General features: G+C 41.6%; 1 protein-coding gene across 2 annotated transcripts; it reads right to left on the reverse strand.

Annotated features, from left to right (window-relative positions):
• Window positions 1-6,767: 6,767 nt before the first annotated feature.
• Ndfip1 (Nedd4 family interacting protein 1) lies at window positions 6,768-47,778 on the reverse strand. 2 transcript variants are annotated; one of them, XM_035440160.1, is made up of 8 exons: window positions 47,525-47,778; window positions 24,105-24,192; window positions 21,207-21,337; window positions 19,735-19,822; window positions 18,828-18,952; window positions 15,665-15,731; window positions 12,098-12,203; window positions 6,768-7,722 (listed from the first exon to the last, which is right to left on the reverse strand). In XM_035440160.1, exons 1-7 carry the CDS (start codon window positions 47,585-47,587, stop codon window positions 12,100-12,102), a joined length of 666 nt encoding a protein of 221 aa, XP_035296051.1. In that variant the 5' UTR covers window positions 47,588-47,778; the 3' UTR covers window positions 6,768-7,722; window positions 12,098-12,099. The 2 variants fall into 2 exon arrangements, with proteins under 2 accessions (XP_035296051.1, XP_027253823.1); XM_027398022.2 differs by having other exon boundaries at window positions 6,768-7,707; window positions 47,525-47,776.
• Window positions 47,779-72,089: the final 24,311 nt, after the last annotated feature.

Here is a 72,089-nt window from a genome sequence, read left to right on the forward strand (position 1 = left end):
AGAAGGTGTCCATCTGCTTCCTCCACCCACCCCCAGTTCTTCCCCTTCTCACGGCATCAGGCTTCATTTCCTAGGTTATCCTCCTTGCCAGTATCTCTCATCTTCTCTACCTACAGTCCCTTAGTGGAAGTATTCTAATGGTAACATTAGAATGGTCCATCAATAAAACTCCTTCAGAAAATAGGTTAAGATCTAGACAGTGACTTTAAAGGGCTGGTAAGGGGCGAGAACGGTTCAGTGGGTAAAGGTGCTTGTCCCGAAAACCTAATGACCTGAGTTTGGTTTCTGGATCCCAAGACAGAGATAGAACCAACTCCTAGAGTCCTCTGACCTCCACACGTGTACCCATACTCACACATACACTTCTTACACAAAAATAAATACAAAATCCTGGGCAGACCAAACCTTTCGGAATCACTGAGCTTTAAAGATGCAATAGGAATAAGCTGACCCAAAGAGTTTCCCAGGAGCTTGATCCATTCGCTCCTTTCCCCATTGCAAGATGACCTACTCACAGAAGGTCCCATCAAAGAAAGCACAGGCTGAGAGCAGCAGGCATGACATGTGTAGCACGCGCTGTCACGAACATGGGCCCTTACAACCCTCCAGAACTCTGAGGTCTTGCAGAGGCTTCTGATCCCTTACCCTTGAACCATTCAAAACACAGGAGGACCTACCATGATTTTGTTTTTATTTATTATGTTTTATTTGTGTGTGCCTTTGAAGGGACCAGCTCCCCATTTTGGCAGCCATGACAGTAACACATGCTCGCTATGACCTTGTCTTAGTCACTAGAGGTTAGGTGCCTGTCTCATGATAAGGAACCAATCAGAAGTTGGCTGGTGGCGCTATGCTTTACCACCCTGGGTGTGCTTTACGGACAAGCACACAGCAATGATGCACAGAGCATAGCAACCACCCTGGGAGGGCCTATGGGCCATAACAGCCAGTTGACCAATCAACATAGGGCAAGCCCTCCAAGCCTGGAGGCACACCAATAGTGAGACTGTGCATACCCCTAGACACTCCCCTTACGCTGCCCTGCAAGATCTCTCGGCAGCTGGTTAAAACTGTCTTTTGTAGCCAACCTCCATGGTGGGTGGACAAAAGACCCGAGCTAACATGGGGTTAGCTCGTTAAATTACAATAAAGCCTCATGCAGTTTGCAGCAAGCTCTCGGATCTGCCTGGTGATTGGGGTGACCGCGGTCGTAGCCTGGGACTCCGGATACCTGAGTTTTCCAGGGGTCTAACACCTTCCTGTACACATATGTAAATAAAGTGGGATGCTTCCTCTAGGGTGACTTGTGTGGCAATCAACAAGAGTGGACGCATTGCCAAGGGTGGTGGGCTGGCTGTGGTAATCAGTCCTCTCTCCTTGGCTCTGGGAGCCTGCCTCACATAGAGGAAGCGATTCTTAGTAGGAACACAAATGCAAACACAACTGCAGCTGCAAGCTGCACGGCTCTACTCAGGCCAGACTGCATTTCTTTTTTCTTCTGGGACAGGGTCTCACTGTCTATGAAGCTCTGGTTGGCCTGGAACTTGCTATGTAGACCAGACTGGCCTTGAACTCACAGAGATCCACCAAGGCAGCACTTTTTTTTTTTTTTTTTTTTTTTTTGCACATAATACTGGGATTTATCTTGTAAAAAAAATTTATACAATATATTCTGATCAGTTTCCCCTCTCCCAAGTCCTCCTAGAACACCAAGCTCTACACCCTTCTTTTTCTCTCTCTTTATAAAGCCAACAGGCAAACAAAAAACCCAGAACAAATAAAAAACACAGGAAACACATATACACACATGGGCATACACACACACAGAGGCATGCACACATAAACACCCCAAACAAAACCCATGAAAAAAAGACTAGTAAGCCAAAAATAAATAAAGCAGTATGAGACATAAAGTCTAAAAAAATACCAGTGAGTTAATTTTGTGTTGACCACCTAACCCTGGGCATAGGGCCTAACCTAAGTGTGGTTAATATACCCAGTGAAACTCCATTGGAGAAAACTAATTCTTCCTTTGCAAGATGGCATGACTTGGAGATAACTTCTTGGTTAGGGTTGGGAGTTCATCCATGTCCACTTCCCCCTCTCAGGCCTGGGACCCTGTGCAAAGCCAATGTGTGGAAGGCTGCACTTCTTTTAACCAGAAGGAAACATCTGGATTTTGCTTTTTCTAATAATGCTATGTCTTAGCCAAAAGACCGAGAAGTGATCAGGGAATTTTCTTTAAGAGTTTTGTTAGATTTTGTTCTATTTTCTTTTTTTCCCAGGCTGTATCATTCTTCAAAAATAACAGTTAATCTTCATTGTCACCTTAGCTGGATTTAGAATCCCCTAGGAAATATACATTTGGACATGCTATAAGGCTGTTCCAGGCCAGGTTTTTGTGAGGGAAAACCCATCCTGAATGAGGGCAGCAGGCACCCTGGCATTGCCTGGGTACTGGACTCCATACTAAAGGGCAAGGCAGAAAGGGGGTGGGGGTGCTCCCTTTTCTCTGCTTCCTGGTCAGTGTCATGGACCAAGCCACTCCTACCACCATGCCTTCTCCTCCATGTTGCTCTGTCTCCCTTCTTAGGCCCCGAGCCAAAGGAAATCTTTATTCCCTTTGGTCACAACAATGATAAAATTAACTAATACATCAGACAACTAAGGAAAAACAATGAACACTGCCTTCCTCCTAGACCTCCAGGACACATCTAAGATTTCAAGGAAGCCACTCTCTTCAGTTTGGATATCTATCAACACATGATCACTAACAGATGTGAAATAGCTTTTCATTTCCCACATAAATGACGGGGCTATGCTTGTGGTGCTGAGTTAGTGGTGGTCAGGCTTTGCAAACACTAAGCACATGCTCTACCAGCAAGCTGTACCCCAGCCCATTAAGTGATTTTAATTAATTGCTTTTGGAGAAGGATGAACAATATGCAAAGCAAGTTGGGTAGTGTGGATTTCACACAACTCCCATGCCAGCTTCTAATCTGTGCAAGTGCCACACAAATGCATGGCTAGCCTTCCTCCTTCACAGCACTTGGCACTAAGCTTAAGAGATTTCCAATGAGTCAGTGGTTAACAGTACATGCTGTTCTTATTGGAGTTTGGTTCTTAGCACCCATGTCAGGCAGCTCACAACTGACTGTTGACTGTAGCACCATAGGCACCTATACTCACACACACATACCCACACAGAGCAACACACATACATGTAACTAAGAATCAGTAAAAATCAAGGCATGGTAGCGCACACATCTATTCCCAGCAGTCTGCAAGCAGAGTCAGGTGGATCTCTGAGATTGAGGCAAGTTTCAGTCTGGTCAGAGATAAGTGGTGAGGCCACCTCAAAAGCCAATAAACAAAAACAAAGCTTCAAATATTTATACTGAAATTACTAATTTAAAAAAATTGTGTGTATGTGTGCTGGTACATGTATGCTATACATGATATGTGGAGGTCAGAAGACAACCTCAGGTTCTTGCCTTCTACCTTTGAGTCAGGGTCTCTCATCTTTTCCCATTGGGGATGACAAACTAATTGGCTCAGAGTGTATCGAGGGATGCTCCCGTCTCCATCATCTTGCTGTAGAAGCACCGGGGTCACAGACACCCACTATTGTATCCCGCTTAACGTGGGCCCCGAAGACTTGAACCCAGGCCCCCAAGCTTGCACAGCAGGTGCTGAACCCACTGAGTCACCCCTCTAGCCTTATCTGACTTTCTACTGCTGGTGGGGGGGAGGGGGGCTGTGCCTGGGATCTGTCCAGGTCCCCTGTGCATGCTAGGCAGACACTCTTCACTCCATCCCCAGTACTTTGCCAATTGATGAAATTTAGGATTAAAACTCACAATCAGAAGACAATGCTTTTTGAAAAAAGAAAAAATGAAAACAAAACAGCCTTTTAAGAAAGATGCAGGATCAAACTAAACTGGAAGCTCTGAGTAATACACTTACGCTCCAAGTGGCAAATTGTGACAAGGATGCATGAGGGGATTAAAACACTATGGAGTAGGGCTGAGTGTGGTGGTATACGATTTTATTCAGACACAGGCAAAACTATGAATCCAAGGCCAGCCTGGTCTACATAGCCTGGGCTACAAGGTGAGATCCTGCTCCAACATATGAAACAAAACAAAACCACTATGTAGTAGATGGAGTGTTTAATCTTACCAGCAGGGAAACCAGACTGGGGAAGCAGCTCTTTCACAGCCATGAAGTTGTAGGTGACACAATGAGCTGGCTATAAACAGCCTCTTGCTGGCATGGGTATGATGCTGCATGTGCTGGCAACTGCCTGTAATCTTAAGAGCCTACGGCAGGAAGAGCCTGTTGAGTATGAGGCCACCTTAGGCCTCACAGTACATTCTAGCCAAGCAGAGAAAAAGCAATTTTGTCTCAAATAAACGAAAATAGGGCTGGAGAGTGCTTATTGCTCAATAAAAAGGAATTGAGTTCAAAGCCCAGCAGTTCACAATCACCAGTACTTCTAGCTCCAAAGGATCCAATACCTTCTTTTGGTTTCCATGGGCACCTCCACACTAGCACATACACTCATAGGGGCACAGACATATAAATAAAATCAACCTTCAAAAATGAATGAGGATAGAATAGCAGGTTTGTAACCATCTTTTCTTTCCCCTGTCCTCTCAACCTAAACTTCCTTTTCCCTTTGAAAATTCCTGGTGAGGGTTTTTTTTTTTTTTTTTTTTTTTTTTTTTTTTTTTTTTTTTTTTTTTTTTTTCTTTTCTTTTCTTTCCCTGAGGTCTTTCCCCTTAGTGGCTTATGAATACCCAGAGCCCTCCTGTGGCAAAATCCTTCATGTGAATGACTTCAGTGAGAATGTCTGTGTAAGAAAGAGTACACAGGTGCACACCCAAACTAAGTCCAAAAACTGATTTGGTAAATGATCCCTGCCAACCCTTACCAACCGCAGTAGATGCAATTACTATATAGGCTTCAAAATAGGCAAAACAAAATTGAAACAATACTACCAACAACAAAATACCCTAACCATCTATGGAAACATATTTTGTATCTTGTTATATCTTCATTATTCTCCAAATTATCTTTACTGAAAGGTGAGTATCTTCCAACTAGCTAAAGAGACCAACTAGACACCCACAGAGGGAACAAATTATCAAGCTACACTTACCATTTTACTATTTTCTTTTTTAAAAAATTTATTTTTATGTACATTTGTGTTTTGTCATCATGTATGTCTGTGTGTGGTTGTCAGAACCCATAGAACAGGAGTTCTACAGTTGCCAGCTGCCATGTGGCCGCTCTGGAATAGCAGTTGGTACTCTTAACAATTAAGGCATCTCTCCAGTTCTGTGTCCACTATTTCTTTTCTTTCTTTCTTTCTTTCTTTCTTTCTTTCTTTCTTTCTTTCTTTCTTTCTTTCTTATGTATACAGTCTTCTGCCTGCATGTATGCCTGCTGGCCAGAAGAGGGCACCAAGGTCTCATTACAGATGGCTGTGAGCCACCATGTGGTTGCTGGGAATTGAACTCAGGACCTCTGGAAGAGCAGTCAGTGCTCTTAACCTCTGAGCCATCTCTCCAGCACCCACTATTTCTTAATAAGGAAATTTATCAATGCCTTTTATTGTCACACAATTTAGAGCTTTCTAGAAAAATAAATGACAATATAGATTCCATTAAGCATAAACATGCCTACTTCAAATGCCAATTAGAGACACAGAGTCCTGGTGCTGATCCAAGCCAATTTATTCTAAACCTTCAGCAAACAGCTTTCTTCCTATCGTCTTGCAAAATAACTTATTCCAAATCTCTGCCCTTTATTCTATATTTTACTCTGTTCTGAAAGATGATTTTAATAGTTCTCTCTGCTGCATTTCTATGCTTATTCAGATTGTTTCCATTCAGGAACTTAGACATAAGAGGTCATAAAAATGTATATTGTTGGTATAATCTCCTGCCCGAGCCTCATACAGGTGTCCACCACCAGGCCCAGCTGTGTTTTGAGGTTTTGTGTTTTGAGACAGTTTCTCTGTGTAGCCTTGGCTGTCACTCTGTAGAGCAGGCTGACTGGAACTCACAGAGATCCACCTGCCTCTGCCTCCGGAGCACTGGGATAAAAGGCGTGCGCCACCACTGCCTGGCTGTATTGACTAGTTTTATGTCAGCTTGACACAAGCTAGTGACAAGAAAAAGAAACCAATTGAGAAGATACCCTCTCTGGACTGGCTCGTACAAGCCTGTAGTGCATTGATAATAGACATGGGAGGGCCCAGCTCACTGCAGGTAGTGCCATCCCTGGGCAGGTGGTCCTGGAAGCTATAAGACAGCAAGCTGTGAGAAACAAATCTAAGAGTAGCACATGGCCTCTGCTCCAGTTCCCACCTGCAGGTCCCTGCCTTGAGTTCCTACCCGACTTCCTTCAGTGAGGGACTGTGATATGCAACTATAAACGGAAACAAACCCGTTCCTCACCAACTTGCTTTTGGTCAAGGTGGCTTTTTTGTTTTTGATTTTGTTTTTATAAGACAGGGTTTCTCTGTGTGGCCCTGCGTGTCCTTGAACTCAGGAGATCCACCTGCCTGTGTTTCCCGAGCTCTGGGATTAAAGGTGTCACCACCACCACACCTAGCTTGTTGTGATTTTTTTTTTCACAGCAATAAAATCATAACTAAGACACAAAACTATAATTTTTAGAATATATTCTGGATTATTGTGTGAGACTAGAAAATGTGGTCACAATCAACAACTGTAAACTCCAGAATTAAACACTGATTACAGTAAAAGGTGCTACACAAGAGACATTTATTGGTGTTCTATTGTATTTACAGTTTAATATAGCAACCAAAGTGAGCTAGCACTTGGGCAGCAAGCACATCATTCTACAGTTATAACAGTTGTAAAAGCAAGTAGTACAGAATGTTAGGGATCCTCTCAAAAGTTCCAAGCTCTTGACCCTCTGGGATTCTAGCCACAGTTTCCAGAATAACATTTAGTATTTAATCTGAATCTGTCTTTGCCCTTTCCATTTTATACAATGACAAACACCTTTAGAATTCCTTTGTACACAGAACTACAGAATGAAAAGGTAGTTTTTAAATATTGACTATGAAAAATTAATGCTTATTTACCAATTGAGAACATTTTTTTGTTAACACTACAATGAACTTTGCACTATGGTTTTGCTTCCAGGTGTTCACACACAGTACAATTAAACATATTTCTAGATTAATTTGAATAGGAAATATGGATTGTGTGCAGAAATGCAGTCATAACCAAAGTTTTGACTTTTGAGAAAACCCCTTTTCAAACAGCCAGCCTTATGCATAGCTTACACTAATCTGTAATTTTAAATCTGCTTTGAGATGGAGAATGAGTAAAGCAAGATTGCCCCCTACTGACTACAGGGACATGGCTCATGCTATTTAAAATGACTACAAACAATATATAAGGCATTATTAATAATACATCACAGACTTGATTGCAAGAGCTTTTTTAGACATTAACCACTAATGATTCGATGATTACAGAATTCTGCATTAACTATTAACATTTTACACCTAAGAACAAATAGAGAGAAATGATCTTTTTCAACAGTACTTTATTTTTTAAAGCAGGTGACTGTTCCTCTGTTCTGGTGGTGATTCACTTCCTGCAGGTGCTCTCGATTCTTGAGGGACTTCATCAGTGCAGGAAGGCCTTTGCCAGAAAACATCTGCCAGAGAGGACACTGAATAGTCAATCTCTAGTTACCCCGTTGTTTCAGCTAAGAGCAGGATGTAGTCACAGAAGACAAGATGTTTTGAGACATTCGTGGTGTATTTCAACATAATTTGAAGATGACTATACATGGACATCATAGTAGCCAATAAATAGTCAACTTTCAGTTCTTAACAAGCTCCCCCCCCACTACAAATAATTGACACACTCTCTCTAAAGATGTATTTATTTATTGTCTGCATGTATATCTGTGCATCACATGTGTGCAGTCCCTCAGAGGACAGAACTGGGGTTAAAGATGGTTTTATATGGTTAATTCTCATGGCAGTGATGTAGGGAAAACATCAAGGAGTTCCTCATTGTAATGCCCAAAGAAGGAGCACTAACTACGTACACCAACTAACTACTTTAACAAGTAAATACTTGGTGGCAACTGGATGGGCTCATCTGTAAGTCTTTAGTGTCCTGTTTTCCACCTCTCCAGATTACTGTAAAAGCTACACAAAAACCTTGTTGTTCCTTTTGTTTTGTTTCCCTTTAGACTGTATAAATTTAAAAGGCACCAGCATGCAAAGAAGATTCAATAGTGGGGGAAATTAACATATTCTTTTACAACTGTCAACATTTCCCACAACTCCAAATTCAGTTGTGTCTGGTAGACCACTGATATGATTGATACATGTGCATCTGTCTTTTACACCAAGAAGATGAAGTAACAGACAGACCACAGAGAACTGTCAGAATTGGAAAAGTGAGCAGAAACAGAAAGGAAACTTACTGCTATAGCCTGGAGGCTATTCTAATGAGGCCTAACAAACTCAAGTCATTTCACCTTTATCAGCTTTGATTAACAGATGAAAACCAAGAGCCAATGACTGCTAAGTCAAATGCAGGACACAATGGAGTACAGGTAACTTCCCTGGCCACTTAGTTCATGCTGATTTATAAACAGCTTTAACAAAATTCTCAAAGTCAAACCCTGCCACTCAGCAGTCATTTAAAATCCTGCTGGAGGATTCAGACTGAAGAAGAAAAGAGAGAGCACTGTGCATCAACATTCATCCTTGCCTCTCAAATGCAGATGTAATGTGACCAGCAGGCTCACATTCATGATGCCATGCCTTCCCCTCTACTATCCCCCTCCTTCTTCAAGTTGCTTGTCTGGTGTTTTGACACAGCAGACAGTAATGTAACCACTACAGTGTGTTTGGTGGCATGCCTGTGACCACACTTGGGTAGGAGGAATTCAAGGCCAGTCTGAGTTATCTATGTAGACAATGTCTTAAAAAAAAAAAAAAAATTGCTGGTCAGTGGTGGTGACCACCTTTGATCTCAAACTTATTATCCTCCTGCCTCAGTCTTCCAGGACTGGAACTATGGATCACATCTTATCAGTGTACTATTTTTCCCCCTAGAGTCTGAGTGAGCTGTCAAAGGCTGTTTGAGTACTGCTCCACCATAGTTAGAAACCCTGTAACTCAGAGCTGGAGAGATGGCTCAGAGTTTAAGAGCACCGACTGTTCTTCCAGAGGTCCTGAGTTCAATTCCCGACAACCACATGGTGGCTCACAACCACCAGGTGAGACCCTGTAACTCCTGCTTCCACTGGTTAAAGAAGGGCCTATTAATTAATTAATTTATTTATTTATGTATGATTAAGTAATTTATTATGTAGACAGTATTCAGCCTGCACTCCAGAAGAGGGTACCAGATCTCATTATATAGATGGTTGTGAGCCCCCCATGTGGTTGCTGGGAACTGAACTCAGGGCCTCTGGAAGAGCAGCCAGTGCTCTTAACCTCTGAGCCATCTCTCCAGCCCCCTTTTACTTATTTTTTAAAGAACATATTTATTTGTATTCTATGTGCACTGCTGTTTTCCTTGCATGTGTGTCCTGTGTGACAGTGTTGGAACCCCTGACACTGAAGTTACAGACAGTTGTGAGCTGCCATGTGGGTGCTGGGAATTGAACCTGGGTACTCTGGAGGAGTAGCCAGCCAGTGTTCTTAACCACTGAGCCATCTCTCCAGTCCAGGTCTTTTTATTTAAAGTACTTATGGGTCAGGTGGTAGTGGCACACACCTTTTATCTCAGCACTTGGGAGGCAGAGGCAGGTAAATCTCAGAGTTTGAGGCCAGCCTGGTCTATAGAGTTTCCAAGGCAGCTGGCAACCAAAAGTGGGTCCTCTGGAAGACAAGCACTTTTAACTGCAGAGCCATCACTCCAGCCCCTATAGATGAGTCTGCTGGAAGCACCTTACAGTTATTTTTTGTCTGTCCTATATTTTGGATAGCCTAAAGAAGTCTCTATTATTTTCCTTTTGTGTTTGTAGGCAGAGTCTCTCTACATAACCCTGGCTGTGTAATCTACGTAGACCAGGTTGGCCTCCAATGCACAGAGATCTGCCTGACTCCAACACAGCCAGTGAGAGAAGGCTCCATTCTAACATCCTCTGTAAAACCAAGCTGAGTCCAGAATGAAAGGTGTGCTACTTTCTGCTATGGGTTACCTCTCAAGTTCCCTACCTGTGGTCTTCCTGGCATAGGTAAACCTACAGCGAGCTGATCAGACACAATGAAATAACACCATAGTACTTCACAAGCTGAGGTATTACTGTATCTCTAACTAAAATGTCTGTCAACTAAAGAAAACAAGGGTTCTACATGTGGATCTGGACAGAGGTTTTAGCCTTTCATTAAACAAAGATCACTCATAGAAGCTTACCATTTCCCACCAAGAAATCTCTGAGAGCTAACTGGCAAGGAAGCAATTAAAACTGTAAGCATTGCTTTCACATCCCAGTTCCTTTGCCTGGCACTCTAGACCCTCTGGCATCTGAGCAATTTCATACCAACCAGTACACTGACGATGGGCAGAAAGCAAAAAACTGTTCTGTTTTACCTGTGAAGCACACTGCAGGAGTCCTGTTCAAACCAGTTCTTGACCAGCTCCCACAACACTGTCCTAAAGACTGGTGCTACAAATCATGGCCTAGCAGATTCCCGACTTTCAATCTAGATCACCCAGAAAGATCCCAAAATTTAAAAATCAAAGCTGTAGCATAACATAATTCCCATCAAAATCCCTAACATGGGAAAATGGAGTGTTTGGCAGTCCCTTGTCCTGGTTACTATTTGTTCTGTAATAGAAGATGAAGAAAGTACGAAATCTCTTAGCATACTCAAACCTTCCCTGCTTCTCCCTTTCCTCTCTTCCCCTTTCAAGGGAGAAATCAAACCTTGTACACTGGGCTATAGCCCCAAGCTTGTCAAATGTCCTTGTAAACAAAAAATGAAGACAATAGACAGTGGGGTAATCTCAGTCCACAGGGAAATTCACAGCTATGTCACCACATTCCTACAGGGCAGTTAAGTCTGTCCCACTAGGTTACTACAGTTAGCAGTGATGCTTTGGAGGGACCCCAGCACAGTTTATAAAGACAATTCACAGCCACCGTGAAGTCTGAGCTGAGTTGCAGTCTGCTTCTGTTCTCCACTATGCCTTAGGAGACTGAAGTTCTCCCCCACATAAGCCACATTCCGCAAGTTGAAATCTACCTATCATTTAAGATTTGTGACAACTGCTACACCACAGGTATCACAAGGCCTTTTCTGAGCCTTCATTCAATTGGACTGGCTTTTAAGTGGTGCTTTAGGTTTTATTCAATCAAACACAGAAGTCCCAAAAGCCCAAGGAGCAAAAGAATCAAGTCCACAAAGGTATAGCCTGCCTTGTCAGAGGGCTGTCTGCTATATTCTTTCTCAAGCTATGCCACCCTTCAGGTAGCTGCTGGTGAAAGATGGGAGTCAGCTACTGTGGATACTACTGTGTGAATCAAACACAGTTCAAGGCTTAGGTCTGTCCCAGGTATAGGAACTCTCTCTTTCCCTTGGATTTCTGCTTCCTCTCCACCAGTGATAAAATCTGGGTATGACCCTGAAAACAGGCAGCAGGAAAGGCTAATTTTCAGAAATGGATGCTTTAGTAGGCTTGTCAGTAGCTCAAGCAAAAGGACCTGCTCCAAAGGTGCCTGCCAACTTCCCTCAGAGCACTCTGCACAGAGCATTCTGGGGCTCTGAGATCAGGGGAGGGAGGAAGCCTGATGGGTCAATCAGGCCATCGATACCCTATCCGCCTCCTATTACTACTGTGATCCTTGTTTTTATGTTACTAACACATTTCTCCTCTTCTCCACTACCCTCATCAATAGCTTTCTGCAGACACCACCCACTAATAAAAAGGGGGAAAAGGCAGACTTTTTAATGCCCTCCCTTACCATTTATGTACCCTTATAGAGTCTCATTCAAAACTGACTGGAACTCTGCAATGTATATCACATGATCACAATGGAACTACAAAATACACCCCACCTCCTACTCCAATACCTTTAATAAATAAAGAGAACTCTGGTCCTGGGGAGATTTGAGAAAGTTTCTGGCATCTTCCGAACTTTTGCATAATTGATAAATCCTCTGAGAAACAGGAGAAAGCCTAATTAAAAAAAGAAAAGTCAAGAATGAACTTCTCATTTTTACATTAAGTCCCTTCCCCAGAACTTGCTCCCTTGTAACAGGAACATGTCATTTTCTTGCTAAACCTACTAACATGGTATCTTCAAAGGGCTTTCCTATCAAGTCATCTACTTTTCAATTTGGGAGGCATAATCTCAAGTGTAAACACCTCTTTTGGACAGGGTCTGATTGCTCTCAAAAGGAACTGGAATGTAAAGTAGGACCAAACATTTACATGTAAAGGCCTCGCTGAGAAGTCTACAGAATCTGCCTGCTGAGTTCCCAAACAGCATCCACACAATTAACTCCAAAAAGAGATTATAAATGGGTTTTATTGTTTTGTTTTCTGAAATATGGTCTCAGTACACAGGCTGGTCTTGCTATGTGAGCAAGGCTGGCCTTCAACTCCTAATTTTCCTGCCTCCGTCTCCTAAGTGTTCTGGGATTACAGGCACACACCACAACTTTACTTTTCTCAAGCATAATTCTAATCTTTTCTTTTTCTGCCAACAGTACATAACATTGTCCACTAGATGTCAGCATCCACTTACATAAATTCGGTTTTCTACTCTTAAAGGTGGTTTGACAGCACCACACTCACACTCACCTCTCGGGTGATGTGCCAATGAAAACACACTCTTGACCTTCCTTCAGAGACACTCTTCCACAAGATTTTAATACTTTTACTGAGATACAATCTGCATGTTATAAATTTTACTGCATAGAATACACTGGGTTTTAATTGTATTTACCGACATGTACAACAAACAATCTTTTTTTTTTTTTCTTTCAAGACAGGGTTTTTGTTTCTCTGTCCAACAGTCCTGTTTGTCCTGGAACTCTGTAGACTTGGATGACCTCAAATTCAGAGATCCACATGCCTCTGCCTCCAAGTGCTGGGATTAAAGAAAGGTGTGTCCCACTGCACCAAGCTCACAATCTAGTTTTCCAGCACATTTGTCATCACTCTCCTAACCGAGGCCTTAGCAGCTGTTGCTTATTCACCTGCTCCCACCGCCTCTTTCCCAGTCCCAAGCAATCATTAACCTATTTTGTTTGAAGAATTTTTAAATAAAATCAGTGTTGAGAATTTTTTTTCTTCTTTCTTTGGTTAAGAGCCAAGAGTATCTATGTTGAGACCAATGAATATCATTCAGTTTGACACCAAAACCACAGAAATATAGCATATGCTCTAAAATGGAAGCTCCATCATTGGAATGGAGGGGCCACTAGGTGCCACTTGGGAATGTAGGAGAGTTTTTGCTAGATATTTCAACTGCCAAGAAAAGCTTTAAAAATACAAGGTATTTATGTGAAATATCTTGATTTTTAGATGTCAACCAATTAAAAACAACTTTAAAAATAACTAAGGTAAACTGGAGAATAGATTGATATTTTATTATTATTTTTGCTGTGTTCTATTTCTATATTATAAGCAAAAATAGGGGGCTTTGGCCAGGCAGTGGTGGTACACACCTTTAATTCCAGTACCCAAGAGACAGAGGCAGGTGGATCTCTGTGAAATCAAGGATAGCCTGATCAACATGAATTCCAGGACAGCCAGGGATACACAAAGTAACCCCTTCTCGAAAAACAAAATGACAATAACAGTAACAACAGGTGGGGTAAACAAACTACTAGTGTAGGTTAGCTATATCTCCTGAGCCACCAGCTTGGGTGTGCTCTGCACAGATCCCTACAGAAGCTTCCAAAGAGACCCAAAGAGAGGATGCAAACACACACTTCAAATAGAGGGTACAAATACACAAAGCCCCCTTCCCTTTGTTTTTTTGGTTTGTGTAGCCCTGGGTGCCCTTTAACTCAGAGATTCACTTGCCTCTACCTCCCGAGTGCTGGGGTCAAAGGCATGCACCACCACCACCCAGCTATTGGAATGATTTTTATATTAGTGTTTCATGGAAGAGAGATACTTTTTTATTAATTATTCTTGCTGTGCTCTATTTCTGTATTATAAGCATAAAAGGCTTGTGTGTTCAAGACTAGCCTGGTCTACAGGAGCTAGTTCCAGGATAGCCTCCAAACCCATAGAGAAACCCTGTCTCAAACCTCCCCCCCAACAAAAAAAAAAAAAGAAAAAACAGAGAAAGAAAAAAGAAATCTACCCTTTAAATTATATTGCAAACAACCCATCTGAAAATGTTTACTGTCTCTCCTTTGGTTCGGAGCTCCTAGGCCACTGAGCTCAACACCCTACACCTTTCGTTTCAGAGACCATCTGAGAATAAACAAGTCAAGAAATGATTCCTCCTGATCTATTCTCCTGCCACTCATTTTTACTAAATCTGTGGAACTCAATGGAGGGGGAAATTTACCCTGTCTCTTTCTGGAATCATTAGATCCCAGTGAGTAAGAGTAGACGATGCTTCAGTGGAGGAGGCAGAGAATGAAATCATGGACGGCTTGCATTTTCTAAGTAAGATGCAGGGTCAGGAATGCTGTTGGCTTACAAAGGCAGGTATCAACTCAAGTTCCTGCTGTGCTTAGGTGTTAGGCTGAACAGCCAGATTCATGAGCAACAGTATACCAACAGCTTTAACAAAGGATACAAGATGTGTAAAGCAGGAACTAAATGTGGTGAACACCATATCTCTAGCCCCATCATCTTTAAAAGCTACTGGGGAGCTCTGCTATCATTTTGTAGACAGGACAGCAGTAATGCCTCATTACATATATTTCTTTATAGTAACAAAGCTACATTAAAAAAAAAATCATCCCAATACTAATTTCTTTGCTTTAATGATTTAGGAAAAAAATAATTTAAAATAAACAAGGAAAGTAAGAAATTATAATCTAGAAATTATATAGCCAGATTGCCTTCGTGTGTACATGCACACACATATATATTTATGTGTGTGTGTGTGTAAGTATGTATGTATTTGTGCATATATAGCTTTAAAACTTCCTTTCCCTATAATAAATTAAGTCTTCTTATCAATGGTGAACTACAGAATTCTATAAACCCCATAATTTGAGAAGTTATGTATATTAGAGCTAAACATTTTCTGTGGTCTACTGATAGGTATAATTAAAGGTGGCTCACAAATTTACATGAATTAATTCAATTGGTTACAGCACACTTATAATCAACTTGGGGCTGAGTCTGCAAACCCTCTATGGAAATAACTCCTAAGTAGAAAAAACTCCAAACTGTATTGTACTGTCATTAGTATGCTCTACTTATCACATATCTATGCTAGAATAGTACTTCACAGACTTTATTTTAACATGTACACTACAGGTAGAAACTACCTAATCTTTTTTGAAAAAAAAAAATCAAAAAATTACATTTAAATTGATGATAAATACAATACACTGAGATGAGGCTTTACTAAAGTAATTTTAGCTGCTAATTTAAGACATTTTCTTAAGTTAGGATACATTTTTTTTTTTACTTCATTTTCTTTTGTTAAAACCACTTACCTAAAACCAAGAACACCCACCAGAGCCAGTACTGGCCATCAAAGTATCCAGGAAAATAGGTGGAAAACTGGAAGAAGAAGAAGAAAGGCAGAGACTTTATTGCAGCCTAATAGAACAATTTTATTTACTTGATATAGGAGCACACAAAACACTACTTAGATCACATATACTTTTTTTTGAGATAGGGCTTCTCTGTGGCTTTGGAGGCTCCACTGAACCATATCTTAATAATGTTTTTTGTTAAAGATTTTATTTGTTTGTTATGTATACAACATTCTGCTTCCATGTATATCTGCACACCAGAAGAGAGCACCAGATCTCATAACAGATGGTTGTGAGCCACCCTGTGGTTGCTGGGAATTGAACTCAGGACCTCTGGAAGAGCAGTCTGTGCTCTTAACCTCTGAGCCATCTCTCTAGCCCTTAATAATGATTTTAAAAATAAGGCCTATTTATTTCTAATTTTAAATTGTTCCAAAAACTGCAAATTGACTTCTTCAAATGGAAAAAACCCTCTAAAAGTTCTCTGCTCTCTTAAAGACACCTTATTTTGCAAATAAATACACAAAATGGCTTTTGCTTGTGTTGAGGATAGGGTTTGGTATATAGCTCAGGCTGAATTTAGTCATGCTCCATCAGCCTCCCAAGCACTGGGATAATACACTTGTGGCACATACTCAACTAAACTCTTCATTTTGTTAGAAAGCCTTTAAAATCTCTGGCATGGTGGTGGTGCATGCCTGTAATCCTGGCAATGCTCCACAAAGTGTTTCCCATCTAAACATATTTCTAGTTTCATTGTATATACTCAGTACTAAATGTAATTATTTGGTTGATATCACTGTCTCCTTGACAACGAGGTCCAATTTGTTCCTATCCTTCAATTCTGAACTTGGTATCATGTACTGGCACAGGGCATTCTTTTGGCAAGTAAGAACCAAATGTCTCTTAAAGAAAGAATATAGATGACCCCTAGCAAAAGTAATTAACTTTATGACAGAACAAGGGCAATATGCATTTAGTAAAAACCATTTTCTGCATTTAAGTCTTTCTCCAGCCTTGTGACAGACAGGACAAAACAAAGTCTCTCAGGATGCTATAGTCAGCTGCAGCTCTCTGTCAGCCTCAAGATCACAGGATGAACAGCCGGTGCACTAGCATACTCTGACATCAGGCTGTGCCATCCATTTGACAGGGTAAATATATTAAATGCACGTGCAGTTCACACTCTTCTATGAAGTACTTCTGTGTTTTAGTGTAATACCCGAATCACCAGCCTTTAACCCTGGAAGGAGCAGGAACTACAGCAACAGCTGCAATTCAGCTCTCCCTGCTAATGCTGACTTGACCCAACGAACCACTATATCAGGACCTACTTTTGTGAGGGAGGAAAACTCCCCCTATTTTTTCTGACTTGCTAAGCCATTCTAACTTGGTTTTCAGTTAGATTCCAAAAATACCTAATAATGTAAGTTCAGAATAATAGTGTACATTTTTTGGCCATTTAGTTAAAAATTTAGTGTTTAATGGATTTGTAACTAATGTTATTTTGGAGGTCCTGGTGCCCAAAGACTGAGAATTAAAATGTAGAATTCCCTCTTGGTCCATGGAAGGTAGCTTTTAAAACCCTCATGGATGTTTTAAATGGCACAGTTCCAAAGCCTATGCATATGTACAGTCTTTCCATACATATGGACCTTTGATAAAGTTTCATTATGAATTGAGTACAATAAGAGATTAATGATAAGTGCCACTGAAGTAACTAACAATATACTGTGATGTTATACAAACATGGTTCTTCACTGAGTGGTGATGGCACATGCCTTTAATCCCAGCACTTGGGAAGGCAGAGGCAGGCAGAGATCTCCATGAGTTCGAGGACAGCTTGGTCTACAAATGAGTTCCAGGACAGCCTGAGAGAAACCGTGTATCGAAAAACCAAACCAAACCAAAAAAAAAAATAAAATAAAAAATAAAAAAATCTTGCTGGCATAAAGATGAAATTTTTTTTCTTTCATTATTGTGTGAAAACTTTCACCTTTCACTAAAAGCATGTGACTTCTCTTTGGCATATCCAAACTGCCAGCATCACTACATCTGCAATTTGGGACCATCACCATTTAAAATAAGGATTACCATCCATAAGCACTGAGATTCCAAGACAGTCTGATAACCAGGATGGCTCCCAAACAAGGCAAGTTTTGAACAGGGTGGTTTGAGAGTTTATTTGGGGGTTATGGACATGTGCAGCTATGCCCACCTGATTATGTGGTGGAGACTCAAATCTGGGGTCCTCATGCTTCAGAGCAAGTGCTCACACGTGTTTTTTGTTTGTTTGCTATTTGTAGACAGGCTCTCCCTGTATGGTCCTGGCAGGCTTGGAAACTCTATGTAACCAGGCTGGCCTTGAACTCGTAGAGATCCACCCATCTCTAGAATTAAAGGTTTGTGCCCATGTATGGAAGCAAACTGTACTTTAAACAAGTATTGGACCCAATGGTAAATGTGGTTCAACACCAGGGTTTCTAAAGTATACTTTGTACCAGATCCTGACAGGCATGGTAGCTCCATCAAGATCATCAAAGAGTATTCGGGGAATGCTGGGAATGAATAACCCAAGCCCTGAGTTCTAAAAGAATGAGCATAAGCACATCCTGGGCTTATTGAAGAACTTCTATAACCCTAGGCCAAGCATCTTGTAGACCTTGGTTCCCTCTTTGAAACCATTTTTATACAGTTGTGTGGCTTCAAACAAATTAAAACTATTTTTTTAAAGCACATATATGTTCTAGAATTTAAATTATTTTATGCAATATCAACTGGGAATGCTCATTAACCAGTGAAAGGAAAAATTAGGGCAGGATAGACAATGTCATGAAACAGTAAAGAGATGATAACCCTCTGCATCACACAATCTCCATTGGTACATCATATGCATCAAAACAACCTGTAAGACTGATCACCTCCTAAATCTGAACATGAGACAAAGAGACAGGAATTATGTGCAACTGATTTTAGCTCACTTTATCATGGAATCAGAACAAAGACAAACCAGATTATCATTTTAGAGATAACAAAAATGAAAATGAAGAAAATCAAATAGTCAAAGTCATTCTAATTACTGCCTCTCTACACAATCTACATTCTCTACTATTTGACTTACCCTGACAATAAGGATCCACTTAATTAGAGAAAGACCAAATCCTGAGATGGCCCCATACCTTCCCGCAGCTGAGGTGGTCAGGCAAAAAGACAAGAAAAACCCAATCCAGTTGAAGAGAAATGCCACTGTAAGAGTAGAGGGAAAGATGTGTTAGTCAAGGAACAGAAGTCTCTGCAGCAGCCACTGCTCATGCAGCTTTCCCAAGATATAAAAGACAGCCTGCCCTTGATAAACCATTTCTGCCTCCCCACAAGCACTTTTTCTTTCATCTCCCTCAAAAGCAAGGAACCTTGCACTGTATGCTGTGTGTGCTGTCAGTGCCCACCACCTGTTCCTGCCTTTGCTACCACATAGGTCAGTAAGTAAACTAAACACTCTGGACAGGAGACTGGAGCCTCCAGATGAATGTGATTCACATTACTCATCCTTCTGCTCCATGTCTTCTGACAGCTCACAGCCATCACTCCTTTACGCTGCATTTTATGATTTTAATAGAGTAAACAAAATAGATGCTCACTGGTAAGTGAGGTACATAAAGATACATGTAAAACATTAACAAGGGGGAGTCAGATTGACTTTGATCTATCAGAAAAATAGAAGTTTACAGAACAAAATCTATCAGACAAAGTTGTTCCATTCCCCACTCTGCCATCTGGATATGAGCAGTAGTAATAGTAATGGGCCCTGTGGGCCTGGAAGACAAGTCTTGGCATGTGTCTTGCAGCATCCATATTTGCCTTTTTTTTTCCTTCCTTTTTTTTTTTTTTTTTTTTTGGTTTTTCGAGACAAGGTTTCTCTGTGGCTTTGGAGGCTGTCCTGGAATCCGTAACTGCTTTAATCATATTTTCTATTAAGGAATTCAGAACAGTTGGGTTTGTTAGGAAGTGACTGCTGTGTATATACTTACTGAAAAAAGTCAACATAAAAATCCCATCATTTCCTATCCTCAGCTGGTCAGTATCATCAAAATCATCCCGACCCACAAAATCTTCATCCTAAATGAAAGAAAAAAAAATAACACAAAGTCATGATGAATTATTTCTAGACAAAGGAATGACATCAGGAAAAACACAAGGAGTGAATACGAGTATCTAGGAGTGCATTTATTACTATGGTTCAGTTAGAACTATCAAGCGTTAAAGGTCCTCAGCATTTTAATATATCCAGAGCTTTCTAAACCACTTTTTTATTTTATAGACCAAGTTACTGAAGAGGTAACGTTGGCAGCTCAAGTGTTTCCTGAGGCTGACATAAGGGGCAAGCATGCTCAGCCATGGCTTAGCAACACTTGTTTGTACTGGAATACAGATCTGACAACTCTCCTTCCTAACAAGAAATAGATCTGTCCATCTTAATCTGAAAAGACATTATTACAGTCTAGAAGGAACATGATCCTGGCCAACACCAAGGTATGTAGCCTACCTTTTCAAATGATGTAGATTATGTTTTGAGTGATTTGAAAGAAACTGGATATGCCAGGAGTTGGTGATCCACACCTTTAATATCCTAGCACTCGGGAGGCAGAGAGAGGTAGATGTGCATAGCTGCCTAGAATTTTAAGTGTTTTGTAATTAATCAGAGCTTATTTCTGCACTGATCTATTCACACAGATTCCAACAAGCTGCAGAGTACAGTAACATGCCTGCAGGAAACACATGAAGAAGACCCACCTCTCATTGGAACATTGGACAGGAGTTAAGCACTAGTTTTTTCTTTTTAAGATTTTATTTATTATGTATTTTTTGAGGTATGAGTGTTCTGTCAACATATATGTCTGCATGCCAGAAAAGGACATCAGATTACATTACAGGTGGTTGCAAGCTACCATGTGGTTGCTGGGAATTGAACTCAGGACCTCTGGAAAAACAGCCAGTGCTCTTAACCACTGAGCCATCTCTCCAGCCCAGAGTTAAGCACTATTAAAAGTGTCAGACCAGCTGGGGGTTGGTGGCGCACACCTTTAATCCCAGCACTCAGGAGGCAGAGGCAGGCGGATCTCTGTGAGTTTGAGGCCAGCCTGGTCTCCAGAGCGAGTGCCAGGATAGGCTCCAAAGCTACACAGAGAAACCCTGTCTCCAGAAAAAAAAAAAACAAACCTAAACAAGCAAACAAACAAAAAACAAACACTCCTACCCCTATCTGATTCTATCTTAAATCTCTGCTAGGTTATATCGCATCCCACTCCTATCTCTAGCAGGCTAGATGAGATCTGAATGTAGAAATGGCATACAAATTGCATTAGCTGGAATATTGAAGGCACAAGGTTTATCTAGATGATGCCAGGTCTCTTATGAGTTTTATTTCAATGAAAATAAAATAACTTAATTCTAACTAAGCAGCCCCAAAACAACACAGATGAAACAAAAACAAACAGCTTACTCTTCCAGGAACCAAAGGGATCGTGGCTTCAGTCTTGGTTCTCTCAGCCTCATCATAACTGGGCAGTGTTGTAGCCACATTATAAGATGGGGGCTTTGGAAACCCAGATTCATCTTTGTAGTCAAAATATGCTGCAGAAAAAAAGGAAGTAAATGTATCTGGAGCAAAAGACATTTATAAATGAATGTGACAAGACACTCGGGATGATTTTTTAATGTATATTTAAAAGCCAGATTTATCACACCTTTAGTCTTAGCACTCAGGAGGCAAAGGCAGGAGGGTGGATCTCTGTGAGTTCAAGGCCAGCCTGTTCTGCATAGCAAGTTCCAATTTAGCCAAGGCTACATTGTGAGACTCTGACTCAAAATACATGCATAAAAATAAACAAAATAAAAATTGACTTTATAAGCCGGGCGTTGGTGGCGCAGGCCTTTAATCCCAGCACTTGGGAGGCAGAGGCAGGAGGATCTCTGTGAGTTTGAGGCCAGTCTGGTCTCCAGAGCGAGTGCCAGGATAGGTTCCAAAGCTACAGAGAAACAAAACAAACAAAAAACAAACAAACAAAAACAAAAAAACTCACTTTATATCCTTATTTCCAATTGTTTTGGACCACTCTGAACCTAACAGGTGTTTATTCTGAGGTACTGACAATCAAACTCAGGGCTTTGTGTGTAAATACTCTACCACCAAGCCACATCTCCAATCCTCTTTTTATCCACGCTGCCCCTGAACTTACAATCTGCCTGTCCCAGACTCCTAAGTGACCATCAGACCTGGTAATTTAAATAGTGATGGAAAACACTTTGGCTAACACTTTACATGAGATAGGCATAGTGGCTGGTACCTGTGATCTCAGATACTTGGGAGATGGATGTTATAGGATCACAAGTTTGAGCCCAGATTAGGAAACATAGCAAGATCTATCAAAGGACTAAAAGGCCTTCACATTTGTACTAAGATCTATACTGTGGTTTCCGCTTACTAAAAAAAGGTGAAAAATCAACCTTAAGAAAAAGGAAAAAACTTAGTATTCATATGTTTCTATATTTAGACTCATATTTTTACTTTAAACTGTTCTCTGATGTGCTGAAGTAACTTATTTGGTTACAAAATAATTCTCTCTATGAAATTTTTCACTTCCTCTTTTGAACCCTGTATCTCATGTTCACCAACTTCTATTATAAAAGTAGCATAAAAGAAAAGATGTATTTACAAGATTAAATTTTTAAACATTTTAAGTTTCAAAATAAGAAAATCCTATAGTCCAACTAACATTGTCTTTCTTTTATTTTTCTAGTTATAAATTAACTTCTCTGTAAAATTTTTTGTTGCTGTGTAGCCCTGGCTGGTCTAGAACTATCTACCACTGTCATGCCTTGACCTCTAGGGTACTGATATTAGAAGTACACCCTTCACTAACAGAAAACAAAAAAGGGAATAATAATCTCCCTCTTCCTTCTCCTCCTCTTCCTCTTCTTCTGTAACAGGATCTAGCCATATAAAACTCAGTCCGGGGGATTGGAGCGATGGCTCAGTATTCCCAGTACCTACATGGTAGCTCACAACCATCTGTAATGGGATCTGATGCCTTCTTCTGGTGTGCAGGGATACATGCAAACAGAGCACTTGTATACATGAAATACATAAATAAATTTTTAAAAGATTATGTACTTAGTCTGTACTCAAACTGTCTACCATGACTACTATAAGGAAATTGAAGAATAAATAACCACAACTACTGTAAGTAAATAGAAATGCAAGAAGACCAGAGCTCAGAAACTCAAGCCAGGCTAGAGGTAAAATGCTTGACCTATGCTCCACACAATTAAAAGAGTAGCTTCAGAGACCCAGAATACCAATGGAATCAATCTCATATCAACTGTCAACAGCCTCCCAAAGTGCCATAATAAAAGGATGCTAAGGCTGTCAAGGCTTTATAAGAATGAATGAATGTTCTCAATTTTTCTATGATGAAATAGAGGCTGGGGTTCAGCAGTGGCACATGGCTCTATCAAACTGATGAACTGGGGCTAAAGCAATGGCTCAGTGGCTAAGAGTACTTGTTGCTCTTGGAGAGGAACTGGGTTCAATTTGCCAGCACCCACAACAGTTAACAACGATCTGTAGCTCCAGTTCCAACAATCCTATGGCCTCCACGCAAGCAAAACACTCTCATATAAAGCTAGCCTGGTCTATACAAAGTGAGTTCCAGGCACAGAGAAACCTAAAGGGAGGGAGGGAGGGAAAGGAAAGAAAGAAAAGGCACAGGGGGGTGTGGGGGAGGAAGGGGGACATAGATGGACACAACTATAACAGAAATGATTATCAGAAATTCTACCTATCAAAAGTCTTATAGACATTGTTTTTTTCTCTCCTACACAGGAACTTCTATAATGAAGAAACTATGAAAACCAAGTAATCACTAAGTTCCTCAACCCTTTGTTGCAGTCCAGGCTGCCCTCCAACTTGCTAAGCCCTTCTCTAGTACTGAGGCAGCAGGCATACAGACACCACACCAAGCAAGTTCCTCAGTTTCCCCTTCCTTTATACATCAGCTGGAATGAAACTGAGCTCTTAAAAAAAGGCAGCATTGTTAAGTGGGGCTTGGTGACTTTGGCTTCCAGAGTCTCCCTTCTGCTATGCAGAGGGTCATCTTCTTGGTGTGCCTTACAGTGTGTGTCCTCCTCACCACTAACAAAAGCCCTTCTTTACCAGCTGGGGGGAAAAAGAGGGGGTGTTAACCTGGCTTTTAGAGTCAGATAACTGTAACATGAGTTTTCGCCTTGGGTTACAAATTCAAGTCAAGACAACTTATGGAAAGCTGATGAGAAGACACACACCAAACAGCATCTACTGGAAGTGGCGATGTGCAGCATTAGGCCTGGCCTCAGTACCCACCTGCACTCTCTGCAGAAATGCTGCTGTATGGTGGAGGAGCATCACCTGCAGTCTGTGCAGGTTCCCCAGGCTCCTCTTCATTCTGCAACTGAACAAAAACATCAGATATTAACACACACACACAAAACAAATTCAAAAGACACAAACCTAAAAACTAGAGTAGCTCATCTGGAAGCCTTAAAATGTGCAAACCCTTTTTAAAGGTATCCTACTCCCAGGAGTTGTTATATGGAAATGAGACAAAAAGAAAAAGTTACATAAGAATCATACTCCAAGTACACATGGCATATTCCTGTAATTCCAGCACTTGAGAAGCTGAGGCGGAAACATTAAGAGTTGTAGGCAAGCCTAGGCTACATAAAATGAGGCCTATCTAAAAATAAAACAGAAAAAAAAAAAAGCCAAATAAAATGCTTGCTTCAAATTTGTCAAGTAGCTGACGAAGGCCTTGAATTCCTACTGACCTCCCCACCTCTACTTCCCAAGTATTGGGATTTCTGGTATGCACCACCATGCCCAACTATCAAAAAATTTAAAAAAAAAGCAAAAATACAAAGAAAGCTTAACACCTTGGATACTTAAAGAACTATACATGAAAAAGTCTGATTTTTATCAAACAACGTGCACTGTGTAATTTTGTTTGTAAAAAGGTATTTAATGGAAAGAAGATCTAGAATGATAGATATCTATATTAAGCACTATCTCTAGGTAATGAAAGTATAAAAGGTTTCTCCTTGTTTACATTTAGGGTCTAGTTTCAGAATATTAATTGCTTGTATAATTCCTTTAAAGTTATAAAAGCAATCAGGTAGGACAAAAATTGAAAATAAGCAAACTAAGCCCTATTTTATTTGGTCAGTGTGTGTGCAGAAAGTTAATGTTAAGTAACTGAGACAGTTATGAAACATAAACTTCTAACCTCTGTCAGCACTGACACAGGGAAATAGCCTGTTCTGGGTGGCTAAATCTTTAGTCTCTGATTTAGTGTTTTAGAGCTGGAATCAAACCCTGGGTTTTAAGAAACCCAGGTGAGTGTTCTAAAGCAGAGTTGACGCTTTGGCTCCTCCAGTTCTTTTAAATAGTTCACACTAAATATGTGTATGTCTGCCTATTGCTGCTGCCATGGATGGCCCACCCAAGTCACTCTCACAAAACAAAGATGTCTCAATAGATTATACTTGTTAAATGAGCTGGTCTGCACTACAAAGGGAATTTATTTACTATGTAAGCACTAAGGCTCTGATCCTGTTTTCAGTATTATCACACAGGAAGTCAACTGAGGTGCTTGTAAAACACACCATCTCCTAAGCACACTTGACTTGAGACAGAACAGAACCTGGGGTTCTGACATGAAGCAGAGCCTGCATCAACCTCGAATTCTGTGCTACCCACCAGATTATTACAATATATATTTACCTATAAATCAGTAGCTAGATTACTACAAAGAATCCAATTTGACACGGGTTACTGGGCCATATTCTTAGCAGCATCTACCATCTAGACACTTTTTGTCTCCCAGAGCTGAGTATGAAACCTGTACAAATATTTACCACTGACTTTTATCTCCAGGCCTTGATTTTTATTTTATTTTTTCTTTTGAGATAGGGTTTTCCTGTGTGCCTTGGGCTGGCCTGGAATCCCTAATCTTCTCCTTGTCTCAAATACTGGGATTATAGGAATATGCCACCATTTCTGGCTTGGGCACATTTTTTAGCTGTAACAATCTAATCTTAAGACACTCCCAAAATTGTATTGTAACCTAAGGTAATTTTTCCCTTGAAAAAGAAAGCATATAGGTAAAAATAGCTATTAGAAAGCAAAAGTTCCAGGGACTTATTTGAAGAATTCCTGGGAGGACGGGGGTCTCCACAATCATCTCAGGCCTTAGAAGGATATTCTCAGCTCCTCACAACTAACCACAATTGTACGAGAGCAGAAAGAGAGACAGCAACAATAAAGAGGAAAATTATTATTCAAGAATGCAGTCTTATCTGTAGCAGCTAGTACCATTATGTATTTTAACCCAGCTTGACATTTCTAACCTGCTTTATAAATCTGGAGTCGGTCAACGCAAGCATGATTCTTTCCTCTACACAATTTGGTTTCAGAAAGGAAGCCTGGCAGTTCTAAGAAACACAGACATTCAAAAAAATCAGGAGGTAAAAAGGTCTGCCATGCCAATAGCTGTAAGATAGGTTGCCTGTCTCCTAGCAACCTGGAAATGTGAAATGTGATCACTCCCCAGCACAGTAACAGATAACAGCAGAGAAATTCCAGTCTTCTCAGAAATGCTTAGAGAAACATTACCAGGTCAAGATTTTTTTCTCCCTTAAAAATCAGTATTTTAAGCACCCCCCCCCCCAAAAAAAAACCATTATGACTATGGAGGAGGCTTCACATTTTGGGCTTACCCTCCCACCTCACTGTTCTCACAGCCTCCTCCCTCTTCACATAGAAACCTAATTACTTCCACAATACTGGTGGTAAGTTTAGGCTCAGAAAAGCTGCTCTAAAACAAAATATTATGGGTACAGGGAACAAAGGTATTCACATTCTAAAGGCCACATATGCTGACCACCATCTATGCTTAGTAATGACTGCTTAACAACAGAACCGTAAGCATCTAGATTCTTACACTCTGGGGTCTCAAGTCCACCACTCACCACTGAAGGATTAAAATGCACGAACCACAACTAGAGTGTAGACTGGTTAGGAAACAGTCCCACGATGAGTTTTGCCCATTTTACTGTTCTGTCCCTGAGAGCCTTTCTGGTGGAGCCTACCCAGCCACATCCCTTCAACTTGGAGATTCCCCCCTCTGGGTGCTCACACAGAGTGAGCATGGGTCAATGCTGGAAAGGCTCCCACTCTTCCATCAGCTGAATCCAGTGAGGCCAGGTCCAGCTTAACTGTCAGTCACAGTATGGGCCTCAATGTAGCAAGTCCTTGAGACAGGTCTAAAAGTGGGACACACAGGGCCACTATGGAGGGAGGGAATAGTCACTAAGGGTGACTCTGAAGACTAATAAATACTACTGGAGCTAGATTTTTTCACCCCACTACATTACTTTTGTTAAAAATTTTGAACCAATCTTATCTTTACTATGATCAACAATAATGGCATTTTAAAAATGGCTTTTTTCCCCCAAACAGAACTATAAAATTACTCACAAATGACATAGAAAAAGTTCAGTGTAGTAGTTCACACTTGTAATCTCAATACTTGGAAGGCTGAAGCTGGAACATTAAGGCAAGTTCCCAGACAGCCTGGGTTGCTACATAGTGAGACCCAAACTGCCCACCAAAGGAGCCACACACAGTGCCGAGTTAATACAGGACGACCTATGTCTCTACCAAGATGAAAATAAGCCAACAATCTGAAATTTCAAGTGGTGTTTTGTTTTGTCACACTCTTACACTGTGTCCTGACTTTCTTTCTTCCCATATTCCCACTTGGTGCATAATCCCAATCTGGCATGATACCCCTTGGCCTTAATAACCTTTGATTTTAAAATATGTATCTTGGGGGCTGGAGAGATGGCTCAGTGATTACTCTTCCAAAAGACCCAGGTTCAATTCTCAGTGCCCAAATGATGGTTCACAACTATCTGTTAACTATGCAACACAGAGTTGCTATACCAACAAACATGCTGGCTAACACACATGCACATAAAGTAACAACAACAAAAAAACTTAAAAATATGTATCTTGGGACTAGAGACGGCTCAGTAGTTAAGAATGTTTGTTCTTCTTCAGAGGACCTGAGTTTGGTTTCCAGTACTCATGGTCAAATGGCTCACAACTACCCATAACTCCAGCTTCAAGAGCTCCAATGCCCTCTTCTGGGCTCCTCGACTACCTGCACACATCTGGCATACATACATAAAGACAAACATAGACACATAAATAAAAAAAGATCAAAAGCTTATAAAAATACATCTTAGTCCAAATCCCAGCACTTGAGAAGCAGAGGCAGGTAGAACTCTGAGTTTAAGGCCAGCCTGATCTACAGAACAAGTTCCAGGACAGCCAGAAATACAAAGAAAAAACCTGTCTCAAGAAACCAAAAATAAATAAATCTTAAAAAAAAAAACTACAAACAGTGCTATTGTTTTTATTTTTAAGGTTAAGGCTATAAAATATAGTACATTTAAAATAAAGAGATCACTCTCCTTTGAATCTAAGTATAGTACCTATTAGAAATAAATGTAGCGTTTAAAATTGAAATCTGCAAGAGCCAGATACAATAACACTCACTGGTAGTCCCAACTTGTGGTGAAACTGAGGCAAAAGAATCACTTAGGCCTAGTTAACTTGAGGCCAAGCCGAGTTGCATAGAAACCAAGTATATTCCTATCTTAAAAAAAAAAAAAAAAACAGGGGCTGGAGAGATGGCTCAGAGGTTAAGAGCACCGACTGCTCTTCCAGAGGTCCTGAATTCAATTCCCAGCAACCACAGGGTGGCTCACAACCATCCATTATGAGATCTGGTGCCCTTTTCTAGTGTGCAGATATACATGGAAGCAGAATGTTGTATACATAATAAAACAAACAAACAAACAAAACAACAACAAAAACCCCTGCTAGATATGGGTGACAGCAGAAGCTTATAAATCCCAAAACTTGGGAGACTGAGAGATGGGAGATAGGAGAATCAGGAATCCAAGGCCATCCTTGGCTACACAGTTAATAGAAGCCAGAAATCCTCATCACAGAAATCATACATGGTTCTTTTTGTTGTTTTGTTTTGCTTTTTGAGATAGGGCTTCTCGCTGTAGCTTTGGCTGTCCTGGAACTAGTTCTGAAGACCTGGCAAGCCTCAAAATCACAGAGATCTCATACCTATCCCCCAAGTGCTGAGACTAAAGACTTGTGCTACCATCACCCAGTAATACTCAATTCTAATAAAAGTAACTTTGAATTTAACTAGTTTTAAGACACTTATAGGGGCTGGAGAAACAGGTGTTTGCCACAAACCTGAAAACTAGGGTAAACCAGAATCAGTGATGCCCAGCAATCCTACAGTGATATGGGAGGCAGACAAGGAAATTTCCCAGAAACTCTTGGGCCAGACAGCCTGGAGTGTGGTGAGCAGCAGAAATTAAGAGAGATCCTTACTCAAAAACAAGGTGTAAGGAGGGAACCTCCATAGGCATGCCACAGCATTTAAGTACTGACATTCATATACACATAAATCACATCATACATATCATACACAACACACACACACACACACACACACACACACACACACACACACACACACACACACACTTCAGTTTTAAAATGTGTTGTTCTGAGGAACAGCAAAGCAGAACTAGGATTGGATCTCACTAAGAGGCAACATGTAATCTTATAATGAGTGGTATTAGCCATAGGCATTTACATTCTCTAAAGACTGGAAAAGTAAGAAACAATACTACTGCATAAAGTAGGTATACCCTTGGGAGGCAAAGGCAGGGATCTCTACAAGCTCAGGACCCTGGTCTACATCTGTGTTCTGGGCTATCCAGGCTACACAGTGAGACTCAGTCTCAACCAAACCAAACCAAACCAACCTCACAAATCTACACCCAAGGAGATATGATGTCAATATCTACCTCACACAAACACAAAAAAGTACATGACAAATAATGCCAAACTAGCCAAGGAATCCATACATTACAAATATTTGCACTACTTAATTTGTTATTGTTGGGTCCTATTTAATTTTGCTTTATTTATTTTGGTTTTTCGAGACAGGTTTTCTTTGTATAAGCCTTGGCTGACCTAGAACTAGCTCTATTCCAGGTTGGCCTCAAACTCTGTTGTCTTTGTGCTACTTTTAGGTTCCGACTTTATGTTTTACTCTGGCCACTGTTGCTAAATAGCTGAAGAAAAGATTTGGTGAGAATGTTGATACTATTTTGGTGGTAAGAAAAAGTAGTGTCAGGAAGTTATACTAACTTTCAAAGAGCCTTAGGAAGACCAGGCATTGGTACATCATCAGTGTCTTTTCAAACTGATCATCCTTGTTTGCTTTCTCCTAGCTCTCTGCTCTCTGCAAGCACCTAGACAACCTATGGGAAGAACACCGAGGCAGTGTGGTGCTGTTTGCTTGGATGCAGTTTCTTAAGGAGGAGACCCTCACCTACCTGAATATTGTCTCTCCTTTTGAGCTCAAAATGGGGTCTCAGAAAAAAAGTTCAGAGAAGGACAACGGCTCAGGCCTCTTCCAGCACAGAGCTAGGTTTTGAAGGAGCTGCTGGATCTGATGTAGACCAAGAAGAAATTGTGGATGAGAGAGCTGTGCAGGATGTAGAATCATTGTCAAGTCTGATCCAGGAAATCTTGGACTTCAATCAAGCTCAGCAGATGAAAAGCTTCAATATTAAATTGTTCCTGTGCAGTATCTGTTTCTGCGAGAAGCTGGGTAGTGAGTGCATGTACTTCTTGAAGTGTAAACATGTGTACTGCAAAGCCTGTCTGAAGGACTACTTCGAAATCCAGATCAAAGATGGCCAAGTGAAATGCCTCAACTGTCCAGAACCAAAGAGCTCTTCAGTGGCTACTCCTGGTCAGGTAACATCGCTCTGCCGATGCCACGGTCCTTTTCTCAAAGGGAAACCTCTTGGAAACTTTTCTTTTGTTTCCTTTTGAGACAGGATCTTCTGTATAGCCCAGACCAGATTCAAACACATGATCCTTCTGCCTCGACTTCCCAAATACTGGGATCGTAGGTGTATGCCACTTGCCACAGGAATTCTAATTAATTAATAATGTATTTATTTTGCAGTGCAATCACACATGCTAGGCAAGCCCTCTTCCACTAAGTCACACCCCCAACCTCACAAATTTTCTTTTGTTTGGGGGCGGGGGTTGAGACAGGGTTTCTCTGTATTGCTTTGGCGGCTGTCCTGGAACTCACTCTGTAGACCAGGCTGGTCTTGAACTCACAAGGTTCCACCGCCTCTGCATCCCAAGTGCTGGGATTAAAGGTGTGAGCCACCAACGCCTGGCCCTCCCTGTTGGATCTTATTCTAAAAATAAGAAACATCTTCAAAATTTCAAGAAATTTCCTTATGTTATTAATAATCAATCTCCAAAAACCCTGGACCAGTGCTTAAGCTGGAACTTTAAATGTTATTCTTACTTAAAAAAACAAAAATACTGAAAAAAATTTATCTTAGAATCTAATTTTTAAATCTCTCATTACCAAACCCATTACTTCAGCATATTCTGAATCCTACCAGACAAGACAGTGTAATTATCAGGAGGCAACACACATTTTTGTAGATAAACAACTGAATATGGTATTTTACTGTCACTGTTAAAAGATATAATCAGAAAGTGAGAACATTTTCTATTATATCTAATGCAATTACTGTGACAGTTTAACCTGACCAAACTCTTTAATTTCTTAAAAAAAAAAAAAAAAGTGTTTTTTACCTTGTGTTTGTGCAAATGTATGGGGTGGGTGTGAGCTCAAGTTACAGGCAGCTGTGAGCTACCTGACACAGTTGCTGGGAACTGAACTTGGAAGATTGTTAGCAATTACTCTTAAGCTCTGAGCATCTATCTTTCCAGTCCCAAATTCTTTACTTGCAGGAAGAGTTCTCTACTAATTTACTATTGATATATTAGATATATTTTAAGTAATTCTGACAAGGTACAAGAGACTCAAATATAAGAAAAGCCACTTGATCTAACAATGAGCAAAGGAGGGCTGGAGAGTTTGCTTAGTGAGTAAAGTACTTGCTATGAAAGCATCAAGAAGTGAATTCAGATTCCCAGCACTGTGTGCCTGCAACCCTAGCAATGGGGGGCACAGACATAAGGATGGCTTAGGTTCAAGAGCCAGTCAGTCTAGCCCTAATGACAAGGTTGAGCTCCAAGCTCAGTGAAAGATTCATTCTCAAAAAAATAAAGTGGAGGGCAACTGAGAAAGGCATCCCGATGTCAACCTCAGACCTCTACACATGCCTGAATGGGCAAGTGCACCTGCACACATGTATGCACACTCAAAACACACACACACACACACACACATACACACACACAAACTGTACAAACATTTCTCCAAAGACAGTATGCAAGCAGCCAGTAGACACAAAATGCTCAACACTATTAGGTCAGTCATCAGAGAAAATCATGAATACTTTATACCCACTAAAAAGGCAGTAACAAGTTCTGATACATGTGGAAAAACTAGAACTCTAACAAACTTCTGGTGGGAATAGAAAGTGTGGTAAGCCTAGAGTTAAGACATATGTCCTGCCAGACAGTAGTGGTGCACATCTTTAATCCCAGCACTTGGGAGGCAGAGGCAGGTGGGTCTCTGTGAGTTGGAGGCCAACCTGGTCTACAGAGTGAGTTCCAGGACAACCAGGGCTGTTACACAGAGAAACCCTATCTCGAAAAACAAACAAACAGACATATGTCCACACAAAATTTGATGATTCAGCATTACTTTTAACAGCCAAAAATTCATCACACAAATGGATACAAGATCTGTGGTTTATCCATACAATGAAACACTATTCAGCAAGAAAAAAGGATAAATTGCTCCGACATAAATAAGCTTTGAAAAAGCATTATACTAAGAATAAAGCCACTAACAAAATACCATACAAACTTCTATTTATATAAAATGTTCCAAAAATGCAATTTCATAGAGAGAAAAAAAAAAGATTAATGGTTGTTGGTAACTAAGGATATGGGAGGGGGGGAGAATAGCAGCTGACTACTGTTATTTATGAGTTTCTTGTAGTGTCAGGGATAGTAATAAAAATTGCTTAAAAATTAGATGGGAATATGGTTATACAATCTAATGGAAATAGTTCTTTTTGATTATACTTTCATGTGGCTCACAACCATCCCTAACTTCAGTTCCAAGAAATGAACCTTCTGAACCTTCTTTTGGCCTCCAAAAGTACCAGACATACACACAGTGAGTGTACATACATAAAATAATGTTTTCTATTTTTAAAAAGCCAAATCTATACTGTATAATTTTACCTAAAACTTCAAATTAACTATTCTACATCACTGTTCCCTTGTTGAGTCTGTCTGTATCTGTCCTCCTCAATGAAAAGGATCCCATCAAATAGCCCCATAAATCACCACAGAACATTTGGTGAATGGGTGAAAATGACAAGCATAGGGAATCTAACAACAACACCAACAACAAAAAATGTTTCCTGGGACTGGAGAGATGGTTCAGTGGTTAAGAGTACTGGCTGCACCAGGCAGTGGTGGCGCACACCTTTGATCCCAGTACTTGGGAGGCAAAGGCAGGCAGATCTCTGTGAGTTCAAGACCAGCCTGGTCTACAAGAGCTAGTTCCAGGACAGCCTCCAAAAAAGCCACAGAGAAACCCTGTCTCAAAAAAAAAAGAGTACTGGCTGCTATCCCAGAGGACATGGGGTTCAATCCCCAGCATCTATGCTGCAGTTCACAGTCATCTGTAACTCAAGGCCCAGGAGATACAACACCCACTTCTGACCTCTACAGGCACTGTACACTGTGGTGTCTACAAATATGTAGACAAAGCATTCAATATATATCTATATCTATATCTATATCTATATATATATATCACAACTGCTGCATTTAGAATATCCAAGACTATCAGAAGTAAAAAATAATGTAAACATGTGAATCTTCTAATACAAAATGGAAACATACAAATGCACCAAATCCAAGGAAAAATCAAGTGATGAGAACAATGACTTAAAAGTGCCTAACAGACAGAATGTTTCCTCTTAGAAAGGCCATGTTCATAGAGCTTTTGGTTAAAGGCTTGTGTGGCTGTCTCTGGCTGGTAACATAAATTTAACAGATGAACACTTGGTTTTACAGAGGGAAATACCTGCAGTATCTATAGAAGTACTTAGAAATGAGTGCAAATACGGCCAACTGAGGTCACCAACTTGCATTTCCTTCAACTCCCCATTCTCCGTATTAGATTGTATTGACAAGAGAGACAAGGTGGACACATAGTAGGCACTCATCTCCAATTCAACTAACCTAAAAAAGTCAAAACTCTGAGCAAAGTCACTGCTCATCTGCAAAGGCACTAAATAGCTGCAACTATGGTGCCAGCTCTTTGTCATTAGCCTACTGATCTATGGAATCAGCTTCTTATGTCTAAATTATTTCCAGAGCTGATGGTTCTACCAAGAAGACACTTTTAAGTAAATGGCACCTAGCTTCAGTAAAACATAAAGCCAAGAGTCTTCCAGGGTAATGGCTTACCCTCAGTGGGCTAGGATTTCATAAAGACAGGAGATGTGTCATGTCTATAGGAAAATACACTTCCCCAAATTCCAAATTGCAGAAGAGACAAATGCTACCTGTAGTGCCTACTCTGACATATCAAAGCACATGTGGTCTCCAGGCTCCCTCAATATCACAAGTACCTGTCACATATTTCAGAGTCCATGCTAGCACCCAAGCTCTTCTCACCTTCCCTACCCTAACCCCTGCCCCCCATTCATGGACTTCCCTCCCCCAGCTACTCACTCTCCTTATAACCCTGCATTTCAGCCTCTTCCCCTCTGCCCCCAATCCCATCCCCACCCCCATGTCTCTGCTGTGCTCCTGCTTCTCTCATGACCAGGTCCAGTCTACTGGCCATGTTCAGTCTACTATTTTCTCTCTCTGCTCTGGACCCCTCCAGATGCCTCTGGCTTTTCTCTCGTATCTACAATAAAAACCTTCCCCTTAACCATACCATGGAGCAATCATGACATCAGTTTATACAGTAAGGAGGGACAACTGCCCAAACTCCGTTAACACCAGGTCTCAATGTTACATATTTAGACCCTGTCTCAAAAAAACCAACAAATCCATAAGGATGCCCAAAGTAACTATTCATAAAATGACAAATTACAGGGGCAAGGGAGACAGCTCAGTAAGTGAAGTGCTAATTGCACAAGGGTGAAGACTCCCCTCCCAACATGTACAAACTAGGGCTTCCCATGCAGCATACTGGTAGAACACCTGCCTAACATACAAGATACTGGGTTCAATTACCAGAACTGAAAAAAAAAAAAAATGTTAGCTGAGTGTGCGGTGCATACCTTTAATTCCCAGCACTCAGGAAGCAGAAGCAGTCAGGCAGATCTTTGTGAGTCTGAGGCCAACTAGTGTACATAGTCAACACCAGGTCAGCCAACGTTACAAATGAACCCCTATCTCGGAAAAAAAAAATTCTTTTTATTAAAATTTAATGAAGGCAGGCAATGTCCAATAACTGTCCCTTGCAATGTCCAATAACTTTCCTTTCTTTAAAAATAAATAAATAAGCCGGGCATTGGTGGCGCAAGCCTTTAATCCCAGGACTCGGGAGGCAGAGACAGGTGGATCTCTGTGAGTTCGAGGCCAGCCTGGTCTACAGAACTAGTTCCAGGACAGGCTCCAAAATAATACAGGCTCCAAAACAAGACAGAGAAACCCTGTCTCGAAAAACCAAATAAATAAATAAATAAATGATAATTGAGAAATTTAGCTACTTATAAATGCTACAACCAAGGAAGGGACAATGACAATGGCTCCAGGGATGATCTACAGGCAAGTAGTATCCCCACCACTACTGTCCATGGGAAATATGTTAAAAAACAAATACACTAAAGGACAAGGGCCTGATGAAGCATGGAGGGCTCGCTGTTACCATGTAGTATAAAAGCAAAGCAAATTTGTTTGAAAAGCAAAAAAATAAAAAAAAAATAAATAAAGCATACTATGCCCTAGGATATAAAGCCACAAGTGTTTGATTTATTATCACTCTTCCTAGGGACAGAGATATACATGTCTCTCTCTCTGTCTCTGTCTCTGTCTCTGTCTCTCTCTCTCTCTCATACATATATACACACATACATACACACACAGTATATTCCTTTTCTGTATATTAAATTAGTAACGTATAGGAAGAGATGGTAGTTACATAGTTAATGATTTTAAAAAGAAATGGCAACAAAAATTAGATACAGGAAAAAACATCTCTAAGCCTTTTCTCTTTAAAACAATAAGCAATATTGAATGGGGGAGGTAGGATGGTAAGATGACTCTGAGGGTAAGAGTCTTAGAACCTAAATTCAATCTCAGGAACGCACATGGTGAAGGACAGAATAGAGACCTGTAAGCTGTCTTCTGACCTCCAGTGTGTAACTACAGTGTGTAACCATGGTGTGAACACAGACATGCATGTGTGCGAGCACACACACACACACACTCTAAATACATGTTCTTTTGAAAGATAGAAACCTTGAATGTTCATTATTCAATCTGTAACTAATACTATATCCTGCTGGACACAAATAAGCATTTAACAGATGCTTGTGGTACACATGAAGAAAAATTTGGTACTTTTATCACATTGTAATTCCTAAAATGTTTTTCCTTCTAAAATAGCCAATTGGCAGCTGGGCGTTGATGGCGCACGCCTTTAATCCCAGCACTCGGGAGGCAGAGGCAGGTGGATCTCTGTGAATTCGAGACCAGCCAGGTCTACAAGAGTTAGTTCCAGGGCAGCCTCCAAAGCCACAGAGAAACCCTGTCTCGAAAAAACCAACAAACAAACAAAAAACAAAACAAAACAAAACAAAAAACCAACCAATTGGCATATTTACTAAACATATATATTCTCCATTGTCAATATAGCACAATTAGATGTACAGGCTGAAAGTTAACAGCCATGCCGTGATGAACACTACTAAATTATCATGTGCTGCGGGAGCTTACTGAGAAGTTGGCTCTGGAGATGGGGTTGCTTCCCTCCCCCTCAGATTCAGGCATGTTTATCTCAAAATGTCCCTTCAAGGTCCCTTGTCGAGGGATGGGCTGACCCTCCTCCCTGGTAACTGTAACAGGGAGGAAAGGGAACAGCAAAGAGCTCAGGAAAGTAGATACCTTGTGTTCTTAAGAACAATTAGAAGGTGAACCACTTTCAGAGGTTACTAGTGTTTATCCCAAAATATAAAAAAGCCATGGGAACCCATCCATGGAGCCAAAGCTCAATCAGGAACTCCAGCTGACTGCCTCAACTTCCCCAGTAGGTTTCCACTGGATGTTGTAAGCACCAGATTATCTATCTGCTGCTATTTGTCCTTTCACTTGGGCGTCTCACTCAAGAGGACACTCTGCTCTGCCTAGGTATCTCTCAATCTGGACTCCAGGTAGGGCTGCCTCAACTGGTTTTCACAGTTGACTTCTAGTCAATGTTTATAACCCTCAACTTGATGGTGTTTTGCTATATGCATCACTTGCTATTTACTATTTATTCTTTTATTTTTGCTTGCTGTATATTTAACTCACTCATTAAAAAAAGAAAACAGCAACAACAAAAAAAGGCATGTGCACACACCTTTAATCTAAGGTGAGTTCCATGATGGCCTGGTCTACACAGTGAGTTTTAGGCCAGCCAGTGCTACATAGTGAGAGCCTAGCAAGAAACAATCAGTGCTAGAGACATGGCTTGGTGAGTGCTGGCTGCTCTTCCAGAGGACCTGGGTTCAATTCCCAAGGACCTAATGGCAGTTCACAACTATCTATAACTCCAAATCAAAGAGATCCAATATCCCCACACAGACAAGTATGGAGGCAAAACACCACTACACATAAAATAAAAATAAATAAATCATAAAAACCAAGCAAACTAAAAAAGAGAAAAACCTATAAAGTCAAACAAGACAGAAAGTAACATCAAAACCCTGACAGCTACAAGTGAGATTAACAAGGGAACTGGTTCAGCAGACAGGGGAAGGCTGAATCTAAACCAGAACCCAAAACAAGCCCCAAAAGCTCAGAAATTGGTGACAGCAAGTACTGGTAAGCTGAGTTGAAAGTTAAAAACAGAAAGGAAATTGCAGGAATAGTTAAACATGAAGCTCCCAGTTCTTCTTTAAAAGGCTCACCTTGCACGCATGAGGCCACAGGTTCCATCCTCAGTACAAAAAATGCTATTCTCAGGACAGCATAAGACAGGGAGAGAGCTTTGGGGAGACATCAGCAGTTTTTTGTTTGCTGGTTTTGTTTGTTTTTTCAAGAAATGATTTCTTTGTACATCCCTGGCTGTCCTGTAACTTGGAGGTTCAACTTCAAATCCACCTGCCTCTGCCTCTGAGTGCTGGGATTAAAGGTGTACACCACAGCCCAGATAAGGCATAAGTTTAAGGAAATGGGTAACATCTAGAAAAAAACTGGTTGAAAGATTTGTATGCTAAATGCTGAGCTCCCCAACCTCTTGTCCCAATCATTTCTGAGGATACTAACAGACAGTCTTACTCTGGGAAAACCAGCCAAACTAATATATATTGTTTATGGGGCTGAATGATAAAGTATACATGGAGCACATGGTAAAGCCCAGGTTCAATGCCCACCACTTAAACAAGTTCAGAGGCATTTCCTGGCTTTGCCACCTGAGAAAGCCTAGAACAACACCCAGAACAAGGACACAGACCTGGTTTCTGTTATCATTCTCCAAGGAAAGGAAGCAAGGTTTCATCTTAGGACAAGAATTATTCAGAGATAGCATAAGAAATACACTAGTTGGAACTGGTCCAAAAAGGAAGTGCTCTAAGACAAAACCAAGATGCAGGTGCACCAGAAGGAACAGGTATAGGACACAGGACTAACTGAGAGTTCCCAGTAGTTAAAGACAGCACTACACAGTGGTACTGGAATTATAGTACCAAATAATTATAAATACTTAGGAATCCATACTTAATAAATAATTAAGTAAGCTAATACAAGAAATAAATGTCCCACATATAAAAGTGGCAAATAATGTATGTGAATACCTGCTTACAGTTAGTCCCAACTCTCTCACATGAGCTGTGAGTGCCACCATTCTCACACAGTATAGCAAGCAAGAGGGGAAAGTACCTTACAGAAGAGAACCTGACAAACACTACTTCAGCCATATGCAGTAAATCATGCTGGCAGCATACATTTGTTATATGTGCATGTCTATGAGCAGACGTGCTCAGCCATGTGTAGAGGTCAAAGGTAGATTGAGGGTGTCTTCCTCTATAATTTTCCATTTGTCATTTTACTTTGAGACAACATCTCTCACTAAACCTAGAGCTCATTGATTCGGCAATGCTAATTGAACAGGAGGCTCTAGGGATCCTTCTGTCTCCACACCTAACTCTGGATTTAAAGCCACATACATACTACTGGCCTGCACTTTATGTGGGTGCTGGCAATTAGAATTCAGGTCCTCATGACTGCAGGTGCTTTTACTGAGCCATACTTCCAAACTGCTGGTGAAATAAGAAATCCACACGTAGTCTAGTGCATACATTTAATCCCAGAACTCCAGAGGCAGGAGGATCTTTTCTTTTTTAAAAAAAAAAAAATACTTTATTTAATGTACATTGGTGTAAGGACACCAGATCCCCTGGAACTGGAGTTACAGACAGGTATGAGCTGCCATGTGGGTGCTGGGAATAGAACCCAGGTCCTCTAGAAGAGCAGCCACTGCTCTTAACCTCTGAGCCATCTCTTCAGCCCCGGCAGGTGGATCTTTATGAATTAGAAGCTAGCCTGGTCTATATACTAGGTTCCCAGGAAGCCAGGACTACAGAGAGAGGCGACCCTGTCTCAACAAACAAAATACAAACAAAAAGGAAATTATGTACTCAGAAAACTGAGTGAGAGCCTAGTTTACAGGCAGGGTGTACTAGGTGATATCACACTTGTTTAACACTACACTTGACATTAATAATAAAAACTGTGCTTCTAGCCTGACGTTGGTGGTGCACACCTTTGATCCCAGCACTCGGGAGGCAGAGGCAGGCGGATCTCTATGAGTTCGAGGCCAGCCTTGTCTACTAATCGAGTTCCAGGACAGACTCCAAAGCAATACAGAGAAACCCTGTCTCGAAAAACCAAATAAATAAATAAATAACTTTGCTTCTATATGCCAGCCACCAAAAGCAACTGTAACTAAAATGTTTGCAAAGCACAATAAATCTGCTACATGTTTACCATTTGTCTAGTTTATTGACAACAATTACTTGACGGGAGAAAAGACCTTCAACCTTATTTTCAGCATTAATCTAAAATTAAAGCAAATTTCTTCATCTAAATAGGTATTGCCCTCTACAAGAAGATGGTTCTCGACGGACAGTGGTGGTTCATGCCTTTAGTTCCAACACTTGGGAGGCAGAGGCAGGTGGATCTTTGTGAGTTCATGAGTTCGAGGCCAGCCTGGTCTACTGAGCCAGTGCCAGGACAGACTCCAAAGCTACACAAAGAAACCCTGTCTTGAAACAACAAAAAATAACAACAAAGAATATGGTTCTCACTAAGCAATTGTACTTAACGAAAGAAAACATCAAAATAAAGAAATTTGAGGATTTATTTTAAAGCCTTAGTAATCCCAGCACTGTGAAGGCCGAAGTACAAGGGTCCCAAGTTCATAGCCAGTCTGTGCTACACAATGAAAGCCAATCTAAAACAAATATAACAAAATAATTCTCATGGTAAGATTTTTTTATATAACTTAATATATAGTACAGTGTATTGTAACTGATTTTTGAAGTAAATATGTACGTTCAGGACCAGCCGTGACCAGTCCTTGGAACAGGATTCCCTAGGGCAGCTCAACTGAGTCTTGGTTTCTGTCCAAACCAGGAAGTTTTGTTCTGTTTACGGAGCACGGAGTGATGAAGCCAATAAATCTCCCCTGTAAATGTAATGACCAGTAGACCCAGCCAGAAGGCAAGAATGGATCAAGAATCTACCAGTGCCACAAAAAAAAAAAAAAAAAAAAAAAAAAAAAAAAAAAATGACGCAGAGAACAAAGCTTGCCAAGTGTTTGCCAATTCAAAAACAAAGGACAGTCACAGTTCTGTGGTTCCTGACATTTACAAATCCTATTTCCATATTGCTAACAGATTCAAAGAGAGCTCTCAAGGCTGGTAAGATGGCTCATCGTGTAAAAGGCACTAGTCACCAAGCCTGACAACATGAATTCCATCTCCAGGAACTACACAGGAGGAGAAAACCTAACCCTGAAAGTTGTCCTCTGATCTCTACCCACACCCACAAATAAAAAAGTAAATCTAATGTTTTTTAAGCTCTCATGATACTGACCTCATGTGACCTCATGTGAAATACCATTCTTTTCTCCGTTTCACATAATATTTGTAAATGAAATACAATTTACAGCTAGGCACAGTGTCCGTAACCTTAGCTCTTTGGAGACTAAGGCAGGAAGGACTGTTGCAAGTTCAAGGCTAGCCTGAGCTACACAGAAAGTTCCAGGTCAGCTTGGGCTACGGTGTAAGACTCTGTTGTCTCCAAACATAAAAAAAAAAAACAAGAGAAATTATGATTGATCCAAAATGAAAATTCTGGATCCAGGAATATAAATAAAATTGGCTACTGGTAGGTATTTATTGAGTGCAGGTAATGGATTCCATAAGGTTTATCATACTATCCTACTTTTTATGTATTTGAAATACTAATAAAAAGTTGAGCCAGGCATAGTGGTACAGTCCTTTTAATCCCAGCACTTGGGAGGCAAAGGCAGGCAGGTCTGTCTGTGAGTTCAACGACAGTCTGGTGGTCTACATAGCAAGTGCTAAGACATCCGAGACTATATACTGAGACCTTGTCTCAAAAAAATAAAAAAGCTGAAAATACAAATACCATTAAGAAATAATTTCAGGGGGCCAGAGAGATGGCTCAGTGGTTAAGAGCACTGGCTGCTCTTCCAAAGGTCATGGGCTAAATTCCCAGCACCTACATGGCAGCTCATAACTGTAACTCCAGTTCCAGGGGATCTGATACTCTCAGATAGACATGTATGCAGGCAAAACACCAATGCACATAAATTAAAAAAAAAAATAATAGTATTTATAGGCCAGGTGTTGTGGTACATATCTTTAGTTCCAATTTATAGGTAGCAGAGATAGTCAGAGCTCAGTAAGTTCAAAGCTAACTGGATCTACATAGAGAGTTCTAGACTAGCCTGTCTCATAACAATTACAAATAGCATCTCTCCAAAGACAGTATACAAAAGTCAATGCAATGTTTAGGAAACAGAAATCAATACTATAAGGAGATGCCTTTACAACCAACAAACAGATGCCTACTATCAAGAAACCAGAACAGGACTGGTGCAGAACTCAAGTGGGTAGTGATTGCCAGTCATGAACAAAGCCTGACTTCTATCGCAGGCACTACCAAAAACAAAACAACAACAACAACAACAACAACAAAACAGAAACTGTTGTTGAGAATATGAAAAAACTAGAATCTTTGTACAATGCTGGCAACAATTCAAGATGGTGTGGCTGCTATGGGTAACAGAATAGTAGTTCTAAGAAAACTTATAAAAATAGTTGCCAAACCATCTAGGAACTCCACTTCTGGGTATATTCTCATAAAACTCAAAAGTAAGGACCAAGAGATATGTGTATACCCATATTCTCAGTGCATTATGCATGAAGACCTAATGTCCACCAGCAAATGAATTTATTTTCAAAAATGTAGCATAGGCAGGTCTGGTGCCATTGGCCTCTAATCTTAGCTCTTGGGAGGTGGAAGCAGGAGGATAAGGAGTTCAAGATACGCCTCTGTGTGTGTGTGTGTGTGTGTGTGTGTGTGTGTGTGTGTGTGTATGTGTGGTGTTGTATAAATCGAGGTCAGGCCTTGATACAAGAGATCCCATCTCAAAACAAAAAAGAAAGTATAAACAAAATATTGTTCAGCCTTAGAAATTCTGGCACCTACCATATGGATAAATCTTGGCAACATGCAGCTGGGCGTTGGTGGCGCATGCCTTTAATCCCAGCACTCAGGAGGCAGAGAAAGGCAGATCTCTGTGAGTTTGAGACCAGCCTGGTCTCCAGAGCGAGTGCCAGGATAGGCTCCAAAGCTACACAGAAAAACCCTGTCTCAAAAAAAAACCAAAAAAAAAAAAAAAAAATCTTGGTAACACGCCACATGAAAAAAGACAGTTACGAAAGTATAAATAGCTGATTGCACTTACACTAGTATCTAGTTGACACAGGCTGGAATAAGCAAGATGGAGCATTGCTTAATGGGTACTAGACACAGGCTGCTTTCACACACATGTGAATGCACTTAATGCTGGCAGACTTTGTACTGAATGCTTAGGGTCCGAGGTGCTCAGTGACAGAGCACATGGTCACCATGTATTAAAGCTCTAGGTTCAATCCCTAGCACCAAAAGAAGCAAGGGGATGAAAAACTAATGTGGTATGTTTTATTGTTTATTTTACACAATTCTAAAACATTTCAAAGAAACAAGTTATCTATCTTCCGTAAACAATCTACCTATGTTTGTTTCAAGTAGGATCTCACTATGTAATCCAGCAGGCACAGAGGTCACAATCCTCCGGCCTCAGCTCTGGAACACTGAAATCACAAGAGTGCACCAACCACTGTGTCCCTCTTCAAGGACTTTCATTAAGTTTTCTTTGATGACTAACCATTTGGCCACAAATACAACAAATAATCTTTAAAAATGACAAGACTCAGAGATAACCTAAGATGTAACTATAGCTTCTGAAACTTCCTAACCAATATGCAAAAAACAATCACATGGGCACTACCTAGACCTTTCTTCCAAGATTCCAACTTCACCACATACATGGTTTCACTTGTTAGAAAGGTGATACTCCCTAATCCATTCCCTAATCTGTTAAAATGCCCTTCCAGAATACTCAAGGAACTTAACCCAAAAAGCTCATGCCTATGCCTGGCTAATGATGTCATCTGAATGCTATACAAACTTACTGGTGATGACTGCAAAATAGGCAACTTCCTCAGCAGGCAACAAGTTATGTTCTCAAACAGCACATTCTGTGTTTTTTTTTGTTTTTTTTTTTTTTTTTTTTTTTTTAAGAGTATATTGAAGCACTGTCCATTTACATAGGATCCAAACCCAATTTTTTTTTTTTTGAAACAGGGTTTCTCTGTGTAACTGCCCTGGCTGTCCTAGAACTTGCTTTGTAGACCAGGCTGGCCTTGAACTTACAGAGATCGGCCTGTCTCTACCTCCTGAGCACTGGAATCAAGGCATGTACCACCATCATCTTGCTCAAATCCAAGTATCTTAAGGTATCTGGCATGAGGTGGCAAAATTCATGATATAGATGCAAAGATCTATTGCAATAAGGAAAATGGATGACCAGCAATTAATGTCCTCCGAGCTAGCCACAGCTGGGATTAAGCCCACCTACACCTTCCTGAAACACTGTTCCATATATTTGGATACAGTCTCAGTTTTAAAACTGCAAAAATTGAGGGGTGGAGAATCATACTACATGGAAACTAAGCCCAGCCTATCTATAAATTGTCACTATAAATTTGAGTTGCATACAAATGTGCACACATTAATAAAAACCTATAAAAGCAAAGGAAGCCAGCAGTGTTAGCATTTCTGAATGAATCACAAAGCTCCCCATTACAGTCACTTAGCTGGAGGACCACCTCAGTTAGATTAACCAGATCAAAAGAAGTCAGAACAGCCTCAAGAGCAGCAAGTTCCTATCAAGTGGCCTGGACAATTCACCAGCATTCTATAATTCAAAAGCCTTTTAAGTATGTATAGTCTCTGATCACACACTACAAAGGAACAGTTACAGATGTGTGGAAAACAAACCTCAATGAATGAAAAAAATTATAAATATTCTTAGAGACTACTTGTAGGTAATTAAGTTATGGCTCAGCCATGCAAATTACATGCCATACAGGCATTAAAAATGGCTGACAGAGGGGCTAGAAATATAGTGCAGTGGTACAGGGTTTACCTAGAAAGTGTAAGGCCCTAGGTTACATGTAGGCCCTACTCAGCACTGATAAAAAAAAAAAAAAGAAAACCAGGAGATATAAAAATGCAATTTTATTAATAAGTGTGTGCCTTTGTACATAATATGTGCAAGATCACACACATGAAAGTGAATCCAAGTGTGATTAGAAGCCGATGAAACTGCATGAATGTATAAAGATGTGCTATATAGACATGCATGAATACATAGTATATATGGACACATATGTATCTGCTAATAGACACAGCCTGTCTTAGGACCATTATGTAGTTAAGTATACAAATTCTCTTGTAACCACAATTTAGCAGCTTTGTGAACTTGAACAAGTCACTGGAAACGTTAGAGACTTGACTTGTATAAAATGTCATCTATAAACTGGGTGGTCTTGGTGCATGCCTTTAATCCCAGCTCTTGGGAGGCAGAGCAGGTGGCTCTCTGAGTGCCATACTAGCCTGGTCTACAAGATCTAGTTCCAGGACAGGCTCCAAAGCTACACATAGAAACCCTGTCTCAAAAAACTAAAAAAGTTTAAATGTCATCTATAAAAGGAAAACAAACCTTGACTCACAAAGGTGTTGTAAGGGCTCAATGAAGATGGATTTTTTTGTTTTGTTGTTTTGTTTTGTTTGTTCAGACAGGGTTTCTCTGTGAACCAGTCCTGGCTGTCCTGGAACTCACTTTGTAGACCAGGCTGGCCGCCCCGCCTCCAGAGTGCTGGGAATAAAGGCGTGCACCACCACCGCCAGGCTAAATGAAGATGGATTTAAACTGAGTTCTGCTGTGACTGGTATACAGTAATTCAGCACTAGCACTCCTTATCTGTACACATGGACAATGATCACTCTATTTTATATCTATATAGCTCTAATCCACACAAATATATACCCACCCATGCATTAACTTTGCTTATCTTTAGGAACAAATTTCTGTCTTTGACTTTTTGTTCTTTCATATTTTATCCTTTTTTCTATGTAGATTTTTTCATGTTTTATTGAAATTATTTCTTCCAATTTATTTTGTGGTTGTTGAAGCAGGGTCTTCCTATACCTCAGGCTGCTTGCAACTAGTTTGGCAGTCCAGGCTGGCCTTAAACTCTTGATTTTCCTGCCTGTCTACCAACTGCTAGGATTGTAGACATGAGCCACCACACCCAGTAAAATAATTACTTTTAGAGTAATGATATAAAAATGGCCCATCTCTAACGTATCTAAATTCTGCATAATCAAAAAGTCACTAAACACAACAAAAGCATTATTTTAATAACTGACAAATTTTCTGTATTCTAGCAGTAAACCAGCATTTCCCGGTAGCTCAGTAAGATGGCAGTACAAAGAAAACCTACAGCTCTTCTGTCTGTTCGCCTATCCAAATCGGGATGAAAAGACTGACATTATAAGGTTCAGGGGATTTGTAAACTGGTTGATGAAAGACTGTGACTCGAATTTATTAAAGCAGGGAAGCACCCAGAGTCTCATCCAAGGTCATAGGATAAAGACTATGAAGACATAAAGATTAGACTGCACCGCCACAATTTGGGGTGTTTATGAGATCAAGAGGCTAAATCCTTAACTAGTCATTTCAGGAGTCCGGGCGGGGGCGGGGGCGGGAGCGGGAGCGGGGGCGTGAAGGAGGGCGGATTACCACACACAGCTGAAGACAGCAAAACAAACCAGTAACCGACCGCGCCAGGTTAATCTACAACACGCTTTAATTGTACTGGTTTTATTTCTACAACGTAGTAAACGTAGATCACTTAAATCACGCCATTTTATGCCGAAAAAGCAGGATTGACATTTTTGTATGCAAGTTAGGCTTAAAACATTTAAAATTTGACAAAACCGAAGCAGTTGTCCGCGATGCAGTCAACAACTCTCTGGCCCAACTCCCACAATTACGAGATGTTTTCGATTAATCTATTTCCCCCCCAAAGTCTCTAAATTCCCGAGAAAACCCACAGACCCGGAGGAGGTAAAAATCTCTTTTCCCTGGGGCCTCAATTTACAGAATCACACAGCCGATAATAATCCAATCATCTGGATATATTTCCTCCCTAGATACGCTATTAAATCTCTTAAAACGTCATTTCCAAGCGAGCAAAATACACCCGGGTACACGCCCTGCAGCCTCACCGTAGCCCTACATTTTGGGGCCTCTTCCAAATCGATTGGAAGCTGCGAGCTCGTCTCTCGCTTCATTTTTTGACTAGAGTTTTACAAGGGAACGAGGGGGATGGGTTTGGACAGAAACGAGGCTCTGAAGCCCTGAGTAATCGCACCTCGCTGCGGACAGCCGGCGGCGGCAGCACCGGCGATAATGATCTTTTCTTCTGAACCCATTTCCTTTACCTTTTCGGCTTAATTTTTTCCCCTCCCCCTGATTTTCCAATGACATCAAACCAACGCCGAGAGAAGAACGGATGCCTCCAGGTCGGAGCCCCCAGAGCGCCACTAGTTCGGCCTCCGGGCCCCGCCCGACCTGGGAAGCAGGGTTAACGAGGTCCCTCCCTGCCCGGCTGGCCAGGGCCGCGACAGGCCCAGGCCCCGAGGTCCGGCCCAGGCCCGGCGCGGCCTGCAAAGCCCTGGCGTCGAGTGGCCGGCGGAAGACGGGGCGGGGCGAGCCCAGGGCGGCTCACCTGCTGGTACCCGGTGCCGCAGGCCGGCTCCACAGCCGCCAGCGCGGCCAACGCCAACGCCATGGCGCAGCGGGCCTCAGGGAAGGACGGCGAACGGGCGAGCTGAAGGGACGCGGACGCCGCGGCCGAGGATCGTCGGAAGGCCGAGAGGTACGTGCCGCGGCGTGCGGATGCTCGCTGCTAGCGCTGGGACGCTCTCCTCAGGCACTGAGCGCCGCCGCCGTGGATCCGCCGCGGCCCCTGGGGAGGAGGCGGGGACGACGACGACGACGACAACGACGACGACGACGACGCTGCGCCGCCGCCCCGCCTCCTCTGCGCCCCGCCCCGCCCTGCCCCGCCGCCCCGCCCCGCCCGGACCTCTCCTAGTCACCGATCCGCCTTCATGCAGACTTGAGGGTCCTATCCATCCCCTTCCTAGCTTCCATCCTCAGATGTCAGACGTCAACCAGCCATAGAGCAGGGACCTCATCCCGCCTGTCAAGACCCTTAGGGTGTATGTAAATTCTAGGATATAAGTAAATTCATCTTTAAATACCTCAAATAAAGTTTTATTGTAACACAGCCTCTTGTGTGACCCACAAACTCTAAAGAATGTACTGCCTTACCCTTTATAGAAAAAAAAAGATTAAGACCCAAAATCTTACACTGGTTATTTATAATAAAGCCTAATGTATGTGGCCGATTAGTGGATCTTCTGAGGAAGTGGTGTGAAAGTCAAAAACGTGAAGGATTTTATCCAGATAGCAGGAACATGTGTGTGCTGAGGCCATGATGAGCTAGCCTCACAGAATGAAAGGCTCTCAGCCCTTGGGTGGAGGAGTTACTATAAGCAGTGTTTCACAGACGAGGAAGTTGTGTTTGAGGATTCACTGTTTACACACCTACCCTGAGCTGATGAAGGAAAAACTGGAAAGCAAGCCAGCTTTCTTAACCATAATCACAGTTTAAATTATAAGCTTTGTGGAGACAAGAGTGTCTCTCAGGTGTGAGAGCCAAAGTTACGTTTTAAGTCTAAATTACTGTGCCTAAGAGATCCATGAAACACAAATGCCTCTGATCTGCAAGCCCCTTGCCCAAGGACAGATAGTTCCTGAAATGCTGGAGGCTATTGTTTAGGGGAGTCGCATGTTTTCACTCCCCTAAACAAGTTTGTTTGACCCATCTGCACAGATGTGCCTGATCACATGTGGGCAGGAGGTTCATAGGCAGGAAATACATCAGGATGTATGCTTGCCCTTTAATGGACCTGATGGGAAACACTTTAAGACCCTGCAAAGTGTGACTGGAGGCCATTTTCTGGAAAACCAGAGATGGACGTGGCCACCTGGCCAGTATTTAATTAAAGCTTGCTTCAAATTTGACTTTGAACTGTGATGGTGGTCTTATTCTTGACCAGCCAGATTAACAGACTTTCCATTTTCTACAGCAAATGAACAGTACAGCTGCATTACAGGCAGTTCAGGGGGCTGTTTCTTTCTTTCTTTCCTTCCTTCCTTCCTTCCTTTCTTTCTTTTTTTCTTTCTTTCTTTCATCCCATCCAGCCACCTAGAATCACTTCTAAGCATGCATTTAACACAGAAGGCAGATAGGAGAAAATCCTTCAGTCCTTCTAAGCATGTTGCAATTACTGTTTTTTTTTTAATTGTCTTTCCAAGTTAGTACTCTGCAGTTCGTTATAATAATAGGGCTATCTTAGCCTCTAATTTTGAAGTTTAGATATATCTTTATGTGTTAGTTATATTTTTAAAACATAGCTGTTTTGAACTATGCAAAGATTTCCATGAATAGGAGTGCATGATAAATAAAAATTCATGGGACAGTGGCAGCTCACTCCTTTAATCCTAGTACTCAGGAGGCAGAAGCAGGCAGACTCTGTGAGTTCGAGGCCAGTCTGGTCTACAGAGTGAGTTCCAAGACAGGCTCCAAAGTAATAAAAACAAATAAACAAAACAAAACAAAAGGAAAAGAAAGAAAGAAAGAAAGAAAGAAAGAAAGTTCTATAGAGATGAAGAAATGGCTCAGCCGTTAAGAGCCTTGGCTGTTCTTTCAAGGGACCCAGGTTCAATCCCCAGCACCCACACAGTAAGAACATCTATAACTCCAGGTCTAGGAGATCTGACTCCTCTTTTAGCCTCTAAGGGCACTGCAGACACATGGTACATAGACATACATGCAGGGAACACACACATACACACGAAAACATTTTTAAATTAAATTTGAGGGCTGGAGAGATGGCTCAGAGGTTAAGAGCACTGACTGCATTTCCAGAGGACCTGGGTTCAATTCTCAGCACCTACATGGCAGCTTACAACTGCATGCAACTCCAAGATTTGACAGCCTCACACAGACATACATGCAGACAAGCACCAATGCACATAAAAATAAATAAATATTAAATTTGAATAAAGTCTAAATACATATTTTTCACTCTGTCTCTTTCCACATCCAGGCCCCTATACTATATAGCTCCCTATTTCTAAGTATTAGCATTGAATAATTATTTTACAAGCTGAGAGAGAACATACTTAGCAACATGCTAAGCTGAGAGGTCTGCTAGGCTGCTTGTTCCCTTTCTCTTTTATTTTTCCCTTTCCTCTTCAGTGCTGGGAACTGAAGCCAGTGCCTTGAACATACAGGGCAAGCACTCACTATCTTTGAGCAGCATGTCAAATCCAGAAAGACAAATTTTAAATGTTATTTGCCGAAGTGAACCAGACAAACATAATGTTCTTCCATGTGGTCTTATATAAGGAAGGGGTAAAAGTTTGACTTGAAATTCAAAAACATATATCATCAGTGGAAAATAGAAATCAGGCCACTTTGTCTAAATTTATAAGTAACAAGGGATAAAAAAGCATATGTCTGTCCTGTCACATATGGCTATTGCAGCAACTGCCATCATCGAGAAGGCTTTCTCTGGAGGAGGGAGTTGCTGTTCTTCATCTCTTATTCTCCCTTAATACCTGTGTACTGCTTGCATGTGAACCCAGATAATAGCATACGATAAATGACGGCCTTTCTCACAGGAATTGCTCTCAAAAGCCAAAGAAAATTGATCTCTTGCTTCCAACACCCCCTCCCAACTCTTTTTTTGGTACCCTCAACCATAGTGTTTTGAGTAACAAATATTTTGGTCTCTCTATCTCCTTGGTTTTTCAAGACAGGGTTTCTGTATGTAATAGCTCTGGCTGTCCTGAAACTTGTTTTGTAGACCAGGCTGGCCTCTAACTCACAGAGATCCGCCTGCTTCTGCCTTCTGAGTGCTAGAATTAAAGGTGTGTGCCACCACTGCCTGGCTATCCCTAAGCTTTTAATACACAAGTTGAGATTATTTGTCTTCATTCAGTGAGTGTCTGAACTGAAAATTAAAAAACTTTGGAGACCAGCCTGATCCACAGACAGTTCCAGGACAGCCTCCAAAGCCACAGAGAAACTCTATCTCGACAAAACAAACAAACAAAAAACCTTTTCTCTCTTCCTGACTTTCCAATGACATCAAACCAAGCCTGAGGAAGAATGAATGCCTCTAGGTTAGAGCCACCAGAGTGTCCCAGGTCACTGCTGTATGAGGCCTCCAACTGACAACAGACTGCAGGAGAAAGAGGAGCAAGGAGGAGGCTGTGTTGCTTGCCCAGTGGATCCCTGCCTGGTACATGCCAAACAAACAGGGAGGGTAATCCAAAGCAGTGAAAATTGTACCGGGCTTCATCTCCAGATGTTGTCAAAACAACTTCCCTAAGAAAGTTATTCATTTCAGATTGCTGCACTTAGAAACTTATTTCCCGAGAGCCACAGTCATACATTCCATGAGCAATACTCTATGTGACTTGCTGACGTATCCATCCTAGGAGAGAAAGGAGACATTATGGAGAAATGGGAGCATAACTCATGTTGGCATTGCTCTCCCCCTTGAACTTAGGTAAAAATCTCTGGGATAGATGTGGTCTTCTGTCTTCAACATACACAGGATGCTTGGCCTAGACAGCACTCAGCTCCCTAAGTAGTTAAGTGTCTGTTCAATTTGTCCAAAGCCTTGTTAGTCTAGCATCTCATTTGGGGCCTTAGCTGCTGCAGCTAGTCTACAGGGCGCCCCCTGAGCCATGCAGTTTCATTTCTCCTGGCTGAGTGTTTTCTTTCAGTCACACTCCCTCAACATGAGTTTTAAGGGCAAGCGAAATTTCTTCACATTCCAAATAAAGAGGTTGGCCAACGGTGACCGATGCTATTGTAGAGCACTTCTTGGGTCTCAGAAGCTAACATACACCATCTCTCTAATCCTCATAACAAATATACTCAGCAAATGATGAGATTCAAGAAATTCATGATTCAAGAAATTCATGGCATTTGTTCAGCTTGGGATGGATAGGGCCAAAGGGAAGATTCAGATCTACCTGACTTAAAAACATGAGCACTGCTAAGTGCATACAAAGAAATACAGGACATTGAACGGCCAACCTTTGAGTCTTTACAGTGAAATAGAGTAGATAGTAAGCATACTTGTTGGTTTGTTTTGTTATTTGACACAGGGTTTCTCTGTGTATACCTGTGTGTCTCTGGATGTCCTGGAACTTGCTTTGTAGACCAGGCTCTCCTCAAACTCATAGAGATCTACCTGCCTCTGCCTCCTTAGTACTGGGATTAAGTTGGACACCACCATGCCCATCTTAGTAAGCACACACTTAAGATTATTTTTTTAAAGATTTTATTTATTTATTATGTATACAACATTCTGCTTCCATGTATATCTGCACACCAGAAGAGGGCACCAGATCTCATAATGGATGGTTGTGAGCCACCATGTGGTTGCTGGGAATTGAACTCAGGACCTCTGGAAGAGCAGTCGGTGCTCTTAACCTCTGAGCCATCTCTCCAGCCCCTTAAGATTATTTTTAATGTAAACATTCCAAGTTGGAGCTAAGACTACAGCTTGGTAATAGAGTGCTTGTATAGCATGATCGAGGGTTTAAGACTCAACAACACACACACACACAGTACTACTTAATTGCAATCCTGTTGAACTGAGGAATGGTGAAGGAAATTATGTGATCAGGTGGGATAATTAAGTAAGTACTGGAGTGAAAGAGTTTTAAATGAGAAGCAGGCTTTGCTGTGGTGGGAAAGGGGAGAGCATACCAAGTCATGGGTGTGCTTGCTTAGTTTAGCACTGAGCTTAGCGACCCTTTATGTAAAGGGACAAGTAGTAAATACTCTGGTTCTGTGGACCATAAACTGGCTATCACAGAGATTCTGTCATCACTGAATCACAATCACAGCCAAGGATGTTACCAAACAAACTGGCATGGCTGTTGCTATGGTTTGAATGTTGCCCCAAAGTCATTCCCCAGGCAGCTGTACTGGTACAGGCACAGTGGCACATGCCTGTAATCCCAGAATTTGAAGAGCTGAAGCAAAGGATCAGCACTCCAAAGCCAGTGTGAGCTGCATAACCAGAGCCTGTCTCCAAAGCCAAACAAAAGGTTATAAATGTTACAAATACACCATAGGTTTGACATAGTGTCAACTAGAAGCCGGGTTGATTACATAGTTGACAATGACCCTGAGAAGAATGAAATGAGAGATAACACCAAGACCAATGGAAAAATTTCTTCCACAAATCACTCACTCATATTCAAGCACAAATACAAAAAAAGGAGAATATTATACAAACACTAGAACTAATCCTTTATCTTAAACAAAGTATATGCTTTAGATTTGTTGAGTCTATGTTTATGAGTGTTTTGCTCACGTGTATGTCTGTGCACTACACCTGTGCCTGGTGTCCAGGGAGGTCAAATCCCCTGGAACTAGAGATATAGACTATAGCTGTGAGACAACATGTAGTTCCTAGAAATCTAATCCAGGTCCTCTGCAAAAACAAGTGCAAACCAGGTGTGGTGTTGTTCACCTTTTATCCTAGCACTCAGGAGGCAGAGAGAGAGAGGCAGGTGAATCTCTGTGGGTTCAAGGCCAGCCTGGTCTCCAAAGAGAGTTCCTGGTCTCCAAAGAGAGTTCTAGGACAGCCAGGGCTATGCTACACAGAGAAACCCTGCCTCAAAAAAGAACAAAAACAAAAACAAACAAACAAAAAAGAACAAGTGCTTTTAACCACTGAACCATCTCTCCAGACCACCAAGATTGGGTGTTCCTTCATCCCAATGATGCTACAATTGGACCATATGAGTTGCCACATTTGAGTATACAAATGTGCACTGTCCCAGCTCCAATGACAGACATCACATTGTATTCAAATGACATGTCCAACTCTGCATTTTCACAGAATACTACCTGTGCAGCTAAAAGCACTTACCCCATAAAATGTTTAAGTAATCCTTCCTCCTCTCCCTCCTACTCTTTCTGTTCCTCCTTTTTGTTTGTTTGTTTTGTTTTTGTTTTTTGAGACAGGGTTTCTCTGTGGAACAGCCCTAGCTGTTCTGGAATTAGCTCTGTAGAGCAGGCTGGCCTCAAACTCACAGAGATCTGTCTGCCTCTGCCTCCTGAGTGCTGGGATTAACGGCATGTGGCCCCCACCACCCTAGCCTCTTCCTCCTCTTTACCTTTCTCTTTTGTGTGTGTGTGTGTTTTGTTTGGTTTGTTTGGGGGTTGTTTTTTGTTTTTTTGGTTTTTTTTTCTTGAGACAGTATCTAGCTGCATCAATTTGGCTGACCTGGAACTCACAGGACAGGCTGGCTTTGAACTCACAGATATCCTCCTGCCTCCACTCTGAGGTGCTGAGATTACAGACATGCACCACCACACCTGGCTCTGAGTGATCCCTCTCCTATAAAAATGGCTTACTAGTTATTATGTAGTTAGGGGTTTAAAGAGACCAAAATATGCCACCTCAAAATATGCTTCTTTATGTTTTTTTTTTTTAATTCTCTGAGAGTGTGTGTACATGTATGTGTGCTATGGAACGTTAGTTTAACATGTGTTACATTTGTTTATGCTGTGGAATATTTGTTTAATTATGCAAAGATATGTTATATTCTTTTATGTTGCATTTGTTTAACTCTGTAAAATTGTGTTGCTTTGCCTGTCCAAAACACCTGATTGGTCTAATAAAGAGCTTAATGGCCAATAGCTAGGCAGGAGAGAGAAATAAGCAGGGCTGGCTTGCAGGGAGAATAAATAGAAGAGAAGAAGAAGAGTAAGGAGAGAGAAAAGAAGAAGGACAGGCTACCAGGGGCCAGCGACCCAGCCACATAGTCAGCCATGGAGTAAGAAGTAAAGAAAGGTATATGGAATAAGAGGAAGGTAAAAGCCCAGAGACAAAAAGTAGATAGGATAATTTAAGAAAAGCTGATTAGAAATAAGCCAAGCTAAGGCCAGGCATTCATAAAAAAAGAATAAATCTCCATGTATTTATTTGGGAGCTGTGTGGCAGGCCTCCAAAGAGTGAAGAGCTAAAAGAAATAAAAAACCAACTATGTGTGGTGTGGGGTGTATGTGTGTGCATGCACATACACCAACTTGAACTTATCCCATGCATATGGAGGCCAGAAGTTGCCTTCAGGTGTCTCTTTCCACTGCGCTCCATTATGCTTTTTGAGACAGAATCTTTCACCAACCTTGCTATTTTGGCTAGATTGGCTGGCCAGCAAGCCATAGGGACCCACCTGTCTCCACCTACCCCACTTGCCAGTGCTAGGGTTACAGATACACACCTCCATACCTGCCTTTATATAGGTGCTGGGGATCTGAATTCAGGTCTTCAGGATTGCACTGCAAGCATCTTACCAACTGAACAATGTCCCTAGCCCAAAATATGACTTTAAGTGAGGATTGTGTGGGGATCAGGCTATGCCCACATGCCCAAAGATAGTCTATATTCTATAAAACATCAATTTTTTTCCCCAAACTGTGCCTTGTCCTGAGAGGTTCCATTTTAAAAGCAGCAGTTGACTCTATTTTGAAGGTGTGGGATGACTGCTCCTGAGTGGACATGTGAACAGCACCATCTGTCTGGCACCACCCACATGGCGGAGACCAATAAATGACTTATTCCTGGGAGTAGAATGTTCTCTTTAAACTTATCTGCATGAGATGAGATTTCAGGGACAAATGTCTGTATTAAAATATCAAGAAAACCAAGCCCAAGAACTTATTGCACACACTAGACTAAGGTAAGTATGTGACTCTCTCATCTGGACCCAATAAAGAGGTGGACAAATAGCACTATGATGGCAATGGCACCCACTCACCTCTCATCTGACCACCCTGTGTGTGTGCATCAAGGAACAGGCAGGCAAAGAGCTCTCCACTATCTTGGGAGCTTCAACTTGACTAGGACCCCACATTTGATGACATTTGATGTGGCCTATTCAAATTGCTGTCTGTCATCTGGACCTTCCATCTATCTGCACATTTGTTCATCCACTCTGGCTCTGCTTTTGGCTTCACTTTGTTCCTGAAACTCAACTCTGATCCTAACGCCTAACCATATGGCCAGCACCCAACAGCTTCTACAGCTTCTTCTGCTGCTCAGTTGCACTCATTATCTTATCAAAACTCTGGCATCTGAATCAGTTTCCAAGTCTTAGCCTCTGATGCCTTTTGAAATTCCTTGCCTCCTTAACCTTTTGTTACCTTTTTTTTGTGGGAGGGTGTGGGGGGCAGTGGGTGTAGCTTGGAAGCCTGTCCTGGAACTTGCTCTGTAGACCATACTGGCCTTGAACATATAGAGATCCACCTGCCTCTGCCTCTGAGTTCTGGGATTAAAGGTGTGTACCACCAACACCCAGCTTCTTTTGCTACCTTTTTGTAACCTATCTACAGATAGATAGATAGATAGATAGATAGATAGATAGATAGATAGACAGACAGATAGATAATTTACTATGTGATATGATTTATGATCTGGGAGTTACTATTAGTAAATAAGATTGAAATAAAAGGGGCCAGCAAGATGGCTCAGCAGGAAAAGGCACTTGCTGCCCAGCCTGATGACCTGAGTTCAATCCTTGGGACTCACATGGTAGGAAAGAATCAATTCCTGCAAGTTTCATGCTGACCTGCAGACATATATGGGCAAATATATTATACAGACAGGAGTACATACACACACACACACACACACACACACACACACACACACTAAATAAATAAATAAATAAATAAATAAATGTAATGAGAATTTTTTTTAAATATTGGAATAAAAAAGAATCTGTGTTCATGTTATTCAGGCCTATTGAAGAAAGTGGGACTATCTGGCAAATTACTGCCATTGAAACCACCATACTTTGCTAATATATTGTTAATCAATAAATTCTGATATTGTATAAAGACCGAAATATGTTCTTCTGTGCTTCTGACATATGGTGCTCATTGTTATTTCAAACTGATTATTTCATGAAAGAGCAGACATGAGCCACCATGAAAACAGAAGCGACTCTTGTAAGGGGAAACCGCACCTATAGGTGCAGAGATCTGGCTGTGTTTTGCTCTAAGTTATTTCTTATTGAGGAGCTCAGAAGCTCCCAGGCAAGGCCTCATCCTAACTCATTCCACTTTTAAAAGCAGTGCAAGTAGGGAAGCAGAATGAGTCAGCACCTAGTTTGTGCCCGTGAACAATCACCATCTGCCCACACAAACAGTGATACACAGACAACGTATTGATGCCCACGAAACATCACCACCTATGAACTCTCCCCTTTAAATCAGGCACATATGGGCACAAGAACTACATCAGAAGAAGCAGGCCTGTGAGCTCATCACTAGACTAACAAATAATGTAACATGTGGGTCACAGAAAAGGAAAAAGCGACCAACACAGTAAGGTACATCGCCTCCCCCCAACAACAGGTGTGCCATTAGGTGTGTGTGTCATGGGAGTCACAGATCACAAACTCCCAACCTAGTCTCTGGGGTTTCAGCTGAGTCTATCATTGCCCACTGGAACTGTCATTTGTGTAGACCTACTGTGCTTTGACAGTCCTTCCCCTGAAGAGTATGTGAATGGAATCATGTGATGGCTAACCTCACCAAGAAACTCTCCTCTTAAATCTACATCAGCTCTCTGCTACCTTCAGTGAGGCTCCTTTGGACCCTGCAGTCACTTTAACCCCTTCTCAACCATTCTGTAATCTACGTATCATCGTATGATATGTAATATAGGAACTGAGAGCTAATATTCAAAATCAAGATTGGAACAGAAGAAAAGAACCCATGTTTGCCAGTGGTCACAAGTGACAGGTGAAAATTAAAGATAAGAGACTTAGAGATAATGAAATTGGCATAGTTTGTGAATGTATTGTTTTCAATAAATCCTGACACTGCGGAAAGACACAAACGTGACACAACTCCCTTGAGACAAAATGAAATCTCTATTTGTACATATGTCCTTATTCCCTTGCCAGGAAAAATAATTCTAAATCCCAAAATATTCTATCAACGATGACTCAAATTTAAATCTGTAATAATCCTCTGTTCACTTTTTCCTGATTGCTCTCCTAATTTACCTGCTGTTTTAGGTTCCATTCTATTGCTATGAGGAGACACCATGGCCGAAGGAAATTTTAAAAATAAAGCATTTAATTGAGGGCTTGCTTAGTGTTTCAGGAGTTTAGTCCATTGTCATTATGGTGGCGAGCATGGCAGCACACAATCAGACATGGTACTGGAAAAGGAGCTGAGAGGGACACTGGACCTGGCATGGGCTTTTGAAACCTCCATTGACACAACTCCTCCTACAAGGCCATACTTCCTATTCTTTCCCAAACAGTTCTACTAACTGGGGACCAAGCAGGCAAACATAGGAGCCTAAGAGGGACATTCTCATGCAAACCACCTGATCTGCTAAACTGCCTAATCTGCTTTTTAAACTCTGATTTAGCTGAGAATGTTATTTCAAACTGAACTCCAAGCCACTTCTATAAAAATTCATCATTCTCTGGGGACCTCCCATCTACTAATGACAAGTGCACATTTGTTCTTCTGCCTTTTAATCTGTCTTTTGTTACAGGAGTTTCAGCCACGAACTTGGAAAAGTATGGGTTTGCTGCAAGTTGCTGTGCGTGACCATGAATAAAGGGAGAACAAAATGTCCATACTCAAGGAAGTCAACACTGATCCCTATCTTTGGATACAATGTTGCAAGCAGCTGAATTTCAAGTACCTTGAAAAACGGAACATGAAGACCAGGGAAGATACTTGGCCCCTTCAAGCTCCCAGGCTAATCGGGAGAGTCAAACAATGGTTCCCCACATTTCCCAGGATGGTAGTTTGCTTGTGGTGTTTAGGGAGTTATCATAAGAAACACAATTACACGAGGGGAATTACTAAAGCTGGGAACTCTTGTGTTCCCTGAGATGTGTCAGGGGAAAAGTGGTATGCACTCATTATGACACAGAAAAAGAGCCAACCTGCCCAACTCCCGCTGGAGGAAGCCCATGTTTTTCACAGTTGACCTGCAGCTTGGAGCCATGTAGGCTAGCTGCTACAGGTGTCCTTAAAATGACCCCAGGACAGCCAGGTGGTGGTGGTGCATGCTTTCAATCCCAGCTCTTGGGAGGCAAAGGCAGGTGAATCTTGAGTTCGAGGCCAGCCTGGTCTACAGAGTGAGTTCCAGGACAGCCAGATTGTTACACAGAGAAACCCTGTCTGAAAAAAAACCAAATCCAAAAAAGAAAAAAGACAAAAAGATGACTCCAGGGCTGCTAATGATGCCTTGGTTTTTAAAATAGGGTTGAAGTTCTGGTCAAAGAACTCAGGACTTCCTTTTTAACATTATCCCCGAGAAGGTAACATCTTCAATAGTCTAAGCCCAGGGGCAGGATTAAACAGGCCTCTTCCATTTCTCCTTTGGAGTGAGAAGTGAATAATAGACAGGGCTGGGGTATTATTTGGACCTTAAGTAGCCTCCAGACACCCATGTAGTAAAGGCTTGCCATTGAATATATAACAAAGTAGTGGAACCCTTCAAGGTAGAGAAAAAATTAAATTAATCAAATTAAATTGGGGGGGGTCGGTTTCAAGGCAGGGTTTCTCTGTGGATTTGGAGGCTGTCCTGGAACTAGCTCCTGTAGACCAGGCTGGTCTCGAACTCGAAGAGATCCTCTGCCTCTGCCTCCGGAGTGCTGGGATTAAAGGCGTGCGCCACCACCACAAATTAAATTTTTAAAAGGCCAGGCACCTGCCGGGCAATGGTGGGCACACCTTTGATGCAAGCACTCAGGAAGCAGAAACAGGCAGATCTCAGAATTCTAGGCCATCTTGGTCTACAGAGTTCCAAGACAGCCAGGACTACACAGAAAAACCCTGTTTCTAAAAAAAAAAACAAACAACCAAACAAACAAAATATTCAGGCACCACAAGCCTATCATGAAGATTGTTTAAGCTCAAGAACTCAAAGCCAGTGTGGGCAACACAGTGAAACTCTATCTTAAAGCAAAAAGAAATACATAAATATGGAGTGAGGCCTTGAGCTGGGTGGGGTGGCACATGCCTTTAATCCCAACATGCAGGAAGCAGAGGCAGTCAGATCTCTGAGTTTGAGGTCAGCCTGGTCTACAGAGCAAATTCTAGGACAGCCAGGGATACACATAGAAAGCCTGTCTCAGAAGAAAGAAAAAAAAAAGTGAGACCTAATGGAAGTTATTAGGTCACTGGGATGTGTCCTCAAAGGGAATTGTGGAATATTTGTTTCATCTTCTTTCTCAGCTTGAGTTCCAGCCATGAGGTGAGAACTCACCATGTGTACTCATCAAGGTATGCTACCTTGCCACACACTCAGTGGCAATGGAACTAAACAACAGCAGGCTAAGCCTGATGAAGCTGTAAGCCAAAATCAACAGTTTCTTATTCTAAGTTGATTATCTCAGGTTTCTATTATCATAGGGAAGGCAAGCTAACATGAGCAACAGCACAGGGTGGCATAGCCTCCTGGAAATGAGGCATTTCTAGAATTGATTATAATGGAACAAGTCATAACTCCCCCAAGTTCATCTCCAGATGGTGTGATGGGCACATGCTCAGAGGCTGAGTTAAGGCTATATTATTGGCTCTGGAAACGCTAATGTATCTCTGACATTGATTCTCCCTTGAGCTAGTGTTAACCCATAAGCAACATGGTCAGAAGACTGCCTTACAGTTCCTTTAGAACCCTAAATTCCCTCCTCCCAAACATCTCACCATACGAAGCTTCCAGACACAGTTTTATTGTCCAGTGCTTTAACAAAGGTGTCTCTGATGCCACTTGCCCCAAGAACACTGCTTACATTATGTCAGGGGTTATACTGGATGGTAAAGACTTGTCTTTTCTACCATTCACGGTAAACACAAAGAGCAGTGTCTATTTCTATCTCATTCTGTGAGTAAGGAAATAGGAAGTATAGAAATTATCATGTGGAGTAGTGTGTGTGTGTGTGTGTGTGTGTGTGTGTGTGTGTGTGTGTGTGTCTGGGTACGCATGCTAGAAGACTAGGACGATTGCATAAAGTGATAGTACAGATCTATAATCCTATCACTTAAGAGGCAGAGGAGGAGGAGAACTAGGCCCATAAAGGACCTTAAAAATTATTTAATTATTTAGTTTGAGCTTTTATTTCTTACAGATGAGAAACCTGAGAGACCTGGTCACATGCCGAGATTGTAAGGTCAGGAAGTAGCTCTGAGTTAACATACGCCACTAAAGTCACCTGCTCTCTTTTAGTCTGGGCTCTTCCTGATCTAGAGATATGTGCCATTCTCAGGTATCCTGGTACAACCAAATACATTTTAAATATTTTTGTAAAAGGTGTGTTCTGTCTGCATCAGACTGGGGAGGTCAAACACTGCCTTCCCGGCCTCAGGACACCTGCCAAGCATGTAGTTACCTTTGCAGTTCTCTATGGGTTTCAGAAAACACATCTAAATATAGATTTGTCAACAGCTCTCCCAGAAGAGACTTGTAACACCCAAATGTCACTCTTTTCTCCTTTCAGAAACACAGCTCTCCCCACCTGCCTGCGGATGTGCGTGGCCCTTTCCTTCTTGCCTGAGGATAGGACGTCCTTCTCGGGTAGGGGAGAGGGATGTCTCTCGCCAGGCAGGAAAGCCCTTTCCTGGGAACCTGAACAAAAACTGCTTTTTCTACATTAGGATGACATTAAGGAGCTGGGAGCAGGTCTCCCGATGCCTTTACATCCTGAACACAAACTAAAAGGAGCAATGTATGAAATCCCCAGAACTATCACACATCTCTCTGTGCCATTTCCTGCCTCTTCAAAATGATAGCAAGTGGGCCGGGGATGTGGTTCATCAGTAAGATGCCTGCCTGTTATGCAGAAGGCTTTTTGTTCAATCCCCAGCTCGAGCGTGCGCGAGCACACACACACACACACACACACACACACACACACACTCCCAGTGAGTGGGAGATGGCACTAGTAATACCACTAGTGACATAGATTTTTCCAGACACAAAACCCAGGGAGTTTCCCTAGCCTCGTCCTCTTTGTCTGTAACTCTTTGTATGCCGAGTTTAGAGCCACTGCCATCTAAGCTGGACTTTGAAGCAAACCATAATACTTCTAAGAACTGGGGAGGCAGGGAAAGAACTACATTCACAGTGGGAGGATTCTACATCCTGCAAGCCTGATCTTGACATAAATACTTGGCTGGTGCCTTCTTGTCAAAGCCATGAAGCACTAAAGCTCCACACACTTCTGTTTTTGTTTTGTTTTGTTTTTTGAGACAGGGTTTCTCTGTGTAGCTTTGGGGCCTATCCTGGCACTCCCTCTGTAGACCAGGCTGGTCTCGAACTCACAGAGATCCGCCTGCCTCTGCCTCCTGAGTGCTGGGATTAAAGGCGTGCATACCAGCACTTGGCTTCCACATCTTAGAGGATAAGATACTTCTTATCTTAGAGGTGTTTTCAGCCTTTTAAAAATTGTATTCATATGCCCAATCATTTAATAAAGAGATATTTAATTCTTACTCCACCAGCAGCACTCTCTGTTTAAAAACTTCATTTTAAGGACTAGGCATATAGGTCTGTGGTGGAACAACTTGCTTAGCAAGCACAGGCCTTGGATCATTCTCCAGGACCCATCTAACATGATACTATAAAAAGAGCACAGTGGTCTTCTGAAAATAGTGCTTTTCTGTTTCTGGGAACAAAAAATACCCCCAAAGAGATCTGTGATTTTGATCAGGAGCAGAGATAGTGCAGGGCATGCATGATAGAATAGACATGTCCGTGCTTTGTGTATGAGTTTGCCTTTAGTCTTAATACTTTTGTGTGATGGCGTGGACACAGCACTTACTGAGTGGCCTTGTTCCTAACTGCATTCCTGGGGAATGTAAAAGGCATCACAGCCTGAATACATACCTCTAAAGAGAACAAGATCTATGCTGCTTGCTTCCTTGGCAAAAACAAGCAGATGAACAAACAGAAGTACAAGGCATAGAAGACATGATGCCTGCATTTTCAAGACTTAGTACCAATAGACACAGGAAGTGCTGCTGTCTAAACCACACAGAGAGTACATGCAATTCTCCTTTTCAACCAGAACAGATAACAGTAATCCATAGCAACCCTCCTGTCAAGGTCAGAGGTGGCTGGAGGCCTCCCCAACACTGTGTTCTGTTCCATTCTGTAAGGACTCACTGCCCGCTGTCTGGAGGTGTAGTCAACAAGGTAACCTCCTCTTTCCATCTATGGATTTTGGATAGGGTTCTACAGAATTTTAAGAGAGAAAGAAGCCACAGAGGAGGGCAGTTTTAGCTGGCTCCTGATGGACTGATCACACTTGGGTGGAGTGGGTAGATAGAGGTCAGAGGTTTGCTGTGGAGAAAGCAGCCCACTCACTGAGAGTAGATGCTTTTCAAAAGCCTTGTTGGTTTTTCTCTTCCATTAAAGAATTATTTCTCTCTCTTCTACTCTCATGTAATATACTTATTATACAGATTTCAGAGCCATTCCAGACAACAGTGTATAATGCTCAGGTAAAAAGTGCCCAACTAAAGAACCAGAAGAGTCTAATTTGGATCTCAGGCCAAACCTCGGGCTGTGGTGCACTCCCAATAACACTGAAGGCCCATTAATCGAAAGCTTTTACCTCCTAACCAAAAGAATGGTATATATATCTCAGTAAAGACATGTCATTGTCTCTTCCCTTCATAGTTAAATTCAGTTGGGTGGGCTAATGGCCAGTTTTAAGGGTAGATCCACTTAACACCTTGCTAAAGAGGTAGGAGTAACAATTCTTCTTTTTTAAGTCTCTTTTATATTTTGAGATTATAATATAATTGCATCATTTCCCCCTTCCCTTTCCTCCCTCTAAAGCCTCCTACACATTTCTCCTTCATCTCTTTCAAATCCACCCCACACAGTTTAAGAGAACTTTCCTTCGTTCCTTTGTTCCTCTCTCTCTCTCTCTCTCTCTCTCTCTCTCTCTCTCTCTCTCTTTCTCTTCTAAAAGATGGTCTCATATAGCCCAGGCTAGCCTCAAACTCATGAATCTCTGATCCTTTTTTTGCCTCCACCTCTCAGCTCTAGGATCACTGGTCACACCTAGCCTGTGCAATGCTGGGGATACTGGGGGTTGAACCCAGACCTTATGTATGGACATTGGCCTAGTCTCCTTGAGAGTGACTGGTTCTCACATGGAAACGTGACATACCAGACTAGGGAATGGGAGAGGAAATCTGCTTATTGGGAAAATACCTTAATACCTCATTTTGTAGTTATTGTTGATTTTCCCCAGAATCTCATATAGTCTAAATTGGTCTCCCATTCATTCTTCTGCAGCTAAGGTTAGCCTTGAACTCCTGATTCTCCTGGCTTTACTTTCTAAGTGCTATGATTATAAGTGTGGACCACAATGCCCAGGACCTTGTACATGCAAGGCAAGTGCTCTACAGCCCACCCCTTACTAGATTCTCTGACTGCACTACTAATTAAATTGACATAAGACATATTAACAGGCAACTTTAAAACATCTTACTGACCTGCATACACATAAAAGTCCCCATTAACATGGATTCCAGGAAGTTTAGACAATTAAAGCTTATATAGCATCCTGATCTAGAGAGGACTGGGGCTGCTAACCTGTAACCCCAGCATGTAAGAGAGAGGGGCAGGAGAATTACAAATCCATTGCCTGCCGGAGCCTGGGCTTCTGTGGAGTAGCAGTGGCACAAGTTATGGGAGAGTGAGGAGAAGAAATCTGTGATGTTTGCCTTGTGTAGATAAAGCAGTAGTTGTCTGAGAAGTCTTCAGAACTGTGACCCGTGCCGAGGGTCCAGTTATTCCAGGGTCTGAAGAGGTACTGCCTGAATCATGGTCGAGAGAAAAAAAGGAGACCAAGCAAAATTCTGTTGTCAAGGTTTCACTTTATTGAGGGAATAATAAAACTTATATAGGGATGTGGCAAGGAGGGAATGTAGAGGGAGGGAGTGAGGAGGGAGAAGGGAGCAAGGCCGCTGGCGGTGGGGCTCCCGGGATGGACCTCGGGCCGCATGGAGGAGGAACTGAGGAGGGAGCAGGGAGTTAGTGCACCTGGTGTTTTTGCATAAGGCTATCTAAAAAATGCTTGTTGCCTGAAAACCTCCTATGTTTCTTGTCCTCGGAGCTGCTTATCTCTTCCAGGAATAGGACAGCTAGTGGTGTCAGTTGCCAGGTGGCAAGTCCTTCAAGGACCTGTAGTTTTCCACTGCTCTGAATGGCCCCTTAACTTATGGCTCCCAACAGAACTGGTGATTAGGTATGAAGTCAACTTCTTGTCTCCTTTCTTGCAACCCAGTTAATCTTTTCTGGTTTATGAAATTCCTGACAGGGGGTGCATGGCAACTGAATGCTTTTTGGAGGGCCCCTCTTCAGACACATAAAGAGAGTTCAGAGAGAGCCTGTAATCAGCTCATTAAGCATCTTGCATATAAAGCAGTAAGCTTTAAAAGTATCATACTTTAGGTTGGATTTTCTTAGGTCTTTCACTACTTTCCCTCTCTCTCTCTCTCTCTCTCTCTCTCTCTCTCTCTCTCTCTGTGTGTGTGTGTGTGTGTGCGCGCATAAGTTCAAAAGTATGCATGTTGGAAAAAGGCCATACCACATTCCCAGACTGAAGTTAGCCATTTTAAAACATAAATGTGGGTTTTCTTTTTCATTTTTTAAAGGCGTTTATTTGTTTTTATTTTATGTGCATGCAGTTCTTGATGAAGCCAAAAGAGGGCATTGGATCCCCTGGAACTAGAATTACAACAGGTTGTTAGCCTGAATGTATGTGCTGGGAATTGAACACAAGTCCTCTGGAAGAGTAGTTAGTGTTCTTAAACACTGAGCCATCTCTCCACCCTTAGTGGCATTCTCTGCCTCCTTTATGTTGGAAAATAATTACCTCTATCTAGTTCCAAAACATTTTCATTACCCAAAAAGGTTAACTGTATACTAATTAGACAGTAATTCTTCACACCATTCTTCCAACCCCTGCTACACTGATCAACTTTCTGTCTCTGTGTCACTTTGTGACTGGCTTCTTTTTCTTAACATACTGCTTTAAAAGTTCATCTATGGTACAGCATGCATCTGCACCACATTGTCCTCTGTTGTCAAATATTCCATAGTGCAGATGCTGCAGCCAGTGTATCGATGCTCAGCTAATGAACATCTTGGCCATTTCCACGACTTGCTTAGGAACAATGCTGCTATAAATATTCATGAACAAGTTTCTGTGTGAACTATACATTTCTTTTCAAAGAAGTGTTAGCTTTTATCTGAGTCCATATACTTTATACAACTGCCAATCCTGTGAGCCATCTTTTCAGGATAATTAGAAAGTCTATTTGCTCACAGCCTCCTTTTGTGAAAGCCCAAAGCAATTTTATTGTGAAGCTCTAAATCCTATCACTCTATGCTATTTAGATTGCCAATAAGAACATTAAATTAAGAAAATACGGGGCTGGAGAGATGGCTCGGTGGTTAAGAGCACTGACTGTTCTTCCAGAGGTCCTGAGTTCAATTCCCAGCAACCACAAGGTGGCTCACAACCACCTTGAATGAGATATGGTGCCCTCTGCTGGCGTGCAAGCACAAGACTGTATACATAATAAATAAATAAAATCTTTAAAAAAATTAAGAAAATACTTAAGGTGGGCATAGTGACACTTGCCTTTAAAACCAGCACTTGGGAAATGGAGGCAGTTGGATCTCTGTGAGTTCCGGGTCAGCCTGGTGTACATACCAAGTTCTAGGTACACAGTGAGATCCACCCTCCCTGCCCCCCCCCAAATTTATAGGGTTGGATTAACATGGATTCAATCTACAGCATCTGCTGTAGCTCTAGTCCCTGGGGATTTTTCTGGCTTCCAAGGGTACTACCAACACATAGTGTACAGAAATTCGTTTTAACAAAACACCCATACACACCAAATAATAACTTTTTAAAAAGTTGCTGAAGGGGTTATGGATGTGGCTCAGTCAGTAGAATGCTATACTTTCCAGGACCATCTGCCCAGGGCTGGTACTATCCACAGTGAGTGGTACCCTCCCACATCAGTCTTTAACATGCCACAGAGACATGTCCACAAACAAGACAGTTTGATGGAGGCATTTTCTCAATTGAGGTTCCATCTTTCCAGATGACTCGAGCTGATATCAAATTGACAAAAAACTAATTAGGGCAGGAGGCCTAGAAAACATGAAGCTCAGAGAAAGGGATTCCATTTAGTGGTAGATCCCATATGTGGTCCTGGGTCTAGGTCCCAGCACCACAAAAATTCAAAAAGGTCACATGGTTGAATCTCAAATAGCCTTCCATACTGGGAAGAGGAGGCAGTGGGGGAGTTCTAGACTGTTTTATCAGATGTTTTAGTTTACATACTCAATATCTCCCTAAAGTTCATGTTCTGAGATTGGCCTTAGGGAGGTAATTGACTCATCAGGACTCTGACCTCATGAATGATTAATCTATTTATGTATTCATAGCTTAATAGATCTCAGGTGAAGGGCTTTGATATTAAAACAATCTCTCTCTGCTCCCTGACCTTCAGGAAACAAGCTGCTTCCCTCTGCTGCATTACCGCCGGTCTGAAAGCAACCCAGCAAGTGACCACAGACTGAAACCATGAGCCAGATACACTCTTGTTCCTTCTCATTGATTTCTCCCAGGTGGTTTGTCACAGTGACCAAAGTGCATGCTCTTTGGAGAAACCATTGAGCCTGGAGAACAGACAATGGCCTGAGGTGATGTTCCTATGGGCTTTAGCTTTGATGTTTGGTTTGCAGATTCTTTTTCTGTGATATGAGTCTAGTCTTCTGTGGTAATGACACTTAGTTCTGAGACTATTTCTCCAGCTTAGCACATCAAAGTACCATACTTTTCGATGTCATGTGCTGAGCCCCAACAATGAAAGTGGTGTGGAAGTAATTCCATTCTTTGTTTTTTTGGAGACAGGATTTCTCTGTGTAGCTTTGGAACCTGTCCAGGCACTCACTCTGTAGACCAGGCTGGCCTTGAACTAACAGAGTTCCATCTACCTCTGCCTCCCAAGTGATGGAATTAAAGGTGGGTACCACCACTGCCCAGCCCATTCATTTATTTATGTACTCAAGAGTCAATCTTTTCTTTCTAATTTAATTTTTCAGTCAATTTAATGAGAATATTTCTCCCTTCCCCTCCCTCCCTCCAAACCTTCCCATAAGCCCCTCCCCAAGCTCCTTCAAATTCATGGCCTTTTTTTGTACAAATTATTTGCATGCATATATGCATATGCATGTATATTCCTAAAGAACCTGTTCCGTCTGTATAATGCTACCTGTACGTATGTTTTCAGGGCTGACTGGCACTAGAAAATCAACTGGTGTGCTCTTCCTGGTCAGTTTTTAATATTATTTCTTAAAGTACAGCACAAAGGTCCTTGTGACCACAGATCTCCAGGGAGACGAGGAATGTTAAACACACAAAATTGTCTTTCCAAGGGGAAAGATGTAAGACCTGTTCTTCCGTTCAGAAAGCCGGGAACTGGAGGTGATTGATAGCCTGGTGATCTGTGTTACCTGTTGGCCCAGGCCATATCAAGCTCCTACAACCAGGACCAGAGGTGGTTAACAGCCCAAACGATCTCAACACTGTATGACTGAGACCAGGCCAGACCCTTTCCAAGGCCCTTAAACTACTACAGGGAGCCTATCTCTAGAACCAATCTTCTTGGAGGGAATGGCATGTACCCTCAGTTGAGTTTCCTTATACATCAGGGATTGTATTACACCAGGAAACTCTTTTTGCAAATTATACTGTGTTTAAATTGGGAGTAAACTGCCTGGCATCGGACTCCCCAAAGTCGTGATCCAGGCTGACGAACTCAATCTGGACTGAGTGTTCATTCCCACCTCTCTGAGGTTTGCTTCCCTGCCTGCTGTGACCACCTGCAATGGTCCCCTTCAATTTATTTCTTTTTTACTTGGTTGGGTTTTTTTGTTTGTTTGTTTGTTTATTTGTTTGTTTGTTTGAGGCAGGATTTCTTTGTGTATTTCTGGCTGTCCTGGAATTTGTTCTGTATACCAGGCTGACCTCAAACTCAGACATCTGTCTGTCTCTTCCTCGTAAATGCTGGGGATTAAAGTGTGCACCATCTTTCGATTTTACTTTTTTTTTTTTTTTTTTTTGGTTTTTCGAGACAGGGTTTCTCCTGGAACTAGCTCTTGTAGACCAGGCTGGTCTCAAACTCACAGAGATCCACTTGCCTCTGCCTCCTGAGTGCAGGGATTAAAGACATGCGCCACCAACGCCCGGCTCGAGATTTTACTTATTTTTAATTAAATTTTTATTTATTTATTGTGTGTGCATGTGTGGGGGCACATGAACCATGACACTCAAGTGGAAGTCAGAGGACAACTTGAGGGAATCAGTTCTTTTCTTCCACCATGTGGATCCTAGGGATAGAAATCAGGTCCTCAGGCTTGGCTGTAGGTACCTTTACCCGAAAGCCATCTCCTCACCTGCAGCTCAGTTTTTGAACTGTCATCAACGTTTACTATGTTTGCTGGTGAATCTTGCTATTAACAGGATCACCACAGACAAGGTTTGTTAAGACTAAGGAAGTGAAGCACAGGGCAGAATGGTTTTTTGTTGTTTTTTTTGTGTGTGTGTGTGTGTGTGTGTGGGTTTTTTTTGTTTTTTCTTTTTCTTTTTTTTTTTTTTTGTTGTTGTTTTTTTCTCTGTGTAGCTTTGGAGCCTATCTTGGCACTCGCTCTGGAGACCAGGCTGGCCTCAAACTCACAGAGATCTGCCTGCCTCTGCCTCCCGGGTGCTGGGGCAGACAGGTTTTTAATGGACGTGATTTCCCCTGCAAAGTTGTAAATTCTTGAGAACAAAGATTATGTCTTGTTTGTAGTTGGGTGGTCAGTATACCATAAATGTACTGTCCTTGTTAAATAAAAGAATGAGAGAAGATGCATACAGGATGAGGTTTTTCTAGCCTTTGCTGGCCCTCAGCCCCTAGCCCAAGTCACTTCTGAAGCCAATAATGAGCTGTGTTGTAGTAGTAGTGTTGTTTGAACCATCGACACTCAGGCTTTTTCTGCTTTGTGTTTCTATCCTGATGAAACAATTGTGATGGGCGCCTTGTCCCAGAGCAGACTGCATGACTTTCCCAGCACTCACTGTTAATTTCACGCACCGTTAGGTTTCCTGCTCTTTCCCATTTCCATTAGACTTTGCTTCCCCCACAGGGATGCCAGAACACCACTGGGGAACACAGTGTGATCTGATGGCATGCTTAGGTGGAGGAGGCATCAGTGACTCCAGAGAGAACTCATCCCTTAGCAACTGTCACCCACACGAAGGTTGCTATCCAGATGAGGGAAATCCACTCACTCCAGTACCCACTGTCACCCATAGCACTATGGATGCACTCACCAGCCACCACTAAGCACAAGATGGCCACTGTGCTCTCAATGCACCATCCCAGGCAGCAGCTGGTGGATTTTCATGTTACTATTTGGCAATCTCACATGATTTATCACAAACATTATAAAAGGAAAGATGGAGCCAGGCAGTGGTAGCGCTCGCCTTTAATCCCAGCACTCAGGAGGCAGAGGCAGGCAGATTTCTGTGAGTTCGAGACCAGGCTGGTCTGCAAGAGCTAGTTCCAGGACAGCCTCCAAAGCCACAGAGAAACCCTGTCTCGAAATGCCCTCCCCCCAAAAAATTTAAAAAGTAAAATTTGGGTTGAGGAGATGGCTGAGTGTGTCAAGTACTTTCTGAGCAAGAGTGAGGATCCCCAGGACCCTCATACATGCTAGGTGGGTGTGGCAGCCTGTACACAATCCCAGCATAAGGGAGGGAAACAGGAGACCCCAGGATGGAGCTGGATAACTAGATTAGCTGAAACGGCATGCTCTGGATTCAAGTGAAGGCCTCAATAATAAGATAGACAGTGATCTAGGAAGATACTCAATGTCAGCCTTGATTTATACATACTCACATAGGTACATATACATGTGCACAGGTGTATGTGCCCACATATGAATATGAACACACACACACACACACACACACACACACACACACACACACACACACACCTCACTAAAATCTGTCAGGTCTAGTGTTCCATTCTTATGCTTCCAGCTGCAGGCTGGGCTAGTACAACCTGGGTTATATAGTGATATCCTGTCTTTAAAACAACCTAACTAAATAAATGAGTAAATAAAATTTAGGTCCAGGGGTTTATCTCTGTGTTAGGATATTGCTTAGTATGCACTAGAGCTTTCATTCAATAGCCAATACCAAAAAACGTTAAAATAAAAAATAGTATTTAGGGAGTGGTGGTTCATGCCTTTAATTCCAGCCCATGAGAGGCAGAGGCAGAGGCAGAGGCAGAGGGACCTCTGTGAGTTGAGGCCAGGACAGCCAGGTCTATGACACAGAGAAACCTGACTCAAAAAACCAAAATAATAATAATAATAATAATAATAATAATAATAATAATAATAAATACTTCATGCTTTTGAAGCATGAAGAGAACAAAGTATTTAATGGTGCATATTCTCACTGCTCATGTCCTTTTTTTTTTTTTTTTTTTTTTTTTTTTTGGTTATTCTAGTCAGGGTTTCTCTGTGTAACAGCCCTGGACCAGGCTGGACTTGAACTCACAGAGATCTGCCTACCTCTGCCTCCCAAGTGCTAGAATTAAAGGCATTTGTCACCACCGCCTGGCCTCATGTCCTTCTTATCAATACTGGTCAACACTTATGATACTACATTAGTGATAATGAGCAGTTAGAAATGTTAAGCTTGCCGGGCATGTTGGCACACACCTTTAAATCTGTACTCAAGAGGCAGAAGCAGGTGAATCTCTGAGTTAGAAGCCAGCCTGGTCTACAGAGCAAGTTCCAGGGCTATACAGAGAAACCCTGTCTCAAAAAAAAAAAAAAAAAAAAAAAAGAAAGAAAAAGAAAAGTTAAACTAAACTTAAGAGTATAGTGAAAGATGACAGCTTCAGTCTCTGTGCTTTCTAATTGAAACACCTAATTATTCACAGTTTTTACAGGTTCCTCTAGAAAATGTAAGTGTGTTAAATGAAAAACACAGGAGGCCACTGTTGTGGATGGGCTTCTGGGCTAGATCCCAACAGATTAGACTGA

Source organism: Cricetulus griseus, chromosome 2 (genome assembly GCF_003668045.3).
Source record: "Cricetulus griseus strain 17A/GY chromosome 2, alternate assembly CriGri-PICRH-1.0, whole genome shotgun sequence".
Classification (NCBI taxonomy): Eukaryota; Metazoa; Chordata; class Mammalia; order Rodentia; family Cricetidae; genus Cricetulus; species Cricetulus griseus.

What these genes read in the sequence shown, in the direction of transcription:
- Ndfip1 (XM_035440160.1), bottom strand. Translation starts at nt 47,587, where the DNA reads ATGGCGTTGGCGTTGGCCGCGCTGGCGGCTGTGGAGCCGGCCTGCGGC. An exon ending in TCCCTTTGGTTCCTGGAAGA is followed by an intron (nt 19,823 to 21,206) that starts GTAAGCTGTTTG and finishes TCTTTCATTTAG; the next exon opens with GATGAAGATTTTGTGGGTCG. An exon ending in AGTGGATCCTTATTGTCAGG is followed by an intron (nt 15,732 to 18,827) that starts GTAAGTCAAATA and finishes TTCTTCTTCCAG; the next exon opens with TTTTCCACCTATTTTCCTGG.